The sequence below is a fragment of the Lygodium microphyllum genome, chromosome 8 (assembly GCF_053477565.2).
Source record: "Lygodium microphyllum isolate KBCC chromosome 8, Lygodium_microphyllum_v1.1.10, whole genome shotgun sequence".
Taxonomy (NCBI): domain Eukaryota; kingdom Viridiplantae; phylum Streptophyta; class Polypodiopsida; order Schizaeales; family Lygodiaceae; genus Lygodium; species Lygodium microphyllum.
Window position 1 is genome coordinate 64,955,476 of NC_141142.1, and position 72,089 is coordinate 65,027,564.

Here is a 72,089-nt window from a genome sequence, read left to right on the forward strand (position 1 = left end):
GTTTCTGTGACCTTGAATGGTCTAGGAAAGGATTATGCAAAGTTTCGGACATCCATTTCAGTTCGTGAAAGATTTCCTGATTTTGAGGAGCTGATTGCTCTTCTAATTTCTGAGGAGCAGAGAAATGGTGGTGCATCTTCTTCAGGAGGAACTTCAAAAGAAGCTATCTTCTACTCAAATGCTGGAAGATGTAGAGGCAGAGGTAGAGGAGGCCGATTTGGAGGCCATGGTAGAAATCAGAATATGCAGCAAACTCAAGAAAACCAGTCCTATGGAGGAGGACGTGGTAACTCTAGAGGCAGGGGGAGCCAAAGAGGTCGTGGTGGATGGCAAAGAGGCCAAAATGCAAACAGTAATGTTGAATGCTACTATTGTGGTAAAATGGGTCATATGGCTAAAGACTGCTATAAAAAGCAGAATGACATCATGAATGGAAAACTGCAACAAGGAAATTATGCATCCTCTAGTAGACAGGGTGATGACAGAAATGAGCATCTGTTTATGGTGCAGCACATGAACAATTCTGTGACAAGTGCAGAAGAAAGCAACGATGTATGGTATGTTGACTCAGGTGCATCAAACCATATGACAGGTCATGCAGAATGGATGGAGGATGCAAGGAAAATAGAAAAACCAGGATTTGTGGAGACTGGTGATGATACTGCACATCCTATTGTGCAGATTGGAAAAATTCCTTTGTCTATGCAGGATGGGAAAAAGAAATACCTGTCCGATGTATTTCATGTCCCGAATATCACCAAGAATCTGGTTTCTGTTGGTCAAATGGTTGAACAGGGCTTGCAGGTCAGATTTAATCCTCATGGATGCTTTGTTGAGGATATGAAAAATAAAGGTCGCTTGATAGCAAAAGGAAAGAAGAAGGGCAGAATGTTTACATTGGATGCAGACATGTCTGAATTGAGTGCAACAATGTTTGCACATGGGACCGATGTAGTTGCAGATATTGATATCTGGCATAAACGCATTGGTCATGTTAATGTACAGCGACTTAAATCAATGCAGGCCCAAAATATTGTTGCAGGTTTGCCGAAATTCAAGGTTGCAGAAATGCATAAGGTATGTGAAGCCTGTCAGTTTGGAAAACAGGCAAGGAAACCATTTCCTAGACATGTTCAAGAGAGTGAGAAGCCATTGGAATTAATCCACTCTGATGTGTGGACTACTAAAGCTGCATCTCTTGGAGGCTGTCATTATTTTGTCACTTTTATTGATGACTATAGCAGAAAAGTTTGGGTGTATTTTATGAAAAAGAAAAGTGAAGTTTTTGGGCATTTCAAAACCCTTAAAGCTATGGCTGAAAAAGAAACAGGCCTGCAAATAAAATGCCTAAGGTCAGATGGAGGGGGAGAGTACCTCTCAAATGAGTTTGCAAAGTTCTTACAGGAGCATGGCATAAAGCAGCAATATTCATGCAGTTATACCCCACAACAAAATGGAATTGCAGAAAGGAAAAACATGCATATTGGAGAGGTATCTTGTGCCATGCTCAATGAAAAAGACTTGCCAGATTTTTATTGGGCTGAAGCAGTTGCTACAGCAGTCTATATAATGAACAGGACTCCCACTGCAGCAATACATGGGATGACTCCAGAGGAGAGGTATACTGGTAGGAAACCATATATTTCTCATTTGAAAATTTTTGGTTGCATTGCCTATGTACATGTGCCAGATGAGTTGAGATCCAAGTTGGATCCAAAAGCTGAGAAGTGCATCTTTATTAGTTACTCTCTGCAGCAAAAAGGGTATAGATGCTATAACCCTTCTACTCGTAAGTTTACAGTGAGCAGAGATGTTGTTTTTTATGAGATGAGTAGCTGGTATAAACCAGTAAATGTGATTGATGATGTAGATGCACAAAATGGTAATGCTGCACAGAATTCACAGCAGCAGTCACAAAATATTAGTGGACCTGGAGCGTCCTCTAGCAGTGGTTCACATTCTTCGCCATGGACAGGCATATTGAGATCAGGAGAATCTTCTCAAAGCAATGCAGATAGTGGTATGCAGGTATCACGAAAAGGAAAAGAGAAGGTTGATCAGCCCATGTTTGATGTGAATGCAGGTCACTCTTATGTGGATGGTGAATCCAGTGGCTCAGAACAGAGCATTGATGATGAGTTGGGTATTCCTTCTATTGTTAACCTGGAGTAAGGAAGACCAGGGATGTTTTGAGAGCACCTGGGAGTGAACCTACTTTGCGCAGGTCTACGAGAGCTAGGTATCCTGTGGATAGGCTGAAATATGATGGATTTACAGCCATTCACTATGCATATATGGTCAAAGTGATACATGAACCAGAACCCACATCTTTTGAGCAAGCCATGGGAAAATAAAAATGGGAGAAAGCCATGGATGAAGAAATGGATGCCTTGGAAGCAAATGCTACATGGGAGTTAGTACATTTGCCTAAAGGTAAGAATGCAATTGGCTGTAAGTGGGTTTATAAGGTGAAGCACAATGCAGATGGTTCTGTGAATAGATACAAGGAAAGATTAGTAGTCAAGGGGTATGCACAAACATATGGCATTGACTATGAAGAAACATTCAGTCCGGTTGCAAGGATGGCAACCGTAAGAGCAGTCATTGCTATGGTTGCATCAAAGGGATGGTCTTTACATCAGATGGATGTAAAGAATGCCTTCTTGCATGGTGATTTGCAAGAAGAGGTCTATATGGAGCAGCCACCAGGTTATGTGCATGCTGTTCATCCTGAGTTTGTTTGCAGGTTGAAGAAAGCCTTGTATGGCTTGAAGCAAGCACCTAGAGCATGGTCTGACAAGATAGGACAGTATCTTGTCACTATTGGCTTTCAGATTTCCAAGGCAGATTTCTCACTTTATGTGAGAAAAACAGAGAAAGGTATTATGCTACTTGTCATTTATGTTGATGATTTGATTATGACAGGTGACAATGCTATTGAAGCAGAAGTTTGAGATGAAGGATTTGGGAGAGCTGCGTTATTTCTTGGGCATTGAGGTGATTAGATCACCAAGTGGGATACAGCTCTTGCAGAGGCAGTATGGATTGGACATGCTGTCCAAATATGGGATGACAGGCTGTAAGCCTATTTCAGTTCCTTTGGAGCAAAATGTGAAGCTGAGCACAGATGCAGGTGAGCTTCTAGAAGACCCTACTATGTACAGACGCATAGTAGGAAGTTTGATTTATATGACTATTACCAGGCCAGATTTGAGCTATGCTGTTGGATTGGTAAGTCAGTTTATGCAGGCTCCAAGGAAACCACATTTGGATGCGGCTAGACGCATACTCAGGTATGTGAAGTCCACATTGCAGTATGGACTATTTTATGAGACTGGGGTTCAGATACAGCTGCATGGATACACTGATGCTGATTGGGATGGTAGTATTTCTGATAGACGATCTACCAGTGGATATGTGTTCTCTTTTGGGAGTGCTGCAGTCACTTGGAGCAGCAAGAAACAGCCTACAGTTGCCTTGTCGAGCACAGAGGCTGAGTACAGGGGTGCAGCAATGGCTGCATGTGAGGTAGCTTGGTTGCATAAGCTACTTTATGATATGCATCAGCCTACAGATGGACCAATTGTCATTTATTGTGACAACATGAGTAGTATACACTTGGCAAATAACCCAGTCTATCATGCTAGAACAAAGCACATTGAGGTGCATTATCACTATGTGCGAGAGAGGGTTTTACTAGGTCTTATTGATCTAGTTTATGTCAGTACAGAGGATCAGGTAGCTGACATATTCACGAAGGCATTGGGCGCAGAGAAGCTGCGCAAGTTCAGAGACCTGCTTGGTGTGCAGGAATTGGGATTGAGCTCGAGGGGGAGTGTTGAGATATCGAGCTCCACTCGTGATACGCCAGGGTGACCGTTGTGTATTTATGTCACCGACTTGTCAGTTGCAGACGCGGTTGGTACACCGCCCATGAATAATAGCTACATGATAGCTATCCTTATCTACTCTAGTTCGTGGCTCAGTTAGTATGCCACCTTAGTTAGTTGAGTTTGGTTTGAGACCCATATATAGGGTTCTTCTATTTCTTTGTACTAGAGTTCTTTTTGGCTTACACAACTAAGAAGAGGAAAACTGTTTTCAGCCTCCACCCTTGTGTGTCTTCCCCCATTGTGCAAGAAAGAAAGCTTCAAGCGAGACTCCTTCCTTCTCTCCCACAATCTTGACATGAATAACTTTACCTCACGCTCAACTGCTTGCAAAGCATTCATCACAACACTTTTTTTTGAGCTGAAGCTTGCATCACCTATTGTTGTTGTTGTACCTGCATAAGCATATTCATATTTTGCACCAACTGTTGCAAAACATCACTAGAGATTGTATTTAAAGGTTCTCCCATCTTATCTTTCCTTCTTCTGTGACGACCTTTCACATTGGGTTCACCAATATCGGAGGGGTTTTTGTCGAAAGGTCAAAACCATCGAGGATCAGAAATAGAAGGAAGTAGAGATACGAGATGGAAGAGAAGATAGAGAATACCCAAGTGGTAAACACGACAAAAACAAATCACAATGAATTGAAACAATATGTATTGAAAGAACCTAGAATCTTTGCTCTACTCAGAAGAAATCTCCAGGCATTAGTTCTCTTGGAGCTCCTTCGTAGACCAAAAACGTGGATCAGAAAAATCGGCTCTTTCTCTGCTGTCCGAAACCCAAATCTGATGGCTCCGTTGGCTCCGAAAGGGGGGTAAAACTCCAGGACACCTAGTCACGGATCTCCCAGATCACTCCTTCTTCTTTCAGTTCAATCTACAGTTTTTAGTCTGTTTACAGTGATCGGACGTGCGCGATTTCATCAATCTATCCTTCTTATGAAAATCCCCTAACTGGCTGAAAAAGCAACTAGCTTTTTGCATGCCATCCTAATCTAGAAGTTTTTTCTAACTTTTTTGGATTTTTACAATAAATAATATCAAAAATGGACTAAAATTATCCAAAAATCTAGTATTTTCAGATAATTCATGCAACTCGCACTAGTACTAATGGCTCAGATCACATTGACACTCTAGATCAATAGAGAAGTCGGATGATGATGCATTCCATACATTTTCACACTATGTCCTTATAACATCACGATAGCGTGCATCTAGGATTTACTCTATATAGTTGTAGTGGACATTATGCCGTGCTAGTGCTCAACGATGGTGCAAAATGTGCATCAACCCAAACCATGTCATGGAAGTAATTGAAAACATCAGGAGACAACCCGTGAGTGCAGTGTATCGAACAAGTGTAACATGAAGTGCTCCTGGTGATCCCACAATCCCTGTGATGTGCAAAAGTTTTGACAAAAAATTATACATGTTCCAAGATATTTCACAACTTCCAAGAAACTCTAGCTCCAACTTGAGCAAACAATCCCATTCTTGATCAAGGCTATCAAGTTTTTACACTTAAAAAATTAAAAAAAGACAAAAATAATTCCTAAACTAAACAAATAAAGAATATTTAACTACAAAACAATAAAATAAATAGTAATGCAAACAACTAAGCTAACAAAAATCCAACCTATCTAATGATTTTCTAGGGTTTTTCAGTTTTCGTAAAAATACTTGACAACTTTTGTGCCATATTTCAATGTTTGTAACCACTCCTTTTTCTTTAGTACATATAGCAACATTTATAGTAGGAATTCTAACATCTAAAGTGAACATGCGACCAACTCTACTTCCTTTTGCAATCAACTTGCACTTATTGTTAAAATCTTCCACCAAGTAGCCTTTTGCATTAAATCGAATGTACAACCCTTGCTCTACCATTTAGCCAATAAATACTAAATTTTTTATGATGGATGGCACATGTAATACATGTTAGATATGATCAATGCCCCACCCTCATTAGGTGCTACCAATGATCCATGGTGCTCAAAGTTGTAAGGCCCCCATTATGAGGAGAAGCCAAGTGTGAGCCCGGACATTGGTGGAGTCCTGACTTGTATATCAGATGAGGACTATGTGACCGGATGGCAAAAAGGTGACCATTGTGGGTCTAATCTTTGGGTTAGACGGAGTGGTTAAGCTGGTAGTAACTCGAGGCGCATTGCATCGAGTTGCGGTATAAGGGAGTTAAAAGGGGCCCCTATTGTGGGGTCCGGGGGCCGCGGAAGCGGCCCCTGGCTGGGGGTCCTAGGGGGGCAGCGCCCCCGGCCCGATGGTAAAGGGAATATTCCCTGGCCGACTAGTGGAGGCTCATATGGTAGGTCGGTCAGCAGGCCGACCTAACGACCTTCACGGGCTATAAAAGCTAAACCCTTTCGCAGCCATCTTACACTCATCTTTCACCCAGTCAGAGTTGTTATTCTAGCTAGCCTTAAGCTCTTCATCTATCTTCTGTCTAGATCGCTATCTAAGCTTCACACAGTGGAAGCGCACAGGTGGACAAAGCCATCTTTGTATCAGTTGTTTGGAGTTAAAGAATTTACTGATTCTCCTCTTATCTGTTGTGTACTCTCTATCTCTTTCTCAGATTCTATTCGCTGCGCCGTGTAATATTTTACATGGTATCAGAGCCCAGGGGGCTCTAGAGATCGGAGAGCGTGCAAGAGGCAAAGGCTTCAACAGGAAAGAGAAACTATGTCAACTCCGGAAAGCGGTTTTGGCGCATTAGGAAGCGGTGCAGGAGGTGGTGCTACTGTAGCGGCTATTCAAACACTGAGGATTCGTCCACCAACCTTCAGCGAAGGCAAGTTAGATGGTACAAACTACACCTTGTGGAAGTTCAAAATTACAACTATCCTTGATTCTTATGAGCTTCTGGAGACTGTGCTGGGGACTGACGCAGAACCACAGCCTACCCCCGACCCATCAAATCCTAGTGTGATGATTCCTCCGAATGCAGATCTTCTACGAGCTTGGAAACGAAGGAATGCAAATGCATTGTGTACCTTAGTTACAAGCTATTCTGACAGTGTTTTGACTCTGATTCAGCAAACAACCAAAGTGTCAGATGCTTGGAATGTACTAAGGAGTCAGTATGAAACACGAAACCAAACAAGGATTCAAAACTTGGAGAATCAACTAGCAGCGGAGAAGTTTGCCGAAGGAGAGACGGTTGAAGCATTCATCACTCGGATTAAGAATCTGCGCGACCAGATGGCTGGCGCTGGGATACAAAAGACTAGTGAAGAGCTAGCTCGGAGGTGTCTTCGGATTTGTCCACAAAAGTTTGATGGACTAGTAATTGCCCTTAATACTCAGGTGAGACCTCAAGCTTTGACTTTTGAGGAGTTTTGTGCATTATTAATGGAGGAGGAGTTGAGGTTGAAAGCCCGAGAAGGAAGCAACAATGGAGATGCTGCATTCTCTGCCAATGCAAAAGGCAAAGGTGTTTCCTCCACCAAAAATGATGGTGACAAAAAGAAGAAGGGCGGCAAGAAGAAGTTTCAAGGAGAGTGCTTCTACTGTAAGAAGAAAGGACATGCAATTGCAGATTGTCGTGTCAAGAAGGCAGATGAAAAGAATGGTACTCTTAAAAGTAAAGGGAAAGAGACAACCAATACGGCTGAAGCAGAGTTGGAATTATTCATGGCGACCATTGAGGAAGTGTGCTCCTCAGCGCAAGAAGAATCTACCACTCACTCATGGGTGTTGGATAGTGGGGCCTCCCGTCACATGACCAACAAGAAAGGTCTATACAGTTTTATGCAGCCTCTACAAGAATCCATCACTGTGACGGTTGGAAATGATGCTAAATGCCCTGCTGCGGGCACATGTACTATTTCTTTTGTTGCTGCAAATGGTGAAGTCAAAAAGCTTTCAAATGTGTTGTATGTTCCCGAAATCAGGAGAAATCTCTTATCAGTTGCTGCCATAACTAATCTTGGTCATGAAGTGAGGTTCAAGAAGACAGGTGTAGAAATTATTGATAGTGCTGGTACAATTGTTGGCAAAGGAGAAAGAAGGCACAACCTGTATGAGCTAAGTGCTCTTACAGCCACCATTGGAGTGGGCACAAGTAAGCTTTGGCATGAAAGGTTTGGACACATCGGATTTGCAGTATTGAAGGAGATGCAAAAGCAAGGTATGGTTGCTCACCTACCTACAATAACTGAATTGAAGAAACCATGTGAAGCTTGTATGATGGGCAAGCAACAGAGAAAGGCATTTCCACAAGAAAGCAAGAATAGAGCACAGGCTCCTCTAGAGTTGGTGCATGCTAACTTGTGTGGTAAGATGCCTACACAGGCCTTGGGGGAATCTTCTTATTTTATGTTGATTGTTGACGACTACAGTAGGAAGATGTGGGTATACTTCCTTCGTGATAAGGCTCAAGCTTTTGGTAAGTTTAAAGAATGGCTAATACTTGTTGAGAATGAAACAGGGAAAAGTGTGAAGAAATTTAGAACAGATGGTGGTGGTGAGTTCAACTTAAAGGAGTTTGAAGGTTTTTGCAAGAGCAAAGGTATCAAGCATCAATTGACGACGCCTCACACACCTTAGCAGAACGGTGTTGTGGAACGCAGGAATCGCACCATTGTGGAGATGGCAAGATGCATGCTAAAGGGCAAGGGATTGCCTAACCATTTTTGGGCTGAAGTTGTTAATACTGCAGTCTACATTCTAAATCGGAGCTATACAAAGGCTCTCAAGGGAAAAACACCTCATGAGGCTTACACTGGTAAGAAACCATCTGTCTCACATTTCAGAATTTTTGGATGTGAATGTTATGCACATGTTCTAGATGAGAAGAGAAACAAGTTACAACCAAAAAGCAGAAAATGTATCTTCTTGGGTTATAGTGATGAGCAGAAGGCTTACAAATTATATGACCAAGAGGCAAAGAAGATCATCGCGAGCCGTGATGTGGTGTTCAAGGAGGAGCCGCATATAGCGGAGGAGGAGAAGGCAAGTTCTTCCACTTTATCATCAAGCGAAGAAGTAGTCCACTATGAACTTGTCCCCAGAGCTATCCCTATCCTTAAGGAGGAGGAAGCATCATCTTCAGATGATGAGGAAAAAGTTCACCAACCTGACATCACCCCACCGGAAAAGCCATTGCCACGCTGGGTGAAGCAGCTCTATGACCATAGTAATCCTATGCCTGCATCTGTTGAGGAGAAGGCAGATGGACCAAGGAGGTCTCAGAGAATAGAGGAGCAAAGGAGGGCTTCTGCTCACATAGTCAATATGGCCTTGATGGTTGAGATTATGAGAGAAGTAAAGGAGCCAACTGACTTAGAAGAAGCACTTGTAGATCCATCATGGAAGGCTGCTATGCAGGCGGAGTATGACAGCATAATGAAGAATGACACTTGGGAGCTAGTGGATCAACCAGCAAAGCGGAAGGTTATTGGCACCAAGTGGATCTGAAAGGTAAAGTACAAGGCTGATGGTACCTTAGAAAAGTACAAAGCTAGACTGGTTGCCCAAGGATTTTCACAAGTTGAAGGGTTTGATTTTCAAGAGTCATTTGCCCCAACTGCCAGAATGACCACTATTCGCACGGTACTTGCAGTGGCTGCCCACAAGAAGTGGCCAGTGTACCAAATGGATGTTAAGTCAGCATTCTTAAATGGTAACCTCAAGGAGGAGGTATAAGTGGCTTAGCCACCAGGGTTTGAGGCCCCCCATTCTGAGAACAAAGTGTGTAAACTGAAGAAGGCATTGTATGGGCTGAAACAAGCCCCCAGAGCATGGTACCAACGGATAGATAGGTTCTTTTTAAACCTAAACTTCAAAAGATGTGCCTCAGATGCTAACTTGTATGTTTACAGGGATGGTAAAAAGTCTGTAGTGATTGTCCTATATGTGGACGACCTTCTTATTACAGGTGACTATGAAGATATGATCAACCAAACTCGAAAGGCTTTGAGTTCTGAGTTTGAAATGACAGACTTGGGCTTGCTGCACTATTGTTTGGGGATTGAAGTCTGGCAAGAGCCAGGAAAGATCTTCATCTCTCAGAAGAAGTATGCATGGGAGATCTTGAAGGCATTTGGCATGACCGAGTGCAAGGAGATAGCTACACCTATGGAGGTGAATGCAAAGTTATCCGTCGAGGATACATAAGCACTAGCAGACATTGGGAGGTATAGGAGGTTGCTGATCTACTTGTGTAACACCAGACCAGATATCAGTTTTGTTGTTGGTGTTTTGAGCAGGTTCTCAAACAAACCTCATGAGAGTCATTGGAAGGCTGGGATGTGGGTGCTCAGATACTTGAAGAAAACTCTTGACTATGGTATCACATACAGTTTCGGAACTTCTCTTGTGGGGAACTGTGACTCAGATTGGGCAGGAGACATTGATTCCAGGAAGTCAGTTTCTGGTTATTGTTTCTCTTTGGGTTCAGGAATTTTCTCTTGGATTAGTAAGAAGCAACCAACAGTGGCATTGTCTTCTACCGAAGCAGAGTACAAGGCAGCTTGTTTTGCTGCATGTGAGGCCGTATGGTTGAGAAGGATTCTATGGCATATGGGAGTGCAGGATGAAGAACCAACTGTGCTGAGATGTGACAATCAGAGTTGCATCGCCATTGCCAAAAATCCAGTGTTTCATGCACGCACTAAACATATAGAGATCCAGTATCACTATGTGCGTGATTTGATGGAGGATGGGATAGTGGAATTGGTCTACTGTCCAACAGAGGAGAATGGAGCAGATATCTTCACCAAAGCACTTACGAAGGATCTGGTTCAAGTTCATCTTCAGAGACTCGGCATTGGGTCGAGGAGATAGTTCACCTATGGTTGGACATTGAGGGGGGGTGTTAGATATGATCAATGCCCCACCCTCATTAGGTGCTACCAATGATCCATGGTGTTCAAAGTTGTAAGGCCCCCATTATGAGGAGAAGCCAAGTGTGAGCCCGGACATTGGTGGAGTCCTGACTTGTATATCAGATGAGGTCTATGTAACCGGATGGAAAAAAGGTGACCATTGTGGGTCTAATCTTTGGGTTAGACGGAGTGGTTAAGCTGGTAGCAACTCGAGGCGCATTGCATCGAGTTGCGGTATAAGGGAGTTAAAAGGGGCCCCTATTGTGGGGTCCAGGGGCCGCGGAAGCGGCCCTTGGCGAGGGTCCGAGGGCAGTGCCCCCGGCCCGATGGTAAAGGGAATATTCCTTGGAATATTCCCTGGCCGACTAGTGGAGGCTCATATGGTAGGTCGGTCAGCAGGCCGACCTAACGACCTTCGCGGGCTATAAAAGCTAAACCCTTTCGCAGCCATCTTACACTCATCTTTCACCCAGTCAGAGTTGTTATTCCAGCTAGCCTTAAGCTCTTCGTCTATCTTTTGTCTAGATCGCCATCTAAGCTTCACACAGTGGAAGCGCACGGGTGGACAGAGCCATCTTTGTATCAGTTGTTTGGAGTTAAAGAATTTACTGATTCTTCTCTTATCTGTTGTGTACTCTCTATCTCTGTCTCAGATTCTGTTCGCTGCGCCGTGTAATATTTTACATACATCTAGTAAACTTTTTGTCTGACCATCATGCAAGGATAAATAAACTTTTTCAATGTGTGAGATTGGGTGGCATGAATCATCACCCATCGGCAGATAACCTAGATTTTGTAAATCTTACATGTCTTCAAACCATTTATCATGACTGGTCATATGTTTTAGATGCACCTGAATGGCTAAAAGCTCTCTCCTTCTTCTACTTTTTCTCTTGGATAGTGCTTGTGGAGGCACCAGAGACAAGGTAGAGCAAAAATCTTATATTGTTGTAAGATTTGATGTGCAAGTAGAACATTGTATATTTTGCAGATTAGACCTTTAAGGTTGTCTCATTGCTTTTTTGACCATTTGAGGCCATGTCAAGCCCCATTTAGACCTGTAAGGTTACAGACAGTAGTTTTCAAGATATACTACGATTTCAACTATGTCGACCAAAAGTGGGTGCACATGTTATAGATTTTGAGTTTATAAGTTCTAAGGTTTTACCAAGAAACAAACACAAGTTTTATCTACAAATAGGCTACAGATTACATGTACTATTGAGCAATCAATGAAAGAGGTTATTTGGTATGTTACTGTGTACTTGTTGTAAAAGATTGCAAAAGACTTGCTTGGTGTTTTGTATCAATTTTGTGAAAATGGTAGAGAATAGTAAAAACCCTATATTCATTGAGAAGCTAAACAATTATCCGTCATGGAAGTTTTGTATAACAAACTTCCTTATTGAAAAAGGCATTTATGACTTCATGTAGGTAAAGAAAAGGAGCCAAAGCTAAGTAATCCTGTGACTACAAAAGAGTTAAAGGCATGGAAAGAATGGAATGTAAAAGACAAAAAGATAATGTATTGGTTGTTTGTAATCATTGATAATAATATGTGTATCACCTGAGTTCAAAATAAGAAATTTTACGAATACTATTTTTATACATTTTTTACAAATAAAATAGTCCCATATAAAGGGGTTACTTATATATTGAATAGAAAAGGGTTATGTTTTTTTAAGAAAATATTCACAGACAAGGATATTTATAAATAGGCGTTGAACACACATGATATAGAGCGTATATATATAGTGACTTCCCCAGGACATGTAGCTTGGACAATATTTGAGAATATGCTTTCAGTAAACACAAAGGCACAAAAGATTCAACTCAAGCAATAGTGAAATACTTTGGAAAAATGGAAGATGTTTGTAAATAAGTGTGTTTTGAAACTAAGGAGCATTGCAGCTTAGCAGCTATTGATGCAATGCATGATGATAATGATTTGGTTTCATCTACTTTGGGTGGCTTTAATGATGAGAAGGCTGGAAATCTTTTGTAATTTTTGTGTATGTACAGAAGCTGTTTCTAGTTTTTAATGAGTTTTTCTCTCTCATGATCTCACTGAAGAGATCAACATGCAAGGTGGATCATTTGAAAGAAGTGGTAAACAAGTCCAATGATTTCTCTCCTGTTTAAGAAGGGGACGTGGAAAATCCTCTTCAAGAGGCTTTGGTATGGGATGTGTTGATGACAACTAGAAAAACACGTTCAACCAACAGTTTGGTGAAATGCATCTTTTAGAAGGCCATGGAAACTTTAGAGACAGAGGGAGTTCTAGAGAAAGAGGTGAATGACAGAATAGAGGTTCTAGTAATTTTGGTATTATTTGTCATTATTGTGGCAAAACAATTCATAATATAGCCCATTGTTATCCTAAAAAGGATGATATCTGCAACTGTAAATTATAGCAAGGAAACTATGTATTCTCTTCATGACAAAATGAGCATTTGTTTGTTATGAAGCACATGATGAGTACTCATTGCTTGCTTGCTCGAATCCTTGCTTCTTATCCTTCACTTCAGCCTTCAAAACTAGCCTCTTTGAGTGGTGCTGCTTTGATAGCATGTCATGAATCGCGTGGTGGGGGGACTTGCTTGAGCTCTTAGTTCTTTTGCAACGAGAGCATTGAGGAATGCCTTACGGCTTAAAGCATTTGCAACTACATTCTCCTTGCCTAGCCTGTGTTTAAGCATTGAGGAATGCCTTATTGCTTAAAGCATTTGCAACTACATTATCCTTGCCTAGCATGTACTTAATCTTAAAGTCGTACTCTTATAGGACTTTAGTCCACCCTAATTGTTTTATATTTAGATTAGATTGGGTAAAGATCCCTTTGAGATTTTTGTGATTTAATACTAAGATGAATTTCTTGCCAAGCATGTAATATCTCCACATCTTGAGAGCATGGATTATAACCAACAATTCTAAGTCATGAGTAGCATAGTTTCTTTCATGACTCTTCAACTTCCTTGATAAATAAGTAATTGAATGTCCCTCTTGTATACATAACCAATCTATTGTGAAAGATCTTGCATATATCACAACCTCAAACTCTTGATTTAGGTCAGAAATCTTTAAAATGGGAGCAATTACTAAGTTTTGCTTGAGTCTCTCAAAATTAGATTACTATGTAACTCTACTTCTTTAGTAACTTTGTGAGAGGTGTAGTGATCAAGGTATAGTCCTTGATAAAGACTTGATAGCAAGTAGTAAATCCTAAGAAATCGCACACTTCTTTGATCACTATTGGGAGCAACCATTCTTATATATCCTTGACCTTAGCAAGATCTATAACAATTCCTTCTTCTCACACTATAAACCCTAAGTACTCAATCTTCCTTCTGATAAATGTGCATTTCCTCTTCTTAACATAAAGCTTGTGCATCCTCATTTTTCCAAGAATAATGTGGAGTTGGGGATCATGTTCCCTGTCTTTCTTAAGATATGTCAAAATATCTTCAAAGAAAGCAAGAATAAAATCATTGAGATAGGTTGAAATATGTCTTGCATTAATTTTTTGAAGGTTTCAATAACATTGGTTAGCCTAAAGGACATAACTATGAGTTAATAGTGGCTATATCTTGTATTAGTTAGCTTGAAAGACATTAACTATGAACTCATAGTGGCCATACCTTGCATTAAAGGTGGTTTTGGAAATATCTTCATCTTTTATCATTATTTGATAGTAGCCACACCTCAAGTCTATCTTTGGAAAGATTTTTGCTCCTTGAAGTTGGTCAGGGAACTCATCAATCCTAAGGGTTAGATAGTTGTTCTTAATTGTGACCTAATTTAACCCACTATGCAAAGACAAAGGGTTCCATTTTTCTTTTTTTGAAATAGCATTAGAGCTTCCCATGGTGAGTTTCTTGATTGGATGTATCCTTAATCTAGTAAATGCTTGAGTTGTTCCTTTAACTCGATAGCTTCAGATATGGACATTTGGTATAGTCTTTTAGTAATAGAGTAGCTCTTGTGACTAGTGTAATTTTATGGTCAACTTCTCTTAGAGGAAAAGTTCTGTTAACTCTTCTAGAAAAATATTTGCATACTCCTTTATCCATAAAGGTTCCTCTTCTAATTCATTATCCTCACTAATTTTATTGAGTTTGATTAAGTACACATGTAATCCCTTTCTTAGCCCTTGCACTATTTGTGAGGCTTTAGCCAACTAGATTTTTAGTTTTCTAGCTTTTCCTTGAATTTTCACTTGATTTCCTTCTAGGTTTTGGAATGAGACTTGGCCTCTTCCACAATGGATGTGAGTATCATTGGGGATCAGCTAGTTCATTCCTAGCAAGCAGTCATAAGCATCCAAGCTCATGACATGGAACCTTATGCTTATGGGTGGCCCATACTCTAGCTCAAACTTCACATTCCTAGTTTACTATCATGATACAACTTCCTTTCCATTTGCTAATTCCACCAAGAGTTTAAATGTTTGTCAGAGAGAGAACCAGGGAGAGAGAAAGAGGAGAGAGAAGAGTGCAGAGGCGAGAGAAAGACTGCAGAAAGAGAGAATAAGAGTGATGAGGAGAGAGAAAGACTAGATTTAGAGAGAGAAAGACAAGAAAGAAGGGGAAGCCATAGAAGCTGTGAGCAAGAAGGGAGAGAAAGTCTGTAATTGTATTAATGTGTCAAAAAGATATGAAAATTTACATCTTCTCTCCTTTTATACCAATGTCAGTGTGACATAGCATAATATCAACATTATTAACACTTATTTTTTATTCCTAGCTTCTTACAATCCATCCCTTCCCAAAAGTTTTTGTCCTAAAAAACAAACCTAGAAACAACTAGAAAGTGTTGGGGGTAAAGGCGCCTCCACCGTGCCGCCCCGTGTATTACTACATTGACAGTACCCGCCACTGCACACTGCAGGTGGTGGGCGCCCGTCACGTCACTTTATTCTTTATTCTTTTAGTGACAGTTTGAATAAAGGAAGGCCCGGTCACACATTGTGACTGTTGGAGTTCCCATTTCTTGTCTCTCTCTTGCTCTTGCTCTCCCGCCATAGCTCGTGTGTAAGCTTCAATCCTTCTCACCTTTCAACTGGTATCAAAGCTTGGCATTCTCTTGCTCGAGCTCGACTCGGTGCTTCCCAACCTTCGCATTGACTTGCTTCACGCATTGGGTCTCCATCCCGGCAGCCATATCCGATCTCCCCAATCTCTCGTCACTCCCCGGCTTCCCGAGCACCTTCCTAGCCTATTGAGGCACCTTCAAGGCATTAATACTGAGGTATTTGATCATTCTTTCACGGTTTTATTTCAGTCTACAGGTTGCAAATAGCAAGGGCAGCCATGGCTTCAAACCCTTGAAGCTTATTCCCCTCATATTGTGCCTTACACCTATCAAGGCTCAAAGAGGCTTGTCATAGGCCTTTGATAGGCCCTTCTTGAGTCCCCCCATTACCCCCTTTTCAGCCCATGTGGAGCAGTAGCAAGTTTAGCACCAACAGGGCAGATTGCATCAATTTTTTTCAGGCTGTGAGCACTCATCTACTTCAGCTCCACACTTGGCCATTGCTTCTTGCTCTCTACCTTGATCAAGAGGGCTATAGACTTCATGTTTGATGTCATTCAAGCTTTGGGCATTGGTCTTGATCATTCGGGGCTGATCTCTTCAGATTTGGGACTGTCATAAACTATCATAACAGGCTGAAAATAGGGCAGCACCATTGGCATTAGCATTTGTTGCTTATACTCCATTCCGGTTGTGCTATTTGATGCCCGTATGCGGTCTACATGATGCCTAGTGCCTTGGGAAGGTATGCACATGATTATGCCATGATTTTGGCTTGAAATATTGGCTGATTTGGGACTGTTATTTACTGTTATACAGTGCTGGAAACAGGGCAGCCACACTTGGCATTGGCATTTGATGCTTATACTCTACTCCGGTTACCTTATTTGATGCCCGTATGCGGTCTACTTCCTACTCGGATGTATTGGGGATGTATGAATTTGGTTTGACCATGATTTTGGCTTTGTTGAGAATCAGCAATCACACTCAAAACAACCTCTTTGTATGGAGCCTCAGGGTCAAGGACATGCAGGCTAACTTATCCCATATGCACAATGGTGCCTACTGCAGTTTCCTACTTTCCTATAAAGCATTGTACTTGCTTCCTTTCTTAATGCAATGATAGTACTCTTTTCTTTTCAGTGAAGTGTCAATGTCATTGTCCACATACACAAGATTTTGTTTATGAGTCCAAGTCTCAATCTTGGAACCTAATTCACTTGTGTAACAAACAGTGTCCTTGTCTTCTCCATCATGAGTCCACACTTCTCATTTCATCCTCCATAGCTTCCGATTTTGCCATGCTCTAGATCCCGCATTTCTCACATGGTATCAAAGCCCAGTTGGGCATGGCATTGCTTGTCTAGCCTCTCTTGATTCCTTTCAACCTCAGTCTAGCTCAATATCAGCTCATGACTTCATCTCCCAACTCTACTCTCATTGAAGCTTCCATGGCAGGCATAGCCAGCAGCACCTTGTCAGATTGAGCTGCTTATATCTCACTCCACAAGTCAAATCTCTTGGAGCTTCCTTCTGGAAAAGTATTCCCCAACTCACAAAGCTTCCCTGTATCACATCAATCCATGACATTGGACCATCTGGAGCTCAGCATTGTGAAAATCCTCAATCTCTGCTCTGTGTATGCCATAGCCAGACAGGACCTACCTTACTTGGAGCTTCCATAACTCTTCAATCAAGCCATTTCAGCCCATGATTTCTTCTAGGGAGTTGTTCCTTTGCTCAAGACGATTCATCCTGGCACAAAAATCGACTGCATTACTGCGGCCTGTCTCCAGCATTGCGAAAATCACAGAATCCTGTCAAAACTGCGCCTGCTTCTATTCGACGTGTCTGCGTGCTTCATACAGGCCACAATCTTGACGATTATGATAGGGCTTTGGTAGGCCATGAAGTCAACTTCCTAGGCATATAAAAATTTTTGAAAATGATCCACTGTAGCTCCTGCAATCAGCAAAAAACCAGGCCCCTACCTCAGAAACCCTAATTCCACCATAGCCAAAGCTTCAAAATTCTGACATTTTTCACTGTTTCTCTCACTGAAGTTATCAACAGTGATTTTAATCACTGAGCAATACTCTCTGAAGTTCATTAAAGTACTGTCACTCAGATCTGAAGGTATCAGCATCAAATCAAGAAGGGGAAGATCACTTGGATTTTAAAAGAGTAAAAGACTTTTGCAGATTTGGTATTCATTGACACTCAGTTAGTGTTTTTTAGCACTTGTGTCTCTCAACCAATTCTTCTGTTGCTCAAATCTAATAAGTCTGAAGTTGATTTGCTACTGCCCCCGTAAGTCTAACATGGGCAAAGACTCTCCAAATGCTCGATTCAAAGGAGTTGGGTTCCACACTTGGCAAACCCGCATCAAGCTCATCCTGATGAAGAAGGGTCTCTGGGCCATCAAAAATGGCAAAGAGAAGAAACCTCGGGACGCGGACCTTGCAACTACTTGGCAAAAGAATGATGACAGAGCACAGGCCATTATCAAACTGGAGCTAGACGACAGTTATATCCATCATGTGGATAACTATGAGACCTCACAGGATACATGGAAAAGACTTGACACCCTGTTCGGTGCACAATCTAAATCATCAAAGTATGGTCTCCTAATTGAGTTCTTCAGGCTTGAAATGAAGTCTAGCACATCACTTGCCACACATCTCAATTACATGGAAGGACTCCTAACCCAACTTGCAGGAATCAACATTAAAATGGATGAAGATGTTTGCATCGGTGTTCTACTTAAGAGTTTGCCTCCTGAATATAATAATGTATCAACAACTTTAATCAACATGCCAAATCCTGAACTTGTTGATATCCAGACATCACTGTTAGAAGAAGAAAAGAAGCTAAAAACTAAAGAAGAACCAAGTACCTCTAGAGATGAGCATGCATTATATGTTGGCAACAGGTACAAAGGCAAGAAGGATCAGCTCTTCTGTGACTTCTGCAAAAGGACCGGACACACCGAGAAGTTCTGCCACGCAAGAAAGAGATCCCAAAAGGCCTATCTAGTCGTAGTCAAAGAAGAAGAAGAAAATGGAGCAAAGGAAGAAGAATATGAAGATGAAGACCACCAGGATCGGAAGGACAAGACTCATCAGTCCTTGTACTCTCATAATTCTAATAGACTGTTTTAAAAGCCTTGTACTTCCTTGCCCTAATGCTTCCTGCCATAAACTTTGTAAACTCCTTATGTAACTTGGCATTACAGTCCTTGTACACTTTGTGAGGCCCCTGTTACAGCCTCTGGATGTCCACCATGTTTATGGTACCCACACTTAGCTTTTTTTGTGACAGCCTCTGGTGTTTTTGCCATGTCTGTGGTATGCCCACACTTTGCAAGTGGTTCTCATTACAGCCTCTACACACTTTGTGCCTTTTCTAGTTGTGATTGAGGAGGGGTGTTGAGAATCAGCAATCACACTCAAAACAGCCTCTTTGTATGGAGCCTCAGGGTCAAGGACATGCAGGCTAACTTATCCAATATGCACAATGGTGCCTACTGCAGTTTCCTACTTTCCTATAAAGCATTGTACTTGCTTCCTTTCTTAATGCAATGATAGTACTCTTTTCTTTTCAGTGAAGTGTCAATGTCATTGTCCACATACACAAGATTGTGTTTATGAGTCCAAGTCTCAATCTTGGAACCTAATTCACTTGTGTAACAAACAGTGTCCTTGTCTTCTCCATCATGAGTCCACACTTCTCATTTCATCCTCCATAGCTTCCAGTTTTGCCGTGCTCTAGATCCCGCATTTCTCACAGGCTTGAATTTGGGGCTGAAATCTATTGTTTAGAACAGTAAATACATGCTGGAATAACAGTGGACTGAAGGTACTTTACAGGCTTTGGCACTTACCTACCGATATCGGATGTATGCTTTGAGCTTTGGCATGATGTCTCTGACATTTGGGGATGGCTTGGAGCATATGTATGAGATTATGGGATGCTTTTGAGCTTTGCATTAGCTCCATCTTCACTGGCATTTGGACCGACTTGGCATGCTCATGGACCACCTATGCCTCATGTCTCTGCTTGACAGTTAGGCTTTTGCATTACATGCTTTGGTTCGTGGCATATGCTATTTGGTTCGTGTATGCCATACCGACATTTGGAGCTTGGATTTGGATGTATTTGAGCATTCCCGGCTTACTTGATCACTGATCTTGGTTGCTATTTGGATGTCATTGAGTTGACCGAGAGCTTATTTGGGCTTATGTATTGCTTCATGGTTAATACGACCGGTGCTTCATCTATGTCATGCTCTCTTGGATGCGCTTGATGCATTGACAGGGTCACTTATCACTGGTGCTTTCTCTTGGATTGTTTGAGCTTCTGAGCTCGCTTTGTACGCCTTTTGTGCTAGTGAAAGCATTTTACATGCTTGCTTGACCTTTGACAGTTGCATGCTATTGGAGCACTTACATGTATTTGGAGCAGTTTATGTCTTGAGCAGCTACATACGCATTGAGACTTTGGGATCATACTCTGATCTTTATGGATATGCATTGATGTACTCTTGGTTCACAAGATGCTTATGAGATGAGTCTCATATTTGGATCTTTCTCTTTGAGCAGACACCTATTTGTGTCAAGTTTTGGCAGTTACAAGAACACTTTGCCTAGAGTGTCTGGGGGTGTGCCTTTCACTGGCAGATGTTATTTTGACATGCTTCGATGTTGAGCTCATGTTCTTTTCACTGTCATTGGCCTTTCTTATGTCCGTTTCATGCCGGCTTTGGACCTAGCATTGTTTGCTTGACATTGGATCCTATTTTGGGACAGTTTGCTCTCTAGACTACATACCTGCAATTTATTACAGCAAGCAGTTATTGGTGGACTGAGGTGTACTTTTCATGCTGAAATATCCTAATTTGGTGTACCGCACCTAGTACTAAGTGGGCAGCAACTTTTGGCACACTTTGCTTGCCCTTTGGACCCCGTTTTGGTCATTTTTGGGCAGTTTCTGTAGTAAAACAACAAGCAATTTTGGACTGTTTGGGCATTTCCAGCCTGCATAATGGCGTCATCTTCGCATGATAGTGCCATCTTTAACATTACAAAGTTGGATGGTACCAACTACTCTTACTGGAAGAGTCAAATTTGGCAGGTCTTGGTGCAGAAATCTCAGATTAAGCCACTTCGGTTGAGTGGGGAGCAGCCTGAAACTATGGACAATGACGACTGGCTTGAACTTGATGAGCTATGCAAGTCCACGATTGTATTGTCTCTCACTGAATAGGTACATTATAATGTATTTGAGGAAGCACAGAGTGCATGGGATCTATGGAATAAGATAAAAAATCTTTATGATAAGAAAAGTCCGGCAAGTCAGATGTACTGGTTGAAGCAGCTTATGGATCTGCGCATGAAGGATAATGCGACTATGTCTGCTCACTTGAGCCAGTTCCATGCTATACTGAAGAACCTGACTTCGCAGGATATCACCTTTGGAGAGGAAGTAACTCCTCTTTTCTTGGTTGGGACTCTGAATAAGTCATGGGATGTATTCCGTACTGCCCTATGTGCCTCTAGTGCTACTCTAAAATTGGCAGATGTTGAAAGTGCTCTTCTTCAGGAAGAGGTGAATCGCAAAAACTTGGATGCCTCTCATGGTAGTCATGCTTTGACAGTTAGAGGCAGGAATGACAAGTATGACCGTGGTAATGGCCGAGGATGTGACTCGCAGAAGGGTCGGTCTAAATCTCGTGGTGGCAAGTCGCGTAGTAAGTCGCGTGGGCGCAATGCAAATGTCACTTGTCATCATTGTGGGAAAAAGGGCCATATTAGACCACAGTATCATGAGTTGTGCAATGAGAAGCGCAAGGATAAGGGGAAAGATAAAGTGCAAGAGAAGTCCTCTGATCGCAGCATAGTACCTACGAAGTCCAGCGTCAAGATTGAGGAAATTAATGTCACGCAGACTGAGGAGTCCGATGGTGGTGATGAGTTTATACTTGCAGCTAGTTCTTCTGATGCTTCACACTTGACTGAGACACCTAGTATGTATGCACAGTGCTGGTTATTGGATTCAGGTGCGTCCTTCCATGTGACGCCTTACCGTGAGTGGTTTCACTCTTACCGTACTGTATCTGGATCAGTCAGACTTGGAGATGACAGGTCTCTTGATATTGTGGGCTGTGGAGATATTCAGTTGCAATTTTCCACTGGCAGTTCCTTTTTGCTAAGGGATGTACGTCATGTACCTGCGCTTACGCGCAGTCTTATGTCTGCAAGACAGTTGGATGATGCAGGGTTTCATGTCTGTTTTGGGGATTCTGCCTGGAAGATCACCAAAGGCAGACTTGTGCTTGCTAGAGGCGCCAAGGCTGGCAGGCTCTATCCTCTTGTTGTATCTGGGTCTTCTGTAGACCATGTTTTGGTAGTGGGCTCTATCCCACATGTATCACTTTGGCATGCCCGTTTGGGGCATATGTCTTTAAAGGGAATGGAAATGTTATCTGGTTTGCAGTATCTTTCGCCTTTGGATTATGCATGTTTTGACTCGTGTGATCATTGTCTTTATGGTAAGCAGAATAGGTCTACACATAAGAAATCGGGTAGGCCACGCATGAGTGAGCCCTTGGCATTGGTGCATTCCGATGTTTGCGGGCCTATGCCTTGCATGTCTATGGGTGGCGCGAAGTACTTCGTTACCTTCATTGATGATTTTTCTAGGAAAGTGTGGGCTTATCCCATAAAGCAGAAGTCCGATGTCTTGGCAGTTTTTCAGAGATGGCTTGCTCTTGTTGAGAACCAGACTGGGTATAGGCTGAAATGCCTTAGGACTGACAATGGGGGAGAATATGTGAAAGGGCCTTTCAGAAAGGAGAATATGTGCAAGCTTCGATCCTTCTCACCTTTCAGAAAGGAGATGGATAGAACAGAGTACTACTCTGTTTTACAGCTTTACAAATGGGAAATGAATGAAGAATGACCATTACAAGAGCTGAATTTGAAGAGCGGAAGTAAGGCCCAACTATATACATGATTTGAAATACTTCAAAAGCAAATGGAGCCATAAAGTCTTCAACAAATAGTCCCAGAACAAAGTAGACAGTTTGCTGAATAAACAGTCCTTGCTGGACCAAATCTGCCATAACTTTTGATAGAAGTGACCAAATGAGATGTACCATATATCAAAACGAAGCTCTTGAAGAATGCTTTAAGCCCATATAGATAGCTTAATTCTGAAAATTAGGTACGATAAAAATTGTTCTAAAATAGCGTGCTGTCCTGAACCAGTCTGCATCATTACTAGCTCCATAAGCAATAGGCTTCAGCCACCAGCAATGTCTCCCTCAAGTATGGATACTCATCCAATATAGAATCAGGTCTCCAAGAAGCCTCTTCAGAAGGTAAACCTCTCCATTTGATCAAATATTCCACAATAGAACGTGATCGAAGCTTCTTTTCACGCTGACCTATGACAGCCTCTGGGATGTATTGAACAAGACCATCTTCATCAATAGGTGGCAGCTCATCAACTATATCCACTGGATCACCATAATAGGGCTTGAGCTGACTAACATGGAAGACGTTATGAATCTTTGTAGAAGAGGGAAGCTCTAGTTTGTATGCCAAATCTCCAATCCGCTTAAGGATCCTAAAAGGGCCATAAAACCTATGGGCAAGCTTATTACTAGATCCATCTTTTAACGTAGAGTACTTGGATTTGGGCACTTTCAACAAAACTAGCTCTCCTTCTTGGAACTCTAAAGGCCTCCTCTTCTCATCAGCATACATCTTCATTTGATCTTGAGCCTTCCTTAGATTCACCTTGCATTGCTGAAGAAGGGTCTACATTCTTTCCAACTCCTCCTTCCCATGAGGATTGATCTTTTCATTAAAGATGATTGTGGATAAGGGCACCTTGTAACCATAAAAAGCCTCAAAGGGTGAAACTCCTATGCTCGCATGAGTGGAATTGTTGTAAGCAAACTCAGCCAGGTATAACCAAGAATCCCATGAGGTTTGGACATCATAGCAAAAATGGCGAAGATAAGTCTCCAACCATTTATTAACTCTCTCTGTCTGTCCATCAGTTTGAGGATGATAAGCCGTAGATGGAGCCAACTTAGTGCCCATAGATGTAAATACCTCTTGCCAGAAGTTACTCATAAACTTTGAGTCCCTATCATGGACAATGACCTGCGGTAATCCATGTAGTCTAAAAATATGCTCCATAAACTGGTTGGCCACTTGAGAAGCAGTAAACTGAATTTTTGTTGGGATAAAATGAGCTGCTTTGGTGAGTCTGTCAACCACCACATAAATACTATTCCACCCCTTCTTAGTAGTAGGTAAGCCAGTGATAAAGTCCATAGTAATATGAGTCCATTTACCTGTAGGAATAGGCAATGGCTGTAACAAACCTCCTGGCTTATGGGTGCTATCCTTATTTTGCTGACAAGGCATACACTTCATAACGAAGTCCTTCACATCTTTCCACAGTCCTTTCCAATAAAAGCTTTTGCTGATCTTGTCATAAGTCTTGAAAACTCCCAAGTGTCTAGCTAAAGGCGAAGAATGTAACTCCTCCATAATTTTTCGCTTGAAAGAAAAAGTAGAGAGAATAACAATCTTGCCTTTCCACCAAATAAGACCATTTTTAAGCTAGTAATGCGAGTTTTCTTTCATAAGACCTTGCTGTAATTTCTAAAAGATTTGGCTGAATTCCTCATCTAAAAGATAGGCCTCCTGTAGTTTTTCAATCCAAACATTATGTAGTTCTGTCATGGCTGACACTTTGCAAGGCCACATACGAGAAAGAGAATCAGCCACTATGTTATCTTTGCCCCTTGTATGAGTGATGTCAAAGTCATAATTCTGTAATGTAGCTACCCATCGACGTTGCTTTGGAGTGAGATTTGACTGAGTAAGGAAATACTTGAGTGCCCGGTGATCACTATGTACTCTGAATTGGCTGCCATATAAGTAATGGTGCCATTTCTTGATTGCATGTAGGATAGCCAACATTTCCTAGTCGTAAACATTCATTGCCATCTCCTTATCTGTAAGCTTACGGCTCTCAAATGCAATTAATCCATGCTCCTGAAGCAAAATAGCCCCAACGCCACAGCCACTAGCATCACACTGTATAGTAAACTCTTTGGAGAAATCCAGGCATACTAAGATAGGAGCAGAAGTAAGTAGTTCCTTTAACTGGTTGAAGCTGCTATCTGCAAGAGCATCCCAAAAGAAAGCCTCCTTCTTCAACCTGTCAGTCAAAGGAGCTGCAATTGCCGCATAATGCTTTATAAATCGGTGATAGAATGAAGATAGACCAAGAAATCCTCTAAGAGAGGTAGTAGTAGTAGGCGTTGGCCAATCTCTTATGCATTGCACCTTCTTGGGATCAGCCTGTATTCCTTTTTCACTGACTATATGTCCCAAGTATTCCACTTCAGTCTGCATGAAAGAGCACTTCTTCTCCTTAGCAAAAAGCCTATGATGTCTCAACACATCAAAAACCTTCCTCATATGTGCCAAGTGATCCTGTAAAGTCTTGCTATAGATCAAAATGTCATCAAAGAACACCAAGACAAACTGAAAGAGGAAAGGTTGCAAGATCTTATTCATCAGGCTTTGAAAGGTAGCTAGAGCGTTTGTAAGCCCAAATGGCATCACCAAGAAATGATAGAGCCCACGATCATTCCTAAAAGCAGTCTTGACTTCATCACCCTCGCGCATGCGAATCTGATGATACCCTGATCTCAAATAAATCTTCGTGAAGAATCGAGCCCCCTTAAGCTCATCAAGCAAATCATCAATCCTGGGTATAGGATACTTGTTCTTCACTGTTATCTTATTGAGATCCCTGTAGTCAATGCACATTCTGAAAGATCCATCTTTCTTTTTGACTAACAGGACTGGAGATGCATAAGGTGAAGAACTTGGTTCAATGAATCCCATTTCAAGAAGCTTTTTGATTTGCTTGGCTACTTCCTCTTGTTCACATTTTGATAATCTGTAAGGTGGCTTATTGATTGTCTTTGAGTTGGGCTCCAAATCAATGGGGTGATCCACCGCTCTCTTAGGAGGCAATGAAGTAGGTACTTCAAACAAATCTCTATACTTCTCAAGAAGAGTTGTCAAGGATGGATGGTTTGCTGAACTATTGGGCTGATCCTGTGTTTCCTTCTTCAAATGCAAAACAAATATTTGTGAGCGCTTCTTGTACTCTCTCTTGAGTTGTTGAATGTTGATAAGCTGAAAATCAGATCTACTAGGAATTCCCTGTAAATGGATGAGCTGTCCATTAGAGATAAACTCCATATATAACTGTGAGAAATCCATAGTGATCCTTCCTAATGTAATCAACCAATCACAACCAAGTACAATATCTATGGGCCCCATTTCCAGAGTGATCAGGTTTACTTTGACTTCAAAATTATCAGCCAGCTGCAAAGAAACCTGTGGGCAAATCTGTGTGCTGATTTCCTCTTCACCATTAGCCACTTGTACTCTAATGGGCTACTGTAAGTCTGTGGGAACACAATTTAGCTTGTCCATGATGGACTTATTGACAAAACTGTGAGTACTGCCACTATCTATCAAGATGAACACTGGCTTTCCACATATGCTTCCCTTCATACGAAGTGTATTAGGGTTCTTAGATCCCATCCAAGCATCCATAGAGATAGAACAATTAGTGGCAGCAAGCGACTCATCACAAGATCCACCAAGGTCAAACGGAACATCTCCACCTGGATCAAAAGGAAAAGAGTCAGTTGGATCATAAAAGTACTCCTGTCCAACGTCCTCCTCAAAATCTTCATTTTCAGCATTGATTGCCACTGCATTAGCTTCATCTATGTCATCTTCAAAGTCCTAAAAAACTAGCATAATCTGAAGCTTTGGCTTGATATTTTTGTATACACACTTTGAAGCATGATCAATTGTATACTTTTCTCCACACTTGAAACATAAGCCCTTGTCCTTCCTTTCCCTGTAAAGATCCATGGGAATAGATTTGGGATTTGTATTAGCTGAAGTGGACTTAGGCTTGTTGTCACCCTGCTTAAATTCAACCTTTGGATTGTTTGCTGTCCTGAAATTACTTTGAGACCTAGAAGCATTGAATGGAGGATAAGTTGGTACCCGTAAGCTCCCACTAGGCATATGATTGCTGCCATAAATGTTACCAACTTGTCCCTGCTTTAAAACAGTCCTTGGCTGTCCATAACTTGGCTGAAATGAAGACTCTTTCCTATACTTTCTTCCATAGCACTCCGCAAGCTCAATAGCCTTGAAAAGTGAAGTAGGATTTTGCGCCATAACATCAGCTGACAAAGATGGCTCTAAACCATACATAAACTTGTGAAGCTTGGCCTCATCACTGATGCTTTCCACATACATGGTCAAGTTGAGGAATTGGTTTGTATACTCTCTTACATTTAGGCCCCTTTGTTCCAAACCATACCATCTCCGTGCTAGCTTCTCTTTTTCAAGAGGCGAAACAAAGACTTCAGCCATAAGTGCCTTGAAAGCTTCCCAATTCTCAATAAGTATATTCTCTTTCTTGATATACCTCCACCAAGTATGGGCAAATCCTTCTAGATGCAAGGAAGTAAAGTGAATCTTCATATCATCAGTTTTAGGGTATATATCAAAGTAAGACTCCATCTTAGAGGTCCATTCCTCTAATTCTGATGGTGAAGATGACTGGCCATTAAATTTGGCTAAAACAATTTTGTCCTTGAATTCTCTTTCATAAAAGAGTTGTTGTTCCAAAATTGGCTGATCAGGATTTCCAAGTACAGAACCTCCAAATTGAGACTGAAATCTTCCAACAGGTGGCTGAGAATTACCATGTAATCTTCCTGTTGGTAAAGTACCCCTGGAATTTTGAGTATGCAGTCCAAAAGCTTGAGTATTGGCCCCATTCAAACTGCCCAAATAGTCATCATGCCTTTATGAAGCTTCTCCTACTTCATACTGACTATTTGGAATGCCTCTTCTTCCAATGATCCCATTTTCATGACCATTTTGGTTGGATGGCTGAAGTGGGACTGAAAGGCCACTGTTTGAACAAGCCCTCTCATTGGCTTCTCTTGATCCCATTTGCAACTGCATTAATTGAGAAAATTGTGCCATAAGTTGAGCATTAGATTCTACTAACTTATCAATGGAAGCCTTGGTTTGAGTAGTTGAATCCACCAACTTATCAATGGAAGACTTCGTTTGATCAGTAGATAAAACCATCTGCTCCATTCTTGACAAAATGGCCTCATGTCGTTCCCTATGTCTTTGTTCATGGGCACACAAAGTATCATTGAGTAAACTGACTTCTCCTTGTTGTTGAAGCTCTTCATGGTTCTCTTGAAGTGTGCTATCCATCATGGAATCCCTGATTTGCTGAGCATAATCCTCCTGGACCTTATTTTTGCCTTTATGTCCTGCCATATTAGTGCAGTCCTGCAGTATCCCCTGTTAGTAAAACAGCTATAACTTTGGCTAGGAAGCTTCGATTTCAAAAAAAAATTGTGCGAATCAAAGCTAAGATTTCCCTCTTCGAGATGAGCTATAGCAAGCTATAACATGTTTAGGACAGAAAATTCTGTAGCTGGATTTCAGAGTCTGAATTGTCCAGTCCTGCACCCTGTCTAGACTTGTAAGTGCCCTGTTTTGACCCTGTAATGCAAGATAGTAACCCCAAATGGCTACCAAACCCTGCAAAAGGGTATATAGGACCTGTGGGTACCCTGTAGTACCTGCACCTATGCTTTAGCAATGAATGGTGTACCTGTAACCACCTGTAAATACCCTATAAGTGCCCTGTAAATTCCCTGTTTTACCCTGTTTTGGTCCTGTAGGTACTTGAGTCCTTGGAAATTCTTCAATCTTCAATCCTCCACTTGTTGTACTTGTGTGAGGGATAAAACGGCATGACAGGCTCCCTACACGGGCTCCGAATCACCGAGAGGTGGGCAAAGTTCCCCCCGTGTCGGTTCGTTGCACCCCTTCGGGATCTTCGATAGTGAGGGAGGGTCACCTCTCTTTTGTCCCACTATCTCCCTTGGCATCCAACTTTTTCCTTGATGGGAATATCAACATGGCAGAGGCTAGTGTGCTAAGCAATCAGCATGATATGCAATTCAGAAATATTCATTCAGCCTTTCATGAGATGCAATTGATTGAGATTAGAAAAATTGGGATAGGAGAAGGGTCTTGCCGATGCAATTCAGTGACTCACTGATTGCTAGTACTTACCCTTTTATAATATTTCAATTTGGGCAAAAGAAATTCAGCCAATCAACTGGATTAGAGTAAACAAAGGCATCAATCAATGGATTCAGTCAATAGGATTCAAGTGTTATGCTGAAATTTCAGATTGAAGCCTCTAGTTCACTGATTGGAACTAATATGCATTAAGCAAGCATTGCATTCATGAATAGATGGATTCAAGCAAAGGTTGGCTGAGAATTTGATGAATAATGTTCAATTCTTTAATCTCTCAATCAAATGGATTCAGCTCAGCAATTGGACTAATGAGAGAGATTAAGAATTGAAGAGAAATACCTTTGACATGGCTGAAGATGACTTGATCAATTCTCAAATGCTTAATGGAGCCCCCGGTTGTCCAATGTTGGTAAAATAATCCATAAGGCTTTCTTATCCGGTGCTTGAGAGCAATCTTGAAGCCTCAAATGCTTGAAATTGAAGCATTAAACCCGTTTCCCCCAAAATTTTGCTCCATAGAAGCTCTTAATCTTCAATCTTTAACCATTCCGTGCTTAATCCTTGCAATTTGTTGAAGAATTCTTGCAGAAATGATTCCACGGGCTAAAAGGATGAAGAATCTTCAAGAAATTGTTAAGAAATGAAAGCTTGGGCTGAAGCTTTCATGGCTGCCCATGGACTGTTCATGTAGGGTTTCAAGAGAGTGAAAAGCTGAGGAATATAGCTCTATTTTGGAGTAAACACACCAAGAACTTGAAGGAATCACTGCCAAGGATGAATTAGAAGCTCCATAGCTAAGGATTAACTGAGGGAAGATGAAGAACAGGCTGAAAAAAATCAACGCAATTTTCGGGCTGCTGTCCAGGCCACGTGGCAGCTTCTACATGGCATGAAATGTTGCTCTACTTGTTGCATTTGATGTCTAGAGTGTCATTATGCAGGCCATTGTTGATGGAGAGCAAGGATTAGTGAGAAAAGAAGAGATCTCAGCCAGCAAACTCCATGGAAGCTTGGGCAGAGCTTGAAGAAAGAGGAAAGGAAGACCTCTTTTGAAAAGTAACTGTAGTTTAGTCTCTAACTAAGCCCGGTTAACCATCCTTTACCCTAGTTACCTCCATTTTTGCATGAAATTTGATGACGTCCAGCCATTTAAGACTTTACCCGCCATATCTGACCTTGGATATCTCTAGATGTAGTCTCTTGCTAACTGTAGGTGTCCTGCAGCACTCCACAGTTGTTGGGGTAAAGAGCCGTATGCGCGGTGACGTGCTTGTATGGTTCAGAGAGAACTCAATGTACACCGACGGATTGGTGGAATAGTTTAACTCTTTATCCCAAATATGCTTCTCTAGGAGCATTATGATCTGCTGCTTAAATGGTTTCTTATGAAGTATCTATTGGTCCTATTATCATTACTAGTCACTGTCTTGTACCATTTTTGTCTGAAATTGATTTTGAAATAGGAAAATGGGACTGAAAATGGAAGAAAATAATGGATCAAAGACTCAAGCTCTGATACCACTTGTCAGAGAGAGAACCAGGGAGAGAGAAAGAGGAGAGAGAAGACTGCAAAGGAGAGAGAAAGACTGCATGAAGAGAGAGAATAAGAGTGACGAGGAGAGAGAAATACTAGATTTAGAGAGAGAAAGACAAGAAAGAAGGGGAAGCCATAGAATCTGTGAGCAAGAAGGGAGAGAAAGTCTGTAATTGTATTAATGTGTCAAAAAGATATGAAAAATTACATCTTCTCTCCTTTTATACCAATGTCAGTGTGACATGGCATAATATCAACATTATTAACACTTATTTGTTATTCCCAGCTTCTTACAATGTTAGTGAAAGTTCTATGCTTATTTTCTATCAAAGAAATAAAGGAATGAGTACTCTTGTAATCTATCAAAATATGGAGGGTTTACCTTGATGGTTCACTAGTGTCTAAATTAATGATGAGAACTAGTGGTTTGGTCCCTTCTTATCAAGAGTGGCATGGATCATTCCTCTCTCCATTTCAACTTCCAACATTGAGGGCCCTTCTTCTTCCTTTCCTACGAGAGTTCTATAGAAGATCTTCCTCTTCCTGTTGCACCTAAAATTTCCCTTGTCGAGTAGATTGGTTTAGTTTGGGTGGGCATTGTCTTTTATAGTGGCTTGTTTCATTGTAGTGGAAACACCTTGGTGTACCATTGTTTTGATGTAATGGGAGAAAGGTGCTAGTTATATTAACCTTGTTCTTCTTCCTTACATCAAATTGTAGTTGCCCTTGCACTCTTTTTATGAAGGCATGGGTTCCTTTATTGGGCGATCCTTAACTGCAATGTCTTGCATTCCCGGATTTTTCTTAGAGATTAAGTATGCTTTAGCTCTTATCAAAGCATCTTGAAGATTTGTAGATGCATAGCTTCCAATCGAGTGTCCAACCAGCAGAGGGTTTAAGCCTCTAAAAAACTTAGCCACTTGTTGAGAAATATCCATAGGAAGAGCGTACTTCTTGAGAAGGAAAAAGATATCCTCCATACACAACTTCCTTTATGAGATTACATGTAATAGCAACCTCCAAGACTCTAGTGTCTCTACACCACTTCTCTTACCAAAGAAACACTTCCCCATATTAGTTTCAACTTAGCTAATATGGCCTTTTTGGGAGTGGTTGTCCCTATGACCTAAAAATAACCCACCCTGGACTCAATCTAGACTTCAACAACTGTCTCTAGATCCTTACCCTTACCATCAAACTCGTGAGATCGTATTTTCGTGAGAAGGGATTTATTCTCTTGTTGCAGGCTAATAGGATTAATTTTAGCTAGAATATCCTAGTTTACAACATGCAAATAACTAGTTTAATATGCAATGTTATTGAGTTTCTATAAAAGCCTTCTTATATTTCAATGTGAGATTTTAAAAAATTATTGATATTACACTATAGAGGAGAAATAACATTTTAATTTCAATTTTTTTTCTAATAGCCATAGGCATTACATCATAATAGGCATCGTACTACAAAAATTCACCCATAGAAATCTGATACATTGATGGTGTGAAAGCATGGAGGTTCAACAATGACTTCTAGGATTCTATATTTGAAAGGAAGGTCTGGATAACCTTCTTTGTAATAATTTTGGCAATAAGAGAGGTCTAGAATATCAACTCTATCAACTGGAATTACTTTGGTTAGTGTGTCCAAATATAACAAGTTAGATGAACTTGCCATTCTCTTATGAAAAGAATATGATTAATCCTAGAATCTTCAACAATAAATATCTTGACAACCTTTAGATTTTCCATCCACTATATCCATTTAAGGTTGGTTTTAATATAGGAAAGACAATTAGCATTGATGAAGTAATCTATGCCATTTCACATCCATCAACTTAGAGGATAGAATGGAGAAGAATCATAAAGTCGAGCTAAGGTATGCATAAACTAATGCTTTCACCCAAAAATCTAGGGAATACATTGTTGATGTAAACATGGCTCAGAATACAAGAAAGCACTTCCAAGATTCATCATTTTGATACAAATTCATTCAACATAAGTGGCAAAATGAATCATAAAGAATTCATTCTCATTAATTCTTGTTTAATTTTAATAATTTGCAAATAATGTCTAGGTTTATACCGAAATATTTCTTTTGCTTTGATACAAGACATACTGTACGTACATACTGAATCCCATGGGCATGTATTTCCATCAAGAAGTAATCAAGGTAACTCTACCATTTGAAAATCCTTAGAATAACTAAACGTTTGTAACCTTATACTGCTTGAGTCCACGTCGCAGGAGAAGCTCTGCCTCAAACCCACAATGATCGGCTTGAAATGGGGCCTAAATTAATATCATAGTCTCCTATTATCATTTTCTAGTGTAACTTTTTGAGATTAGTGTATTGCTTTCATCCCTCAAATTGAAGTGAACCATTGCTATAATTAATTCAAAAAGGTTGAGAATGAGGGGAGCAATGCATCCTAACTCCTCTACTCATAAGGTATAGTCTCGAATTTGATATCCTAAAGTGACACTAGTTGGGATCTAGGATGACATGCTAGCATAGTCAATGTTTGACCCTTTCTAGTTTTGCTTAATCTAGCATTAGACTTTTTGTGACAGCCTCTTGGCCTCAAGGAGTATTTTCAATTTTCTAATTATCCTAACACAATTTAGTTCGATATAAAAAAAGCTTCATTAAATTAATCAGTTAAATAGTATTCCTTCATGTAAGTTAAACACATATATGAATACAAGGATAAATAAACTTTTTGAAAAATAAAATATTTACTTCATTTTATTATTCTCATTTTTATTCTAATAACCGTTCTAGTCCATATTGAGGCTTCATTCAAAGGCCAAAATTAACCCACCAAGTCGACTCCTATCTAGCATTAGGATCTTTTGGGAGATTCACCTAACCCATAGGGATAAGGTAATCCTCTAACACCCAAAAAATTATTGCTAGAGCCCCCTAGCTCTTTAGCATCTCCTAGCATACAACAAATCCCTATGGAGAGACCTCTTGTATCTAGTGTTGATCCGAGCAATCTGGAGCAATAATTGAGCTCCCTTGGTGAAAAGCTAGTGTATCTAAACTTGGGGGAGGTCTAGTGTACACATTCAATAAATAATTTATTTTAGAGAGATTAATACTCACCATCCATAAACAGTGAAAACATTCAATAAATAATTTATTTTAGAGAGATTAATACTCACCATCCATAAACAGTGAAAACATTTCTTTCAATGTAACTCGTGACATGATAAAATATAATTGAACATGAGTGCTTATTTAAGCCTTGAGCTTATAAGTTTAGGTTTTGCTTGATTTTTAACTCATGAATTTTGTCCTTGGATTTTTTCTCATTTTACTAATGAGATGCCTTTTATTCAGATAGCTCATTTGCAATTTAGGTAACAAAAGATGCTTATTTTTTGAGCATTGAAGGTTTGTCTTTTTAGAAAAGTTCAAAGTTCTATTTTTGTATCATTTTCATCAAGGTTAATCATTTCTATCCAAATCATATCTAGAAAAATGATATTTTTTATAGTTAGTGTTTGTACTTTTATATTTAGTGAAACAAAAGTGCAAAGTTATTTCTTTCAATTTTCTTTTTTGAAAATAATTAGTTTAGACCCCTTATTATCCTAGCACAGAATGCTAAAGTGTGCTTTTGCATATGAAAATGGAATATCAAAGCGAGTTCATATGTATGACATGAAACTTCATTTTAAAATTAAATTCTTAGTCGTAAAATGAAAATTGTAGAAATATTTATATAAAAGGTTTCAATTGATTTAAAATTTGGTAAAAGTTAGTTGATCCTTATTTTGAAATGAAGGATTATTGAAAATTTCAAAAGTGATTATGGTTGTTATTAATTTATCAAAATTATATGCTAATTACATCAGTATCTCTAATAGTTGGATGGGAATGAGGCATGATGCCATCCCTAGGGCCACCTCAGATGCTCTTCACTTGGAGCGTATATAGACTATTTAAGGTGGCTGACCACTACTTAGGCATGTTTGGTCTCTCATATAGGAAGGTTCTCTCTTATGGCAGGTGAGAACTAATGGGGCTCTAGTATGAGATTATATGAGCCCAAATGTGGTCAAGTGTTGGAAGGTCGAAATGAACAGAGCAAGGATGGCAACCCGGTTTAGGGGTTGGTTCGCTCCTCATGCCTAGCTACCATAACAGTTGCATTGTATCATCATGATCAGACTTTGATCAAGTTGTTCAAGTATATGCTACATTGATCAATCTATTTAGGTACATACTACATTGAAAATGTGTAACATAAGTCAATGAATTTTCTTTGCTTGTTTTTAACTATTTGGTGGTTTCTTAGCATACATAATACCTTATCTCAAAACGTCTAACATAACTAAATGTATTTTCTTTGTTTATTTTTTACTATTGGCTGGTTTCTTAGCGTAAATACTACCATATCTCAAATAATAAGAGCATAAAATAAGGCTGATATATGTGAAATTTTCCTTCTATTTTGTCTAAGTCTTAATTCTATACTTTATCTCCATAATATACCTCCTAAGTTTGAATAGTACATCTTCAAGATTAAGAATAATTAACTACATCATACTTGGACATAAAACACAAAGCTACACAAAGCTAGGCAACATTATTTAGTTCGAATAATGATTTCTATACACATAATACACGATTATTCATGCTTCTCCTAAAGAAGTTTCATGTTCCACGATTTTTGAGATTTTCAATTGAAAATCATTGTGATGAAATATTTTTAGTAAAAAATATTTGATTTTTTAAATACCAAATGGATTATATACACAAAATCAAAATCATTTTTAGTCATTTTTAGCCTCTTTGATCAAAATTTTTTTCTCCTCAAGTCTTTTGAGCATTCAAATTTCTTTTAATCTACTGGTATTTTTTATTTTTGAAAATTTTATTTAATTTATTATTATTAAATGTTATATAACTTATTTCAAAATATAGTCACTGTATCACGATTTGATTTGATATTCATATCTCGATTTTAAAATTAAGAGGTTTCTCTCACACTCCTAATTTTCAATATATTGAAATTTTTAAATTTTATAAGTTTTATTTAATTTTAATTTGATCTTAAATTCTCTCACACTCTAGAAGTTTTATTTAAATTTAAAAGTGTTTAAGGCTTACATTCCAAAATCAAGATATTAAGATCAAAATTTTAAGAGACTTGCATCACACTTTGGGCCTAGACATTAAGATACAAATAAATTTTGATTTTTTGCGTGGACTAGTGTGTGTTAGAGGCTTAATTTACAGTCTAAGTTTGAAACATTATTAAATAAGTACTTTTAAAGTTTTTGTTTCAATTTTATGTGTGTTAGAGGCTTGCCTCACACTCTAAAGCTAAAATATTAATGCTTTTTAATTTAGATTCCTAGTTTGTGTGTAATAGAGACTTACCTTATGCTCTGGATTTATGATTCAAGACAATAGCATTTTTAAATTTAGGATCCCATTCTAATTGTATTAGAGGTTTGTCTTGCACTCTAGAATTAGGACAATAGAATTTTTTGCATGTGTTGTGTTACATTAGAGCTTCATACTCGCACTCACAATAGGAGCAAAAGACTTATTTAGATGAGCTATTGCTAGTCGTCAAAGCTCATCCTTTCACTCCAATAATAAATTAAAAAAGTAAAACATTTGTTTTTGTTTGTATTAGAGGCTAGTCTTATTTACAATCAAAACGAATTGAAATGAAAAAGATGTATTTATATGTGTGTTGTATTTGAAGCTTGCAATCACAATACAAATAAAAGATTTACTTTGAATTGGAATTGCTAGCATATGAATATTAAAACCTTTGTTTTTGAATGAGTGTGGCAATGTGAGAATACATGTAATTTAATACATATAAACATTTTGAGTTGATAATGCCTAGAATATGATTGTCCTAATAATTTTCAAAATTGTATCTAATTAAGTAGTGTATTGACTTTTAAAAATACTTCTTGTTGCTTGCATTTTTAAATATAATGAAATAAATTTTATTTATTGTATTTCAAACTCTTCTTCACTTGAGTTTTCTTTTGTTTACCTTAAAAATGGCAAGTGGGAATGTTGCTATCTTAAAGAGCTAGAGAAAGTGCATTAGTGAAATTATATGTTAGTATTTGTATTATTATAGTGAGTATCATCTTTGAGCAATCCTTAATAGTGATGTAATACCCCCAGCCTTTTGGGAACCCGCACGTGAAAGGGGACATGGGGGAGGGGGATTAACTAAGGATTATAGCCTTAGGAAAAAAAAAGAAAAATGAAAGAAAGAAAAAGAGAAAACAATCCATGAACAAATTGTCGGATGAGTCGAGCAATTGCCATGGAACTCATCACCATCATCAGACCTGTTGTAGTCAACTATCTCGGATTGATCATACACAAAACTAAATGTTGCATAACCACCTTTGGATGCATCGATGAGAGGGAGGGAGTGCTTGATGACTATGAGATAAGGATGATAACCTTAGGCTATAAAGCCTTAGCTTAAGCCTAAGACTTAGGCTAATACTTTTCTTTTTCCCCTGCAAGAGAGAGAGAGAGAGAGAGAGAGAGAGAGAGAGAGAGAGAGAGAGAGAGAGAGAGAGAGAGAGAGAGAGAGAGAGAGAGAGAGAGAGAGAGAGAGAGAGAGAGAGAGAGAGAGAGAGAGAGAGAGGAGAGGAGAGGAGAGGAGAGGAGAGGAGAGGAGAGGAGAGGAGAGGATAGGTGGAGGAGAAGGGAAGAAAAGGAGGAGAGAAGAGAAGAAGAGGAGAAAAGGAGAAGAGAAGAGGTGGAGAAGAAGGGAAGAGAAGGAGGAGAAGAGAATAAGAGAATAAGAGGATAGGTGGAGAAGAAGGGAAGTGAAGGGGGAGAAAAGGAGGAGAGGGGAAGAGAAGAGGTAGGGAAACAAGAGGGAGAAGGTGAAAAGAAGGGAAGAGGATGAGTGAAAGATAAGAAAATAAAAGGACAGGGAGAAGAAGAAAGGAAGAGGTAGATGAAGAGAAGAGGAGAATAGAGAGAAAGAGAGTGAAGAAGGACACAGAGTGGGATGAAGAAGAGCAAGAGGAGGCTATCATCAATCACGAAGGAGAGCACTACTTCGGTTTGCGAAGACTCATCTACCTTTCATGCCTCTCGTACCCATGGAATAAGTCCGTCTTCTCTCTATGAAGTCTCTATATTGCAAGGAGCCCACCTAACTATTTGGAGTTCTAATATAGACCAAGTTCGAAGTTAGCATATGTGAGCATCCCTACTTATGATGTCCCCGAAGAGACGGTTTTTTGGAGTGGGGAGCACAAGAGCTACAGATACAGTCTTGAGCATTGTTAGCATATCATCACATGCAACACAAGACCAGATTCTTCCATAGATTAATGATCAATTGTTAACACATGAGTAGGAACTTAAGTAGAAGAGTTTTATTATTTAGAAAAAAGGTTATAGCTTAATGATAATTCAACAGAAAAAAAAAAGAATAAGCAAAGGTTGTTAAATTAGAGTTTTAAAAGGTAGGTTAAATTGCATAACATTGAAAGACATTGAATAAATTTCCTCCAACTACATATAAAGAAATTTGCATCATGAATATTTCTTTAGCTATAAGAAAAGTGAAATTGCATTAAGAATATTTTGTCTCACATTTTTAAATTAGGTAAATACTATAAGAAAATGGAAAATTGACATCGAGAATAATTCTTTAGTAAATCATATAAATATTAAAAATATTTTTTCTTGATATTTATAATTTAATTAAAGTAAAATAAGATAATTAAATTAAGTTATAAAAAACTATTGATTAGAAGTACTCTCTTTAGAGAAAATTTCTACTATTATTGATTGAGTTGAAATTATGGAGTGCATAGCTCATTAGAAATGATTAAATTGAAAACGTAACTATTTTTAAACCTAGGATACTCAAATCAATTCACTTTGCCAATATGACAAAGTAAAATACAAGTCCTAGGTTAATTTCCTTGAGAAAAATAAAAGTCTTTGAAAAAACTCTTAGAAAAGATACTTGCCTTCTTGACCCAAGTAGTTTCCAAGGAAAAATTGCAATTCCAAATATTTGACTTAGTTCCCACAAATTAGGACAAATTATAATTAGTCAAGACTTGTAATGAGGTCAAGCGATCAAGGTTACGAGAAAAATTGAGAACAAAGACTAATGATAACCAATAAAATATCCAATGAAGGAAGGCTAATCAAAATTTAGATCTCAAAAAGGGGACTTAGAAAAGACAAATCTGAAGGGAAACTAGGAGAAATCCAAGAAGTTAGAAAGAGCGGCAAGTTGGAAAAAATTGCCACTAAGTTAAGATCTTCTTGCTCAAATTGTCTCTCTATTTGTGTAGGAATATTGCTTGAAGAAGAATTGCTTGTGCTTGTAATGGCGCATGCAGGTTTAACTTGATGCAATTAGGAAGTTGATTGAATTGAATCAAAATCCCAATATATTGAATTTGCGAGATAACAAAAAGAAAAGCACACTAGACCTCCCCCAGGACTAGTTGTAGGCCCCTTTTTTCAAGGGGGGTTAGAGAGGGGGTTAGGTGCTGCCTCAGAGAGTTTTGGATTTAGACATCAAACCTCGTGTTATTTGAAGGAATATCAAGCATCACCGCCTAGAGAATCATCTCGATGGACCACTAAATCGTACAATTAAGGATGTTTCAAGTGGCCACCTCACATGTGGTATTAGAGTGAAATTGAATTAATCTATAGGAATATTTTTTTGTAACCTTGTTTAAGGAAACATTCGATGCAAAAAAATAATTCACTCTCTAATTGTTGGTGGAATCTCTTTTAGAATAATGAAGATTGGCAAAAATTATTAGTATTATAAGCAATATTTACCTTAGGAATGCACTCCCTTGATTTTAATTGGCAAGATCACTTCATGAGGATATGCGAGCATATGTATACTCCTTATGTCAAGAGTATCTGTGGATGTGAACAGGAGTCTACTGCTTCATCAATGCTGATCGACTTGCCTACCTTCATAGCAACCTTCAAAGAATCAAGTGGATCAAAGACCTTAAATTGGTCAAGCTATTTGTATTCAAAGAATCATGCCTAAATCCCAATATCCTCAACATAGATGGAGATTAGATTTGCCATAATCGTAATCTTTATGATCAAGTGTTATGTATTCTCTTAATCTATCACACTGCCATTTTAGGGTGCTTGTACCACCAAAATTAATGTAAAGATGGTTTTACAAATCTTTAAAAAAAATACAAAGTCCTAAAAATATTTGATAAACATCCAATCTAAAAAACTATTGATGTATTTGAATTTTACAAGCAGAACTAATATAACCCGAAATTCTCCCTAGCTTGATTCTAAAATTATCTACTTAATGTAATAAATAAATCTGGTTAACCCTATTGTGAGCCATGAATGATAAAAGAGTCTCAAATTTTTATAAGATTATGTACTTCATACTAACCTTATGCTGTAAATTTAAATTTCATTGATTCAAGTATTGAAAAACCTTAAAGAGAGAGGAATATTGTAAGCATTCTCAACATGTGTAACTAATCTTACGATTACTAACAAAAACTAGGGTATTACACCTTCCATGCGTATGCTTTCCTTGACTAAAGTGCAAGAAAAGAAATTCATTTTGAAGCAAATCAAACTGCCCGAGTTTGATGGCAAAGGAAAGGATATCGAGTTTGATTGCAATGAACTCGACCACTTCAAAAATATAATGCCAGAAGTTAGGTCAATCAATCCACCAAGGGCAAATTTGTGGCCAAAATAAATCCGTTTCAACCACCAAAGGAAAAGTTGCTGGAGTAACACTCCAAGGAAGGAACAAAGAAATAGATGAAGAAGAGAATCCCACTTTAGAAGCAAACATGGAAAGAGCAATGATACATACTACTCTCAACAAAAAGGGCTCCAATTGCCAGTTCTCAATAATCCAAACTCCAACAACCTACCAAGGTAAAACCTTTAAGATTTTGGTTGATTATGGAAGAACCCACTCATTTATCTCACCAAAATGTGTAAAAAGGCTAGGAGTAAACATTGAACCTCCATTTAAATTGTTAGTGGAATTGGAAAATGGGAAAGAGGTAATTTCTTCTCAATATATTAAAAGAGTCAAATTTAACTTAGGAGGCAATCTTTCCAACATCGGGTTTAGAGTCATAAATTTAGGAGCTTACAAGTATTTGTTATTAGAGATAATGGCTAATCCCCAATGATGTTCACATTCATTATAGGAAAGTTCAAATCACGTTCCTAGATAAAAAAAGAGAGTTAGTGACCACTCAAGACAAAGTTGAAAACCCCAATCTATCTAGCAAAATCTTATTGGATCATAAATAGAATAACAAAAGGGATGCCTATCTACCTAGAACTTAATAGATTGAGCAAGGAAAGGAAGTTGATGAAGAACTATCTTGGCTAAACAAATATGCAAATGTGTTTCTTGAAGAGCTGAAGAATTTCTCACATCAAGAGAAGTTGATCATGAGATCAAGCTAACACTAGGAGTTGTGTTAGTAGCAAACTAACCCTTTGCATGTCCATTCTAGAAGCCGTTGAGTTGAAAGAACAACTTAAGAAAATTTAGGATCAAGGATACATTAGACCAAGTAATTCACCATGGAAAGCCCCAGTATTGTTTCAAAAGAAGAAGGATTGAAAAATCCATCTCTCCATCGACTACCATTGGTTAAACCAAGTGATGATCAAGAACAAATATCAAATTCCAAGGATAGACAAATTGGTTGACTATCTTCAAGGTGCAAAAATATTCTCAAAGATTAATCTAAAATCATGCTATTATTAGATAAGGATCAAAGAAGAAGACATTCCAAAAATTGTGTTTAACACAAGGCACGACCATTATGAATTCATTGTAATGTCTTTTGGACTAAGCAATGCACCTGCAACCTTGAATAGGTTGAGGCAAGATATCTTTTGGCCCTATATTGATGACTTTGTTTTTAGCTTCTTCGATGATATCCTTACCTACTCAAAGAAGGATGAAGATCATGAATCATAACTCCAATTTGTCCTTGAAACAATGATGATGCACAAGCTCTATGCCAAGAAGAAGAAACATGTCTTCTTTAAGAGGCACATTGAATACCTTGGATTTATGGTCTCTAACAAAGGGACTGTGGTAGATCCTACCAAGGTTAAAGATGTACAAGAATGGGTACCCACAATGATAATTAAGGAAGTTTGAAGTTTTCTAGGCTTGACAGGATGGTATAGGATTTTTGTCAAGGACTATGCTTTAATTGTTGCACCCTTGACTGATTAACTCAAGAAGAAAACTACCATTGTATGGATAGTCTACCTTTGAGAAGATTAAACAAAGTTTGATCATAGCTCCTATTCTAAAAATACCCAACTTGAATCAAGATTTTGAAGTTGTTTTGATGCAAGCTCTCTTGCATTAGGTTGTGTGCTCATGCAACAGAAGGCCATTTGGTAGCCTATTTTTCTAGGAAGCCAAAGATTCATGAGAAGAACTATGCTATCCATGATCTAGAGCTACTTGTTGTAATTCATGCTCTAAAATTATGGATACATTATTTTCTTGGCACAAAGTTCACCTTAGTCACCAACCATAAGAGTCTTAAGTGGATCTTTACTCAATTAGATCTAAACATGAGGCAAGGACGATGGATTGAAGTCTTACAAGAGTATGACTTTGAGATCAAGTATAGGCCACGTAAGGAAAATGCCATTGTAGATGCCCTAAGGTGTAAAGCATTTCTCAAGACCCTTATCTCATAAGAACCTTCCAAGGCAAGATCTCTAATAGCAATAGTATCAATGCCTAGTAATCTAATTATAGAAATGGCTAAGGACCCAAGGTATCAATAGATGGTAAAAGAATTCCTATCCAAATAGATAAATCTTGAGTTCAAGTTCAAGTATTTGAACTTCTCTATAGAAGGAGGACTTGTATACTTCAAGACAAGGTTGTGCATCCTAAGAAGCCAAGACCTCAAGAAGAAAATACTTTAGGAAGCCCATGATTCTCCTTTCTTAGGACATTCAAGTTATGCAAAGACTCTCAACATTATAAGAAGAAGCTTTCATTGGGAAAAGCTCAAAGGAGATGTGCTTAGATATGACACTGAATTCCTGAGTTGCTAATGAGTAAAGGATGAGCACATCAAGATGCCAAGAAAGATCCAATAGCTTGACATTCCGTAAATGAAGTGAAAATTTACCATCATGGATTTTGTAGTTGGATTACCTTGTGTCCAAGGAGAATACAATTGAATCTTAGTCATTGTGGATATGCTAACTAAGGTTTCTCAACTTATGCCAATTAAAACCAACTACAAGGCTTTAGATATTGCAAGGATCTTTGTGAAGGAGATCTTTAGGTTGCATGGATTGCCTAAAAGGATCATCAATGGTCGTGATTCTCAAACTTTGTTTCAGCACTGCCTATCATTCTTAAACTGATAGGTAAATTGAATAAGTTAACCAAGTCATGGAAGATATACTTAGAAAAATGGATGCAATGGAATACATATTTTGAAGCATGACCATTGGGAAATATCTCATTCAATGAAAAAACTATCCTAAGGAGGATGCCACTTGGATGGACAAGGATATTTTCTGTAAACAACTTCCCAAGTTTCTTTTGTAATAAAGCACTAGGATCCAATAAAATCTTAGAAAGTGTTTTATGATATATAATAAACCCTACACTTGCAATAAGAAGTGTTTTATAATGGCTATTCCACCTTATCTCTATAATCTTAAAACCTTTCAATGATGCATGTAGTCAGAATAGCATAGTAGAAGCTGTAATGACTCCTAACCCACCTCTTTACAAGACAACATATTCTAAAAACCAATAATCCTAAGTTCTCTCAAGATGAGAACAACTTGATCTCTCTAAGGGGGAAAGGATGTAATACCCCCAACCTTTCAGGAATTCGTTGTTTTATCGCTATATGGACGCAATGTGAAAAACTCAGGAGCGCATCATCATTTGGCTTTCTTATTGATCTAGAGAGTCAATGCCATCTTAGTCATTAGTGTTAGTGTCCATAGTATGGATAGTTCTAAAATATGAGATTTTTGGATAAGTTTAGCCTATTTTTGATATTTTGGATATTATTTCTTGTAAATATCCTAAAAAGGTGTAGAAAATTTCTAGAATAGGGTGACATACAAAAAGAAAGTGACTTTTTAGCCAATTTTGGGAGATCTCATGCAAAAAAGAAGGGGCCTCCAAATTTGCATAGTATGTGATCATAGTTTAGAGGCAGTAAACAACACTTTGAACAGGGAGGAGTGATCTGGGAGAATTTTGAGTAGGTGTCCTGATGTTTTATCCCCATTTCAAAGCCAAAGGAACCATTAGATTTGAAATTTGAGCAGGAGAGAAAAATATAGTGTTTGGTGCACTTTTTTGGTCTACCAGGTAGCTCCAAGAGATCTAATGTTTGGAGATTGCTTCTGAGTAGTCCCAGACAAGGATTTTGCTTATCTTCTCAAGCTCTATCAATACATAGTGATTTGATTCATTGAGCTTCATATTTATCTTATGTACCTATTGTCTATTCTTTTTCTTCTCTTCTATCTCCTATTCTCTACTTCCTTCTCTCTTTGATCCCCGGTGGATACGACCTTTCGACTAAAATCCCTCTGACACTAGTGAACCCGACGTGAAAGGTTGTCAAAAATATAGTGTTTGGTGAACTTTTTTGGTTACTAGGTAGCTCCAAGAGATCTAATGTTTGGAGATTGCTTCTGAGTAGTCCCAGACAAGGATTTTGCTTATCTTCTCAAGTTCTATCAATACATAGTGATTTGATTCATTGAGCTTCATATTTATCTTATGTACCTATTGTCTATTCTTTTTCTTCTCTTCTACCTCCTATTCTCTACTTCCTTCGCTCTCTGATCCTCCCTGGTGGATACGACCTTTCGACTAAAACCCCTCCGACACTGGTGAACCCGACGTGAAAGGTTGTCAAAAGGAAAGATAGGATATGGGAGAACCTTCAAGCACAATTTCTAGTGATGTTTTGAAGTAGCTAGTGTAGAATATGAATATGCTTATGTAGGTACAACAACAACAACAGGTGATGCAGGCTTCTACTCAAATAGAAACTATTGTGATGAATGCTCTACAGGTAGTAGAGTGTGAGATGAAGTTGTTTAATGGTAGGAATGTATATGCATATTTTCATACCTATGCTCAAAAGATGAAGTTCTTTGGAGTGGATCAACTTGCATGGAGCGAGCATTTTGTAGGGGTCAGTGTACATGAATTGAAAGCTCGAGTTATTGAATTGTACATGCAAGATGCTAACTAGGTAGCTTTCAAGAAGATACTCAGGAAATAATTTTACATTGAAGACACCAATTTGATTACCAAAAAGACTTTCTAGGAGTGGGTTCAAAAGTCCAACAAGGATCTTGTGGCTATTGACTTATTAAGAGAATTTGAAAGTCAGTTTGAGGAGTTAGATTTCGCAGAACAACAAGCTCTTGCAAGGCAGAAAATTGAATTGTTTCTACAAGGAGTAGATCATCCTGAGCTTTAAGAGAATCTTGATGATTTGTTAGAGGATCATACTATAGAGATAGGGCTTAAAATAGAGTGGAGGCATGTTAAGGATATTGCTACTGCACTGGTGAAAAATCATATAAGAAGAGAAAGATTGCATGTATCTAGCTTGCCCACTGTTATGGGCAAAATAGTTGATGCAACAGTAAGCCACCCACTTTCTGGCTAACCCTATGGATACACCTACTATTCCCACAGTTAGGGAAGATGTATTAGATGAATTGGTTAAAGCATGCGAGATCTTCAGTTAAAGGTTTCAAAATTGGATGAGAAAGGACAAGAGGAAAGGGGATGGGTAGCAGCCCCTAAGCTAGGAAAAAGATATATGTGGTGTGATAGTTTGCAGCATGAAAGGAAAGATTTTGCTGCTTATTGGGAGGCCTTGGCATGATAGCTCATCCTTTAGAAAGATAGTAAGATCCATGTACAAGAAATAGGATTACCTCTTGCTTTTAATTTCGGAAAGGGAGATATGTAAAAGTTGTTGGAAGACTTGGTTGCTCGAAATGCTTATGTGGTTGTATATGCTTCTACTTTTGGTCTACAATTGGATAGTATGTCTGGCCAAGTGTCACAAGGTTGCAATATGGACACATGCTTTGCATGCAGTTGAAAAGAGGAAAGTTACTAATAGTGAAATGTCTCATGCAAGGCAAGACGTTTGTGACATAATTGGTTGAGAATCACCAGTAGATGCATATTTAGCAAAGGTACAAAATATGGATGTACTTGTGAAAGAGAGATGAGGATAATGCAGAGACATCTAAGAGAGTGACATGAAGAAGTACGATCAACCTCCTAAAATTGCAAATCAGCCACCTCTTGAGCATGCTATGGAAGAGGTTGGATACAAGCAAAAACATGATGGTAAACAAGAGGGTAAAAAGAAGGGCAAGCAATCGGGATATAAGGTGCAATCTAATATTGAGACAATCACGGATCTTAAAAAGGTTATTGAAGAATGGATTTTAAAGAGTCTAATGGAATTCACCTTGGGAGAGGTGCTTGGCATTGTCAAGTGGGAATTTCATGTTGAAATCATTGACATAATTAAGAGGAACATCAGTTTCTTGGTGATACCACTAGTGCATTGCTGCAATTTAAAGAGAAAACTCGTTTTTTGGGCATTCAGGCTGAAAATGAGCATGATGTAACTGTTGACTAATCTATACATGATGCTACTAATTAGTGGATAGCATGTTGAAAAGAGAAGAAATTGATTGAAAATGCATTATCTATACATGACGCTACTAATTAGTGGACATCATGTTGAAAAGAGAAGAAATTGGCTGAAAATGCATTATCTTTGTAACAGTATGCATGGTGGAGTAAGGCAAATGCAACATTATGGGGAAGAGACTCTAGAATTTATTCCTTGAAGTCATTACACAAGAAATCACTGGGAAAGGGCTACCACTGAAACGATAGTGAAAATAGGGGAGCATATGGTTGGGGATAAAACTTGCTTTAACTTCAGGTTATAACCCTAAAGAAAATAGCAAAAGTGAAAGAGGTCATCCACCTATTGTGAAGGCATTGGCAAAAGCGTGTGAAGAGAAGGTAAAGGAGTGGCCACGATTGCTCCCTTATGCTTTGTGGACTGATAGAACAACTCATAGTATTGTTATAGGATATATGCCTACTGAATTGATATACGATCAAAAACCTATCATGTTGATAGAAGAAATGATAGTCACATGGAGTGTGCTACCTTGGGAAGAGAAGTTAAATCGAGAGGAGTTTTTGACCTTATGTATTAGATAGTTGGAAAGAAAGTCAGAAGACATAGAAGCAGTAGTTTTAAAGCTAAGGGCAACAAGGATACATAATAAGAAATGGTTTAACATAAGATATAAATTAAGGCCAAGAACCATACAAGATGGGGATTGGGTACTGGTTTAAGACAATAGTTTAGACAACCAACATAGTGCCATGTGTAAAGTCTCCAAATGATGGTCCAGACCCTATGAAATAAGACATGTGCTTGATAATGCTACTTACGTATTAAATAAGCTGGATGTGATGGCCATAAAACTTCTAGTAGCAAGGAAAAGAATCAAATTATTCAAGAGGCGGGAATCTACTACTTATGAGTTGTTAGAACTAGAAGAAAATAGTGGGCATGATACAAGGGCTAGCCACTAAGACAAGGAAGATGAAGAAGCAAAGAATATGGTTGCGGAGGATGAGGAGGACTCAAAATCTGGTGACGACTAGGACTTTAGCACATACGAAAGGACGTGCAGGTTCAAAGGGGGTAGATGTGTTGCTATGCAGACACAGTGTGAAAAACTCTGGAGTGTATCATCATTCAACTTTCTTATTGATCTAGAGAGTCAATGCCATCTTAGTCATTAGTGTTAGTGTCCATAGTATAGATAGTTTCAAAATGCAAGATTTTTGGACAAGTTTAGCCTATTTTTGATATTTTTGATATTATTTCTTCTTGTAAATATCCTAAAAAGGTATAGTTTACTTCTAAAATAGAGTGACATGCAAAAAACAAGTGGCTTTTTAGCTAGTTTTGAGAGATCTCATGCAAAAAAGAAGGGGCTTACGAATTCACGTGACATGCAATCGCAATTTAGAGACAACAAAGAGCACTTCGAATGGGGAGAAGGAGTGATCTAGGAGAATTCCGATCAGGTTTCTTGGGGTTTTACCCCCCTTTCAAAGCCAACGGAACCATAGATTTATGATCTAAGCAACAGAGAAGAAGCTAGTGTTTGCTATGTGTTTTAGGTCTACCAGAGGGAGCTCTAGGAGATCTAATGCTTGGAGATTGCTTCTAAGTACGCATAGACAAGGATTTTGCTTATCTTCTCAGGTCCTATCAATACATACTGCTTTGTCTTTATCTTATGTACCTCTTGTCTATTCTTTTTCTTCTCTTCTATCTCCTATTCTCTACTTCCTTCTCTCTCTGATCCCCGGTGGATATGACCTTTTGACTAAAACCCCTCCCACACCGCATGTGAAAGTGGACATGGGGGGATTAACTAAGGATTGTAGCCTTAGGAAAAAATAAAAGAAAAAAGAAAAAGAAAAAAAAGGAAATAATTAGTAAATAGATTGTTGTACAAGCTGAGTAGCCCCCACGGAATTGTATTAGACCCATTGCCATCAATTGTGTTAGATTGATCAATCACAAAACTAAACATCATGTAACCACCTTTGGATGCATCAATGAGAGGGAGGGAGCACTCCGTGACTATGACATAAGGTCGATAGCCTTAGGCTATAAATCCTTAGCTTAAGTCTAAGGATTAGGCTAATACTTTTGTTTTTTATCTGTTAGTTGAGAGAGAGAGAGAGAGAGAGAGAGAGAGAGAGAGAGAGAGAGAGAGAGAGAGAGAGAGAGAGAGAGAGAGAGAGAGAGAGGAGGAGGAGAAGTAGGTGGAGAAGAAGGGAAGTGAAGGGTGAGAAAAGGAGAAGAGGTAGAGAAATGTGAGAGAGAAGAAAAAAAGAAGGGAAGAGGATTCAAGAAGATTAAAAAAAAGAGGATAGGGGGGAAGAAGAGAAGAAGAAAGGAAGAGGTACATGAAGAGAAGAGGAGAATAGAGAGGAAGAGAGTGAAGAAGGAGAGAGAGTGGGATGAAGAGCAAGAGGAGGTCATCATCAATTTTCAAGGAGAGCACTACTTCAGATTATGAAGACTCGTCTACCTTTTGTGCCTCATGCTCGTGGAATAAGCCTTCTTCTCTCTACAAAGTCTCTATCTTGCAAGAAGCCCACCTAGCCATTTGGAGTTCTAATCAAGATCAAGTTCGCATAGCCCTCTCTATCTCAGACTACATAGCCCTCTCCCACGAGTGACTGTCACCCCTGCGCATAGCCTCATCATAAGTGAAAGGCTCTCTTGCATCTGCAACCAAGACATAATGCATCGAGGGCTGAAATCTATCAGGTGGACGTCTATCTTTAGTAGACTGTCTCACGACACGCTTTGGTGCCTACCTAGCTGCCTGTCTAACACCCTGACCATGAGCATCTACTGTTGAGAAATACGGATCTAGAGCTAGTTAGCTATGGTGGATGCAAATCATACACATGATACATTATCAGAGCAAGGAATTATAACTCAAGTGAATTAGGTTCCAAGATAGATTAGCTTGGACTCATAAACACAATCTTGAGTAGCTCAAATTGACAGTTCCATTACATTGAAATGATTGTGAAGTACATGCCTTTATAGCCTTTTGAATAGTACCACTCTCCTCACTGTGCATATGGGATTCTGAACCCTCTTCCTAGAGCATACATCATTTTTCTATCTTCTAGCCTCTTTAGGGCATACATCTAGCCTCTATGGGAGATTATCATTTGCTATTCTCAACACCCCCCCTCAGATGATGAGTCTCTACCCTTGCTGGCTTTTGCCCCCCCTTCATGTGAACATGGACCAGGAGACTAGCTCTTTGGTAGCCTAGTCAAGTTAAGGCTTGAAACTTTACATCTTGGTAGGGTTTTTACATCCACTATGGGAAGCAGATCCACTCAAGGAATTCGAGATCCTCTATGGGAAATTTTTATAAAACATTTTGTTGGTTTGTAGCAACAGAAAATATTTTCTTCATTCTTTTTGTTTTGTTGCTTCTTTGGCAACCTTTAATCTTCTTCGTCTTTTTGGACTTCTTTATCTTCATGCTCTTTGGCTTTTGTTGTGCTCCTTATCCCTTTTGTCGATGTGTGGTACGTGCTTTTTACTCCAGTTTTCTTGACACGTTCTTTCTGCTTCATGCTTTTACAAATGGATACACTGATTGGTACATGGGCTTGTCTTAGGATTTTTTTTTGACATACATGGCATTGATTGTTTGCACATGGTGCAGACAAGTCATTTTTTATGTGCGGGAAGGTCTTACCAAATGGCTTTTCTTTTAATGGCAGTGTCTAATCCTGATTACAAAATATTTTAGAAAATTTGAAAAAGCACACGGTACTAGTGTCAAAAGACACTTGATGGAAAATATAAGGAAATGGTAGATCACCCTAATGTCAATAAGGTTTGGAGAGGGTGTGAATGAGTGAGTGTGGGAGAGAGAGAGAACCCATTTCTTTTAGGTAGAAGTTATCATCCTCAAAATTATGAAGCAGGGAATCATCCCTTTAGAACAAACCCTAGAGTGAATCAGCAATGAGCATAGCCTACTTGCAATGAACCTTTGAGGCTTGCGGTCTCTCTACAAGTGTTTCCTCCTTGTGTGCTACATTCACAAGCTCCAAGTCCCTGTTAGCAGTTGCAGCACCCGCAACATCTCAAAGATGGCCTACTCATTCACATCATCATCACTCTGCATGGCATGCAGGTCCCCCACCATACGCTTGATGACGGCCCCACTTGCACTTGCAATAGACTGGCCACCTCCATACGGCCAGTCTAGGAGACCATCCAGGAACTGCAATAGCCTCACGGTGTCCCACCTATAGTCTCCCAGGAACTCGCCGGAGGTCAGATAGGAAGGCCTCACCTTAAGGAAGGACCCAAGTACTTTGGGCAGTTGGGACCATGTGAGATGCTCTCTGGGGCTCTCACCATCATCTCATCGTCACACGTGCCTCCACATTGCCCACACGCTTGGACAGCTCGCTCTGTGTCTTCAGCGCTGTCTGGCCGGCGAATGTAGAGCTGCTCAGCGATGCGAAGGTTATTTTCACCATAGCTACCCAAGCTTTTTATGTCTCTCCCTCAGCTACTTACAGTCACTCAGACTCAGAGTTGGCTAGTTCTGCTTTCTGCTCTTCTCCTACCTTTGCTTGTGTGTCAGAAGGTCCTTTGACCTCTTCTTTCAAATTTGTGACCTTGATATAACCAGTGTGGGGAGTCTCAATTTGCCATCCTTTCTCGTCGTGGCTATGTCAGACGCCATATTGAGAAGGCGCACATATGGAAGGGCAGATGTACCAATGCGAGGCGGTGATTGATTTGGTAAAGGTAAGTAGAGAAGGATGGGCTTAAGGTATGGATATGGCAGAGGGCCTTAAGGTGGGTTCAACTCCTACTATCCATTTATGCTAAGAGTATAACTCACTAGTGATGCTAGAACTAGCTCACCATGGCTCTGATACCATGTTGAGAAATACGGATCTAGAGCTAATTAGCTATGGTGGACGCAAATCATACACACGATACATTATTATAGCAAGGAATTATAACTCAAGTGAATTAGGTTCCAAGATAGATTAGCTTGGACTCATAAACACAATCTTGAGTAGCTCAAAATGATAGTTCCATTACATTGAAATGAGTGTCAAGTACATGCCTTTATATCCTTTTGAATAGTACCACTCTCCTCACTGTGCATATGGGATTCTGAACCGTCTTCCTAGAGCATACATCATTTTTCTATCTTCTAGCCTCTTCAGGGCATACATCTAGCCTCTTCAGGACATACATCTAGCCTCTATGGGAGATTATCATTTGCTATTCTCAACATCTACTACAGCTGGAGGCTATCCAACTAGCTGTGTGGGAGCCCTCATCTCCTCCTGAAATATGACCCTACCGATCTCAACAACTCTCTCAGGCTACCTATGCATCTTGTCTTCATGGAAGACTACATCATGACTGCGGATGACTTTCCGCGCCTACAGATCCTAGAGACAGTAACCCATCTCGCCTGCATCCCCATAACTAAGGAAAATACATTACATTTGACATTCTTAGGATCTAGCTTACTTCTCTTGTCCCTGGGCATGTGGAAAAATGCCTCACATCCAAAGACACAGAGATGTGCATAAGAGGGAGATTTTCCAGTCCGTACCTCCTCTGCAACTTGGAAATCCAAACCACTTGAAGGTGATCTGTTTATGACATGCACAGTTGTACTAACTGCCTCAGCCCAAAAGCTTTGTGGTAGGCCTGCATGGCTAAGCATACTACGTACACGCTCCTAGATGGTTCTATTCATCTGCTCAACCAAACCATTTTGGGTGGGTGTAGGGGACGGCGGTCAAGTGACGCTTCATACCCGTCTCATCACATAACTGCTCAAAACCACATGAGACATACTCACCCCCATTATCTGTCCTTAGGCATTTTAGCCTATACCCAAACTAGTTCTCAGCCAATGCAAGCCATCTCTAAAACACAGCCAAGACATCGGATTTCAGCTTAACGGGATAAGCCCAAACTTTCCGTGAAAAATCATTTATGAAAGTAACAAAATACTTTGCACCACCCATAGATTGACAAGGCATGGGCCCACAGACATCTGAATGTACCAACGCCAAGGGCTCACTCATGCGTGGCTTACTAGACTTCTTATGCATAGACTTAGTCTGCCTACCATAAAGACAATGCTCACATGAATCAAAACATGCATAATCAAGGGGCGGTAAGTACTGCAAAGTAGAAAGCATTTTCATTCCCTTCAAAGACATATGGCCCAAACGGGAATGCCAAAGAGATACATGTGGGATAGAACCCACAGACAAAACATGATCAAGGGAAGAAGCGGATACAATCAAGGGATAGAGGCTGCCAGCCTTGGCACCTCTTGCAATCACAAGTCTGCCAAGAGTGATCTTCCATGCAAAGTCTCCAAAAGATACATGATAACCTACGTCATCAAGCTATCCAACTGACATGAGACTACGTGTCAAAGTAGGTACATGACGTACATCCTTCATAACAAAAGTGCTGCCAGAAGGAAACTGCAGGCTAACATCACCAATGCCCACAATGTCAAGAGAGCTGTCATCACCCAAGCGCACAGAACCCGAACCAGTACGGTATGAATGAAACCACTCTCGGCAAGGTGTCACATGAAAGGACGCACCTGAGTCCAAGAGCCAACACCGTGCATACATAGAGTGTATCTCTGTCATCTACGAAGCACTAGAAGAAGCTGCAAGGATATAATCATCATCATCAACATCCTCAGGCTGCATAACATTGATCTCTTCAATTTTAACACTGGACTTTGTAGGCACTATGCTGTGATCAGAAGACTTATCCTGCACTTTCTCTTTCCCCTTATCTTTGCGCCTTTCATTGCGCAATTTATGGCACTGTGGCCTAATATGGCCCTTTTTCCCACAATGGTGACAAGTAACATATGCATTCTTGCCACGGGATTTTCTATGTGACTTCCCACGAGACTTGGATCAAGATTTCTGAGAATCCCGTCCACAGCCACTACCACTGCCATGCTTTCCATATCCATCATTCCTACCTCTAATTTTCATAGCATGCGACACACGAGAGGCATCCAAATTCTTAAGGTTAACCTCTTCCTGCAGAAGAGCACTCTCAACATTAGATAATTTCAAGGTAGCAGCAGAGGCACATAATGCAGTGTGAAACACATCCCATGACTCATTAAGAGTACCAAGCAAGAAAAGAGTAGTGGCATCCTCTGCAAAAGTGATGTCCTGCGAAGTCAAGTTCTTGAGTATAGCATGGAACTAGCTTAAGTGAGCAGACATGGTCACATTCTCCTTCATGCGCAGATCCATAATCTGCTTCAGCCAATACATCTAACTTGCTGGAATTTTCTTGTCATAGAGATTCTTGATTTTATCCCACAACTGCCATGCACTCTATTCTTCCTCAAATACATTGTAATGAACCTGCTCTGTGAGAGATAGTACAATATTGGACTTGCATAACTCATTAAGCTCAAACCATTCCTCATCTAGCATAGTTGCAGGCGGTTGCCCACTGAACCTCAATGGTTTGATCTGCGATTTTTGCACCAATACTTGCCAAATCTGGCTCTTTCAATAAGAGTAATTCGTACCATCAAGCTTAGTGATGTTGAAAATAGCATGATCAGTGGACAAACTTGCCATAATGCAGGTTGGAAGACTGCAGACAGCTCAAAATTGCTTGTTGTTTACTGTAGAAAATGACCAAAAAATCACCAAAATCGAGAGAAATGGCGAGAAAAGTGTAACAAGTTGCTGCCCACCAAGTACTAGTGAAAGTACATCATTTCAGAATATTTCAACATGAAAAATCCATGTCAGTCCAGAGTTATATGCTTGCTGTAATAAATGACAGCAGGGTAATGTGAGAGTTAAATGCTAACCAAATCACTGCACCAAGTCAATAAATGACAACCAAGACATGACCAGCCATAAATAGGCATAAATCAGCACCAAACGGTCATCAAGATCCTGAGCAAATACCCAAACATGTCACCAAGGCATCTGTTAGTGAGCAGGCATACCCCCTGGACAGTAGGGCAAAGTATACATAAAACGAACAAGACCTGACACCAGTAGGTGTATGCTCATAAGAGTGCAAAGCCCAAGCTCAGGTCAAAAAAGCAACTCCAAGATATTAGTGCATGAACCATGCAACATTTAAGTGTAAGAGATCCCAAAGTCTCAAGTATCTGCAAAATGCTCAAATAGCTTAAACCTCTTGCTAAATGTCGGTCAAGCATACAAGATGCTCCCACTGGCACAAAAGGCATATAAACAAGCTCAATAGCTCAATCGAACCAAGTCAAAGTGCCAAAGGCAGGTAACCAAGACAATGTCTAAACAGCATCCCAAGAGCATGATGATTATAAGGCTTGTAGGTAGAATCCATGAGCAAGACATACATCCCAATAAATATCTCTGACAACCAAAATGACATCCAATATAAAATTCTGAAATAGCAAATGAGAATCCAAGCCAAGTCTTCAGAGAGCACTAAAGCTCAACAAGTACATGGTACACTATGCCAATTAGACAAATGCATCAAGTCGTAGGCGTCAGGTAAGCATGTACCCAAATAGCATATAATTGTCAAAGCACTGACCACTGTCAAGCATAGACCAATGTCAAAAGTGCGGGCTGAAATAAGCTCAAGCTTCCAAAAGCATCAGGATCCAATGACAAGCTCGAAGTTGTCCGTCGATGATCAATACATCATAGCATAACCCAAGACATACGCCCGAAACCAATAGGCATATGTCAAAGCATGAGAGATGGCTTCAGCCCAAGATTATTCAGCATGCATTTACTATTATAAACTGAGTATTTCCAGCCCTATAATCAAGCCAAAATCATAGCATTACATGTAGCTTCAATCCCCCAATCAATTGGGATGCAATAGGCATCAAACCGGTTATGTAGTCATGCCCAAACAAGCATGGATATAAACTGTGAATGTAGCACTAGCATCAAATGTCTATGGACTGTTTATAATAGTCTTGAAACACTATTTTCAGCCACCAACCAATACCTAATCCCAAAGGATCAGTGCCAAGTATGAATACATGTGCAAGAAGCCCGAAATGGAGCCCAAACAAGTGATCAATGCTAGGTTGGAGCTGGAGCTGAAGTGGCTGACTGTGTGGCTGCCCAAAAACATGCACAAATCTGCATGGATTTGCTACTGGTCTTGCTGGTCCACGTGGCAACTCTGGGGTGGTTGGAGGGCTCAAACATGAGCCAAGGGGGCCTAGGAACAAGCCTCTAGCAGCCCATAACCAGGGGCAAAGAGATATGAAGGTTGGAAGCTTCAATGGTCGCTTTCCTATTTGCCTAGACCTGTGGACTGAAATAAAAATTTGAAATAATGAAGCAATACCTCAATGTCAATGCCCTGATTGTACCTCAATAGGTTGGGAAGAAGCTCGGGGAGCCGGGGAGTGGCGGGAGCTCAAGAGAATGAGCTATGGCTGTCGGGAAGGAGACCCAATGCAAGTGGGGAGTCAATGGGAAGCTGAGAATGCCACGAGGCAAGCTCAAGAGTTGGAAAGTCGTGCTCTGATACCAGTTGAAAGGAGAGAAGGATCGAAGCTTGCACTCGAGAGCTATGGCAGGAGAGCAAGAGCAAGAAAGAGAGAGACAAGAAATGGGAACTCCAACAGCCACAATGCGTGATCAGGCCTTCCTTTATTCAAACTGTCACTAAAAGAATAAAGAATAAAGTGACGGTGACGGGCACCCGCCACCTACAATGTGCCGTGGCGGCGGGACTGTCAGTGTAGTAATACACGGGCGGCTAGGTGGAGGCGCCGTTACCCCCAACAGCATATGCAGATATCCCTACTCGTGATGGCCTCAAAGAGATGGTTTTTTGGAGTGAGGAGTGCGGGAGCTATGAACATGGTGGTGAACATGGTTAGCATGGCATCACATACAACACAAGACTAAGTTCTTCCATAGATTAATGATGAATTCTTAACACATGAGTAGGAACTTAAATAGAAGATATTTATTATTTGGAAAAGGAGTTATAGCCTAACAAGAATTCAATAGAAAAGAAATGTTAGAATATGTAAAGGTTATTAAATTAGAGTTCTAAAAGGCAAGATAAATTGCATAGCATCGAAAAGCATTGAATGAATTCCCTCCAACTGTATATAAAGAAATTTGCATCATGAATATTTCTTTAGCTATAGGGAAAGTGAAATTGCATTAAGAATATTTCATTTAGCATTTACAAATAATATAAATGTAAGAAAAGGTAAAAATTACATTAAGAACATTTCATTTAGCATTTATAAATTATGTAAATGTAAACAAAAAAGGATAAAAAGTACATTAAGAATAATTCTTTTAGTATTTATAAATTACATACATATTAAAATGTATTTTCTTAGTATTTATAAATTATATAAATATTAAAAATAGGTTTTATTTGATATTTATAATTCAATTAAAGTAAAATAATATTATTAAATTAATTGATTAAAAATTATTGATTAGAAGTATTCACTATAGAGAAAAATTTTGCTATTATTAATTAAGTTGAAATTATTGTATACAAAGCTCATTAGAAATTATTTAATGAAATAGGTAAATTTTAAACCTAGGATATTTGAATCAATTCACTTTTCCAATAAGACAAAGTAAAATACGAGATAACAAAAAATGGTAATATAATTCTCCTTGAGAAAAATAAAGGTCTTTAAAAAATTTTACCTATTTCATTAACAAAAAATGGTAATATAATTCTCCTTGTGAAAAATAAAGGTCCTAGGCCATGAGATAACAAAAAATGGTAATATAATTCTCCTTGAGAAAAATAAAGGTCTTAAAAAAATTTGTGATCCCAAGATTTGACTTTGTTCTCACAAATTAGGACAAATTCTAATTAGTCAAGACTTGTAATGAGGTCAAGCAATTAACCTTTAACAAAGGTCATGAGCAATATTACAAACAAAGACTAACAATAAGTAAGGAAAGATCCAATGAAGGAAAGCTAATTGGAATTTAGATATCAAAGGGGACTTAGAAAAGACAAATTCAAAGAGAAACTAGGAGAAATCCCAGAATTTAGAAAAGGGTCAAGTTGGAAAGAATTGCCATTAAGTTAAGATCTTACTCAAATTACTCTCAAATTATCTCTCTATTTGGATAAGAATATTGCTTGAAGAAGAATTACTTGTGCTTGTAACAATGCATGCAAGTTTACCTTGATGCACTTAGGAAGTTGATTGAATTGAATCAAAATCCTAATGTACTAGGTTTATGATAGGATAAAAAGGAAAGTGCATTAGACCACCTCCTCAAAGGCTAGTTGTGGGTCCCTTTTGCAAGGAGGGGTTAGTTGCTACCTTGGAGAGTTTCGGACTTACCCTGATGGCAAGAGGTCACTCTATAGGGAGTTGCTCGGGTAGAAGGAATTAAGGGTGCTAGGGGGCTTTGGCCAGTAAACTCTTAGATCCTTAGGAATTGTCTAAATATCTATGCGACTCAAGATGGAATTCCTAAGGCCTTGGTATTAGAGAATTTGAGAATTTTCTACATTTCAATTTCAAATAAGTGATAAATATTTGACCACATGGCTAAATCTTGATCCATATTTGAAAGTGGGATTTGGGAAGGTAGCTTATATAGTATTTAGGGTAGGCTCCACCTTTAAGTAAGATAACAATATTTGACCATGTGGTCAAAAAATAAAGGTATTGGGGGTTCCCAAAGTGTAGGAAAATTTATTAATTTCCTAATATAGTATCATTAAATAATGAATCTCTTTTCAAAAGGATTGTTTTCACTGTTTTTGTGTTGTGGTTTAAATTACGTGAATGAACACTATGATTAAAAGGATTAATTAAGGAAGTTGATTTTATGTGTACAACTTAAATGTGTTATGTAAGTTGATGACTAAAACCACCCAACCTAGGGAAGCATGAGGAAGTGATTCCTAACACATTCTCTCTAAGGTAGGGTGGTCTCAGTAAGTCGAGAGCTTCTTCACAAATTCCATGCATTAGACTATAGGAAATATTGACCCATAGAGTCAATTAGAACCTTGATTTTGTATCGTTTTAGGGAAATGGAGTGAGATTTGTCCTGAGGGGTAGAGGGGTTTTCCTTGAACCAGGTACAATTCAAGTCAGCTTCGGTTTAGGCAATCTAGCACAAGCAGTTGCTCAAAGACCAATATTAGTTAACTCAAATAGGAGACCTTAGTTTACTTAGAAACCAAAAAATTTAGGTCAATTTTCATGGGAATGACCAAGATCTTCCATTGCAAAGTGGGCTCAAGAGAGTCTAGGCAGCAAATCTCATGTTATTCGAAGGAGTACTGAGTGATGCCGCATAGAGAATCATCTTGATGGACCACTAAATCATGTCGCTAAGGATGTCTCAAGTGGGTACGTCACAAGGGATGATAAGAGTACATATGGTCAATTCATTTCCAACTTGTTGAAACATACATTCAACTATTTCAAAGAGAATTTTCCATCCTAGGATTTAGATATAGAATTTTATACATCAAAGACTTGCTATATTAAATTAGGCACATTATGGGCTTAACAAAGGCATTGCCTTAATACCTTTTGCAACAACCAACATTTGAAGAGAAGATGCACTTGGTGTATCAATTATTGTAAATGAACAAAAAATTAGCCCAATTGGAAGGCTTGTCACACAAATGTGTACGAGTGGTAGTTGTGAAATAGCTACATGACCCATGCAAGAGAGCACAACAGAGCTCTCATTCCATATAGAGTCATACAATTCTCCTTCCCTATATGTTCTATAGGCATCAAATATATATATTTTTTACATGAGCCTCTTTTGAGAGAGGGGATATTTTCATTTATTTCCAAGATCAGTTCAACGACAAGGACTTTCTCGACAAAGTTTATGCAAGAAAATATTTAAACACATAAGAGCATAAAATGAGCATTGAAATTGCGACAATGCATGTAGCCACATCCCCAACAAGTACAAGGCTCTAGCATATAGATCATCATTAATGGCCCCTTGTGCACTGTTGAATTTGTACATTTGAAATTTTTCTTATGCAATGAGCTTCATGCACGCAACCATTTGTTGCATTTTGACACAAATGATAAAGTGTATGTTGAAATAATAGATTCAGGACACTCTATATATATCCTAGAACTAATAATTTTCTAAAGCTACCCAATCTGAATCTTTCTATTAGAAGAGATTGGAGGACAAAGTATCACAATGTAGCTCCTGAATGTATTTCCAAAAATCATTCATCTTATAATAAGTGCTAGGAGATGTAGAATATAGCCTACATAGTTACTTCTTTGTTAGAGTATTTACCTCCTAGCCTCAAAGCTCATGAACAATTTTTTTTGGAAAATTTTAAGCTAGACATTGTTAAGTGCTTAGGTAGGGATCCCTTGAAAAGAAAGATAGTAGAAGAACTAGTATTTGTATTGTCTATATCACACAATGTGGGCATTCCAATTATAAACACTTATGGACTGTGCTCAAAATTGGATTAATGAAATGTCTTTTCCAATTCAATATATTTCTTTTAGCCTTATCCATTTGATGATAAATGTTTATCTTTTATTGCAAATAAATGTAAATCAAATGCCTTTCATTTAATTTACTAAGTTCAAAATGTTGCATATTTGATATATCAATGTCAAGTTTCAAGTGCATAAATTGTATTTATTCAAGCTTATATTTTAAAGCATAGTAATTATAGCTTCTTCACTCCAAGTTTAACTTCTTCAAAACCTCAAGAGGTATGTTCCCTTTATAAAGGATGACTCAAAGGTTAGCATTGCGGATCACCCTATGATGTATAATCCTTTGACACATGCACCAAAATAGGTGAGAAGGATCAATAATAAAAGGGTTCAAGTTCCATCCAACAGATGGAAAAATGGTGGTTATCACTTTAAAATTTGAACTTCTAAGCTATCTGATGCACAGATCAGGTGTTGTATGTGTATGTAGTGAATGCCGGAACGTCCCCAAGAACAAAGAACTCTACAAATCTTCATAATTTCAAGTACAAAGCAAAAGCAGATTTGCACGACATGAGACAAAATGAAAAATTCGATGCAATCTCCCCCCATGCCTTTTGTGAGCGCTTCACAAGGCATGTATTTATAGATTTCTTTATCTTCAAGCCCAAAAGTAGCCCACTTTACAAATAGCATGCTTTTGCTTTTGCGTATGCATTTGCCTAATTATAAAGCAAGGCGTTTGGGCTTCCAAAATTCAAGATCTGCCCAAATACAAATATCAAATAATGAAATATTTAACCGAGCACCTATGCACATTCAAGATAATAAATATTTTGTCAAGCACTTAAATAAATAAGTATGCTTAAATAAATATTGGCGCCACGCCTTTAGTGATAAGGCGCACGCCCATAAAAAATAGTAATTATTCTAGGCATTTAGATTCACGCTATCGCTCGATGCTACCCAACGCCAATGCTGCATGCTCTACACATCAACTGAAGCATTCACAATTGTTAGAAAATAATTAAATAAAACTCAACAAAAGTGAATACCTAGCAGTCTTTAGCTACAAAATAATTAAATAGTTTGGAACTCTGTCTTATCCTTAATTTAATTCAAGTGCACACTCTTAACTCGTAAATGTCCATTAATTTAATATGTATTTTACGAAATCACCCGCTATGGAATCACCCACATGCACATTAAATTATTCTAATGCCCAAAAAGGACAGGCGTCCCTGTCAACTTCTTGCACAAGGAATCCTCCTTGTGTACAAGCCCCAACAAATAAATAGTGTTACGGAATCCACCGTGGAATATGCCTCTTGGCATCATACCCTTTGGGGGGGGGGATAGCAATTTCCCTAAATTTCTATTAGCTCAATGTGGAGTGAGCAGTGAGGGGTAAGCACTTAGGTTGCATGCCTGCATCCATTGGGCCTCTTCAATAGAATGATTTTTAAACTTAACCAAATATCTAGAATATCTATGGCCAGTTCTAGTGGTCAGAAAGTCAATGTGTAGAATAGTTTCAGATTCAAGGATTTTAGTATCTTCTTCTAACAAATGAGGGTTTTCGTAGACAAGGTGGACAGGTAATTGGCCTCTAAAAGGTTGTAACAAAATGATATGAAAAGTATTATGGATATTCCAATGTTTGGGTAGTTCTAATTTAAATGCATTATCATTGATCTTGTGAATTATTTTGAAAGGTCCATAAAACCTAGGTGCTAATTTAACAACAGGGCATTTCTCAACACTTTTCAATCCAATCTTCTCTTTTCAATGCGTAATCAAATATAATCACCAACATTGAAACTTATGGATTGTCTTATCTTATTAGCTTGTTTAGTGTATGATTGCTGGGCTTTCACAATCATATCTTTAACTTGAACAAAAATAGTAGCATGCATATTGGCAATATCATTAGTAGCTTTAATTTTATTTGACAATGATGTGACAAGTGTAGGCAATCTATGTCCATAAATGATTTCAAAAGGTGCTTTATGAGTAGTTGTGTGTGGTGTATTATTGTATGCAAATTAAAGTATATGCAAATGTGTGTCCCATGTTTGTGGTTTTGAAATTGTGTATGCATGCAAAAGATCTAGAATTGTACTATTAGTAGTTTCTATTTGCCCACTGGTTTCAAGATGGAATGCAGATGAGAAATCAATATTAGTACTCAAATTAGCAAACAAAATAATCCAAAAATTATTACAAAATCTAGAATCACGATCAGAAATAATAACTTTTGGCAAACCATGATTAGTTAAAACAGTCTTAAAAAACAAATATGTAGCTTGAGATGAAGTTAATGTTTTCTTACATGGTAGAAAATATGTTTGTTTACTAAATCGATCTACTATAGTCCAAATCATATCATGATTAGCTTGTGTATTAGGCAAACCAGTTATAAAATCCATTGAAATATGTTCCCATGGTCGGTTAGGAAATTGGTAAAGGCATTAACAAACCATATTGCTTACCATGGTGTCGCTTGACTCTTTGGAAAATTAGACACTTAGAAATAAAGTTAGAAACATCAAGTTCCATTTGTGGCCAGTAAAAATCTTCAACCAATGTTCTTAAAGTGGAAATAAAACCTCTATGACCTTGATATGGAGGACAACGAATTTCGTGCAACACAAATTATCTAAATTGAATAGTGACACACAATCTTTTCTCATAAAACATAAATCCATCAGAATAAGATAAAGAATCAATTGGAATCTAGTTATTAGCAACTAATTTGTTCCAATCAACTTGGAAACTGGGATCATGGTCATAGGTATTCTTCTTAGGAATAAGGGAATCAAAAGATAGAATGGAAATATTATGGATACTTGGACTTCTACTCAATGTAGCGGCAACAAAATTTTCTCTTCGTGACCGATATTGGATAAGTGGATGAAAACTTTGAATGAAAGCAATCTATTTAATATGATACTAAAAAAATTGTGTGGTTGACTAAGGAGATGTTTTGATACTTTGCTGTTCAGTTTTAATCATAAATTCAGATCCCATCAAATAGTGTTTTCATTGACGTAAGGCTTGAACTACAACTAACAATTCTTTATCATAAGTGGAGTACTTTAATTCAGAAGGTTTAAGTTTGCAACTAGAATAGGCTATGGGATGTGAATCTTGCATGAGGACAACACCCATTCCTGATCCGCTAGCATCAGTGACTACTAGGAAAAATGGTCGATTAAAATCATGTAATTGCAAGATAGGTGCATGTGTTAAAGCATGTTTCAACAAATTAAAATAATTTTGCTGGTTGTCAAACCATTGATACACAACACTTTTCTTTAACAATTTCATCAAAGGCAATGCAAGTAATGAAAAATTTCTCACAAATTTTCTATAAAAGCTGGCAAGGCCTAAAAAAGAACATAACTTATGCATATTTTTAGGGATTGACCAATTTAAAATTATCTCTATCTTTTTAGGATCAACGTGAATACTATCATAAGAAATAATGTGACCTAAGTATTCAATCTGGGTTTGGAAAAATTCACTCTTGTCAGGGTTAGCATACAATTGATTCTCTTTCAACAATTTGAAAACTAAATATAGATGTTCACAATGCTCATTCTCATCCTTACTGAAAACCAATATATAATCAAAGAAAACAATTACACAATTATAATACTTCAAAAATATGTGATTCATCATACGACTCAATGTAGCTAGTGTATTGGTCAAACCGAAAGGCATAACAAGAAATTCATAATGACTAATAAATGTAGTCTTAAAAATGTCAGGTGTATCCAAGCGTACTTGATGATATCTAGATTTGAGATCTATCTTGCTAAAAACAATGGCCCCTTGTAATTTATCCATGAGGTTGTCTACCGTAGGGATCGGATATCTATTCTTAATAGTGATTTTGTTTAGGGCATGATAGTCAACGCACATCCTATAGGTATTATTTTTCTTCTTAACTAATAGGACATGTGCACCGAAAGGAGAACTACTTGGCCTAATGAGTCCTCAATTCAACAGTTCTTCAACTTGTGTTTGGATTTCCTTTTGTTCAATTTGATTGTGTCCATAAGGTGCTTTACACGGTGGTTAAGAACCTGGGATTAAATCTATTTTATGGTCTTCATGATGTGTAGGTGGTAAATTAGTAGCAAAACAATCTTTAAATTGTGAAAGAAATTGTGCATGCCTAGGATGCATATGATTTTCCTTAGCTTCAATTTCATTCACCCATACTAAATATGATTTACTACATTTTCTCAATGCATGTTGACTAAGTAGTGAAAAATGATCAAAAGTGTGTAATCCATGTAATGTGATTTAGTTTCCGTTAAAATAAAATTTCATAGAATATGTGGAATAGTCTATGTTAGGGTTATATTTGTGACGCCAAGGCATTCCTAAAATAATATCACTAGCTTACAAAGGCACAACCGAGAAATTTCTGCACTCAACATAATCACCAATTTTAATCTCTAAATCATGCACTTCTTGTGCACGATTGTATCTAGTGCCTAAGAATGCAGCCTTTATGCAATAATGAGTTGGGACAATAGATAATTTTAATTCTTTTACCAACTTTGCAAAAATGAAATCATGCATGCTTCCATCATCATGGAAAACAATCTTTTCTTGACCATGCACAAAACATTTCATTGTTAATAACAAATGAGGATTTGGCATACTTGGTAAAGTATCTGAAGCATCATTGATATCATCATAATCTTTAGTGAAGTCTAGCATATCTTCATAGTCCTCGTCATCAGTTGCTCCCAAGTGATTGATTTGAACATGCTTCTTGGACTGATAGTTCATTGCTAAGTGTCTAGGCTGATGACACTTATAGCAAAGCATAAGCTTTGCTTTGGAGACATTGTTGGTAAGGGTTGGAAGTTTGGGTATATTGGCATTTGGTTGGAGGGAAGGCTTAGGATTTGAAATTGTATTTAATGGTAAAGTAGGAGGTCGAGTCTAGCGTTTACGAAAAGAAGAAGGAGCAAAGTGATTTTGATTGAATCTTAAGAAGTTAGAATTGAATTGCTTTGTACCAAAGTTACCATTAACCGAAAATTTTTGCGGTCGCTTTTCTTGTCCACAAATTTTATCCTCCACATCATGTGCTAAAGAAATCGCGTCCTCCAAAGTCTTTGGCTTGAACATATTCACTTTCGCATAGAAGTGACCATGAAAACTAGACATATATTTGCGCTTGTGAGTCACCTCAAGAACATATTCAAGGATTCGAAGTTGAAGTAAGGCACTCCAGAAATGCTTAGTTGAGACATGCTCTAACACAGCAGAATAATTGAAGGTTTTAAATTTCTTGTGAGCTTATTTTGGAGTCTAGAAAGTTTCCAACACAACAAAATAAATTATGAGCCATTACAATCATTCTACAATGTGAGAATTTCTCTAACACAATAAAATAATCAAATTACTTATGTGCAAGTTGAAGCACCACTCGAAAGAAATGACAAGATCCAATTTTATATAGAGAAAGCTCTTTGATAAAAAACTCTTCCATCTAGAAGCTTTTTGATCAAAGAGATTTTTGTATGAAATATAAGTAGTATTCACCATTTCCTAAAATGTTGACATGGCACCATATAACATTAATCAAAATTTTGGATGCAATGTGAAATTCTACCATTATTCACATAGAAAATGAATTCCAAATAACATAAAATGCAGCCTAGCCACAAAGTCCTTTCCTTTTTTGTTAGCCATAATCCAAGTTTTCACTTTTACATTCTTATCTAAACAAAGAAAATTTCTTTCTACAAGGATTCTTAAATGTTTTGACCATAAATAATGGGTTGTAGTACATTGACTTAATAGGATTTACAAATTGTCATTACGAATTTGTAGAGCTTATCAATAGCGTCACATGGAATCTTTGGTATATATTTTATGTGGTATTGAACATGCATTTGAAGAAGAAGATATCCTAATGAACAAAATGTTAAATTGGTACTTTCTATCCAACTACAAGTTATACATAAACAACATACACAAGGAACTTTGAGTTAATTTAAGTGGATGACAAGGGGTTCTTTAAGGACCTGGTCAAGTATACTTTTGTCAATCACTCCTCAAAGTTTTTTTAATCTACTAGTACTTGATGAACCTTTAGATTATGTGACCCTTTGATTTGACTAAGGATATGAGGATTAAATATAAACCTTTCAAATCATTAAGACTATACACAAAGTGACAATGTATAACATATTTTTAACAAAAATAATTGCATGATGGAAAATTTCCACCTAAAAGTGAGTCGGAAATTGCTTACATTTGTACTAAATGTACTAGAAATTGTGATGTAAAATACGAGAAAAAAATTTATTTGAGTTCATATATAATTCTGTGCTTACACACATGCATATACATGTGTATTCAACATACATTATTACATAAACATATGATATAGCATGTATAGTTCCTTGAAGTTTTGCCATAGAGAGAACTAAACATATTATGAAGTTATGAGTAAACATAACCATCGTTTGGGCTCTTGCATAGCATATCTTCATAAGAAAATAATTACTATAAAAAGCTTATGACATTGTAGAAAATATAAGCCAATCAAGCCTATGCCATGAAAAATCATTCTCATAGTTATGCTCTTATTTTGTGAGAAAATGTGTGTAGTACGATGAACAACAAAGGTTGGATTGGAATTTCAGCTCAACAAGTGCAATTTTGGGTTGCTTATTCCCTCTTACGTGATCATGAATGCATTCATATTGAAAGATGCTCCTTTGGTATAACCAACTCCTCTTGGGGGACAAGGGTATGCGAGGATTACTCAATAAGGTTTCTAAGAATCATGCTTATAGAGGTTTTCTACCCTAGCTTGACTTAATCTTCTTAAATTTTGTGTTACAAATAGACATTTCAAGATAATTGATGTCAGTGAGACTGGGTATTTCCCCATGGTTCCCATACAATCTCACTTTTTACACTTTGTCTCAACCCTAAAGGATTTTTCCCTAAAAAATAAAAGAAAGAGACTTATTATGATGCTCAAAAGTGGGGCTATAGAGTATTACTCTCATCAGTAATATAAGGAAAGAAAATTTTAATGGAGAGCTCACATCCAAGTGGAATTGGGGTGTATAGGCATATATGAACAATATACATGAAATAGGCATCGATACATGGGGGACTTGGCCACCAAGTCATCACAAATGGGGTCTTGAAGACTATGGATAGCATGTTGTCACCACAAGCTTGTGATGGATAGCATGTTGTCCACCACAAGCCTATTGGGATATATCTACCATAACTTTTGATGGGATATTCTAAATGGGGTCTTGAAGACTATGGATAGCATGTTGTCACCACAAGCTTGTGATGGATAGCATGCTATCCACCACAACCCTATTGGGGTATATCTACCATAATTTTTGATGGCCTACTCTAAATAGGCTATGCCACACGTCAAATGGAGCTTATAGCAAGTATTGTTAGCCCATGTATGAAGATCTTTGTTGTAATTAGTACACGATTCAAATTGTTCTAAAACACAATGCCATCTGCATGCAATCTGGGTAGGCAATGTCCAGCTAGCCTTCAGTCCATTGAGCTTCTTAAGTGGGAAAGCTCCTGCAAAAAGGTGGTTGGTCACTAAGCTGCTTATTCCAAGAGAAGGCCTTGCTCGTTTAATGAGAGGATAAATGGCTTAGATGCTTATCTCCCTGCCTAATGATTGCTTCAGGGATATAGTTGATAATGTCTTCTTTGTCTATGGGGGTTGAACAAGAAATGCTCTCACCATCAAAGAGACAAAGGTGCCAAAGACAATGTGGGCAATTCATAGAACTGAACCCAATAGAAAAATGACATGTTTTGCAAACTAACCAATCAGGTTGGACTATGTGGATAATAAATATGCAATAATGATGTGAATGGTGGATATGGATATGACATGCTTGCACCTTACTTTTGGGGTTGAGAAAGTCTCCTAGTGGTGTCACTCAAGGGTTCATTTGGTTTTGCTATACCTTGAACACACACTCATGGGTGGTTGATGAATGTCATCTTGTGGGACCACTAAGCTCTACAGTAGGGGGTGTGGCCAATTTTGCTAAGGGCACAAGTTTTCTTCAATAGGAGGTAATGATGCTTCAAAATAATGGGTCTGTCTTGCAAAGTGCTAGTCTTGTTGCTTACCAAACTCCATCTACATCTATTTCTACAAGTATTTCTAGTAGATATTGCCCTAGATATCAGGATGATAAGCTAGATAGATGGAGTTCCAAGTTGAGAAATGAATTTTAGGAGAATATTCATAAGGCTAGAACTCTCAATGCACATATTATTCGTGAAGCCATTGTGTTGTGTAATGAGTCACATGTATTGTATATTAGTATAGAAGGGAGTTGAGCTTTAGGTGTTAATTACTCTGTATCAATTGTAGAGTTTGTTCATTGCAGATGCAATGGTTTTCAGAAGAGAGAAAGAAATCATCAAATTTATGTTCCTTGCAAGCATATGTACTATGTGTTCTTAAATGTTTTGGGCTTGGATCCCTTCTCACATGAGTTCATTCATCAAGTTGCTTTGACAAAAGTTTTTGAATAGTTCCAAGCTCTAGGAGAAAGAAGGGTCAATGTGCTTAATTAGAGAGATATTTGGTCATAGTGATACCTAATAGTGCATTTTTTAAGTGTATGAGACTTCGCAAATTTTGACTACTTACAGGAAGATGTAGTGATACAACCCTAAACTTGCTCAAATAGATATGCAATGCTATGAAGTTACATTGCTATGATTTTTCTCCTATGTATCTTTTGCATTTTTTATTTGTAGATATTTTGAAGATAATATCTAGAGGTATGCTTCTTGTTCAGTATGTATGGTCCTTACATTAATTTTCACAATACACTTTGAGCATGCTTCTTATTCATGCAGTTGTAATTCTAGCATGCTTAAATATATCACTATTTCAAGGGCTATACTCATGTAGAATGACCATCCCATTGCCTACGAGGGTCACAAATTGAAACCTTTTGAGTATAATTATAGCATCTATGATAAAGAGTTATAAGTAGTTCTCTATGCTCTAGATATTTGAAAACATTACCTTATAGATTTAGAAGTTTTAATAAAAACTAATTAGCAAGCCTTAAAGTATATTTTATTTTAGTCATTAATTTATGATAGGCATATTAAATGGACTTTCTTTTTTCGGAACTTCCATCCTATGATTTTGTATAAACTAGGATGTCATGCTAATGTTGTAGCTGATGCCCTTAGTCAATATCCCCATGATCATATCTCTACTCACCATATTATTGGTTTTGACAAGGTAAAAATTGTTTATTTAAATCATTTTTTTAGTAGCAATGCAATATTTTGATTTTGTGATTTCTTTTTATCCTTTTGATCCTAATTTTTGTGATGTATAATATCATGTGTATAACTCTAATCTTTTTGTTTTCAATGATTATACTTTAATTAATGGATTTTCGTACTTTCAAAAGAAGTTGTGTGTATTTGCACAATTTAGAGTCATGGCTATGAGGGAAATGTATGTACCACCTTGTATGAGCCATAGAGCTATTCAATCTACTTTAATTGCTTGTAAATAATTTTTCTACGAGCCTAATTTAAAACATGATGTAGCACAATTAGTATTATTAATATCTCATTTGTCAAATAGTTAAACAACATCATGGAAAAACCTTTGGTTTGCACATATATTTATCCATCCCTACTAGTCCTTGGGAGTTGATTATCACTAGTTTACCCACTACTTTAGCCCATAATGATATGATTCGGACCATTGTTGATAGGTTTGGCAAAGAAGCTTATTTTATTCCCTATAAAAGGACTTTAACCACTCCTCAATTTGCCAAGCTTTTCATTAGCATTATCGTTTTACACCATGGTTTTCTCCAAATTCCTATATTTGATATTTGGGTTGCCTTATTTAAGAACTTAGGGTCTAAAATGGACTTCACATCTACTTTTCATCATGAAAGCATGGTCAAGACAAGGTTACTAATATCACTCTCCTAGATTTTCTTTGATCTTAGACAATCCATCAACCTAATAATTGTGATTAAAATTCACTTATAATAACACACCTCACTATTTGCTACCAGTGGTGATGAAGCACCATTTGAGATTGTATATGGCAAGAAACTGTCCAATCCTATGACTACTATAGCTTCTCATATTCTTGTTGCTGTCAATGCTTTAACATCTAACCATCAAAAGATTTTAGATTATATTATAAACATTTCAAACAATGTCAATTGCACTATCCTATTCAAGTTAATAAGAAATGTAAAGTCGGCCTTGCATTTATTTATGGATCATTTTATTCAATTGAGGACAATTACTTCTTAACTGCCTTAGTATGTTATTAAAATTAAAAGAAGTATCACAATAAAATAAAATGGAGATTTAATTTATTTTTATGGATTTTAAAATTCTTTAATTGTAGCATGATTGTAGCTTATCGTGTGTAGATCTGCATATGACACTAGTTGCTCATGCTTGGTAGCTAAATGGCAAAGGAACTAATGTGATTTTTGCTTCATGCAATAGATGATTAAATGAAGATATTATGTTTTGAAGAACATTGATGGTGCAATAGGGATGTTTATTTATTGGGTTCTCAAATAGGATGGAATTATTTTATTTTGGATGCACACTCCTTAGGGTGATGGTTGTATGCGCACAAGCGCTAGTGATTCTTTATAGGTTAATTTATAAAAGCCTAGAGTTAGCATTTTATTGATATATATCGTAAAAAGATTAGGATTGATAATTTGGATTTTAGTTTTGAGAAAGATAGTACACTTTGGAGAAAAAAAATAGAAAAGATGATCCTTACAAGGAAGAGAAATGTCTGGGCTCATTTTTGTGATGTCTTTTGTATTTTGAGCACCAAGAGAATAAAGTTAAATATATACATACATGGGGATGTGCTCACCCATGCATAGACGAAAGATTGTACCCAATTTCTCTCTTGAGCACTCTTCTCTCTTAACTCTACACTTTGGCACATAGTTATTATATGGAATTTTCTTCAATTATATGCAAAACCATGGTGAATTCTTGCAACACCCTTGTTCTATTGGATCCCTGTTGGATGATGTTATTATGGATGCTCCTAATAGTTTACGAGTAGTTGAAGTTTCGATAGCTTGAGATATAGTCATGGTTAGTTGAAAAGGTAGTAATTGGGCATAAGAATCCCGATTCTACTTCATAGGAAAAATGTTTGACCATTAGTTGGGCATGGTAGTTCAAATTCTAGTTCACAAGAGAAGCATCGGACAATCACCTCTAACAACACACCCATCTAAGAAGGGTCACCTTGTAACCAAGCAAAGGTAAGAGTATACTAACACCACACTCGACTCAAAGAGAGTGGAGCTATATTTTAAACTTTCACATAGCACATGTAAAGTTGCAAACTTATAAGAAAACTCCCATGTTCCATTATCAATATTGTTGCTATTATATAATGGCGGAGCATAAAATAGATGTGTGCAAGCATTGAGATTGGTAATATCCTAGATAGTCTTGATTTACTATATCCCTTGGTATTACCTATACTTAGTTCTGGAATTTTTTTTAATGATACTAGTGTCTAAGACATGAGTTAATAGTTCAAGCTTCTAAAGGTATTCTTAAAACACAAACATCTAGTCTCCATTTTGAGAGACCTTTAGCATTAAGCACTATGTCTTATTTCATTGGATGAGGTTATTATAGATGTTCATAAAATATGAAGTTTGGAAAGCTTGAGTTACAATCAAAGTTAGTCAATAAGATGGCTATGAGGCATTATATCATAACAAGATAAAGACTATGATCTTGTCTCCTCCATTTTGGCTTAGAAGTATATGATGAGCACAAAATGTATAATTATCTAGGGTTTCAATAGGACTAAAATCTTTCATCAAAGAGAAAATGAAAGTGGAAGGAACTAAATCCAAAACAAGCATATTGTATTAATGTGATCAATTTAACAATATCTTTGCTGACCTAATTAAATTTCAATGCACCATGGCTCATTTCTACAAGGTATAATTCACAAAACATATTGACATATTGTAGTATGCCATTAATTCTTTAACATTATACACTTGTTCTAAAATTGTTATGAAAACCACATTTATTATGTGTTGTTTTTAATTAAGAGTTTGTTAGAAATCTCAACCAATGCCAAATCATGAAGGGATAGAAGTTGGAGAGAGTGGGTCTTCATTGATAAATTACGTAATGGCCTACGCTAAAAATATCACATTATTTTCTCCATTTTGTATACAATCAAAAAAGAAAATTTGGTAGCTAGAAGTAACGAGATAGTGTAAGGAAGCACATAATGTGCTCTCCTAGATCTTTCAATGAACTAGTCATCCTAACACAATCTCTAA